This window comes from Cnephaeus nilssonii (genome assembly GCF_951640355.1).
Source record: "Cnephaeus nilssonii genome assembly, chromosome: 1".
NCBI lineage: Eukaryota > Metazoa > Chordata > Mammalia > Chiroptera > Vespertilionidae > Cnephaeus > Cnephaeus nilssonii.
The window spans coordinates 69,684,123-69,745,070 of NC_137072.1; the positions used below are offsets into that span (position 1 = coordinate 69,684,123).

The following is a 60,948-nucleotide window of genomic DNA, read 5'->3' on the forward strand; positions in this document are numbered from 1 at the left end:
GGAAAAGTCACCTGTGTCTGAGTTGAATGGTCTGATACTGTCAACCATTTCAAAAAGAGAAATGTTAATTAGATATAATTTTGTATTTTAGAGGAGGGATTCTGATGATAGCAACAACCTTGAGCCGATTAGAAAAAAAAGGAAAAGGAACATTAAGAAAGGAGGTCTACCACTGTACTCCTTGCCGTGCAACCCATTTCTTCTAAAATGTGGGACTTGACCTTTCCTTCTGTTTCCATTCCAAACTGGCAACCTTGTCTCGCGGATCTACTTTGTAACTGTTGTCTCTGGGTTTTCACATCATAGTTGTACTCTGTTCTTTGCATAACAAATAACATTATAAAACAGAGACATTAAATGCAGAATGTCAAGGTGTCTGCATTTGTGCAATGCCTTCTAACACCCTAAAGAATAAACAAATTTGTTTTTTTAATAAGCCCTGAGAGCTTTTAAAGATGAGATTTTTCTAATATTTGCAGTTTCTGTTTCCTTAAAATGCAAATTTACAAATGTCCAGTAAGAACTGTTTTGTTTTTTTTAAGGAAACATTGGTGTATACATACATTATAACAAGTATTACTTGTACTTGCAGCTCAGCTCCCTTTTCATTTAAGGGCTATAAATCATTTTAGAAACTGACCTACTTAATTTAAAATTCTGTCTGTAACTATGGTACAGCAACCAGTGAGATGAGATTATAAATTATTCTGTAAGCCATTCCAGCTCACTCTCTCAGCTATAAAATCTATAGCCAGATCTTAGGCTTTGATTTTTCTTATCTTCCACACAAAAGGGCAGTATGTCTTACTGATTAGACAATGGATTTAATGACTTCCAAAATTTAAATCCTTCAGTTGGGAGACTCTGGGAGAGCTGTTAAGCTATCTGTCCCTTAGTTTCTTCACCTGTAAAATGGGGATAATAATAGTATCTGCTCATATGATTGTTGTGAAGATTAAACAAATTAACATTGCAAAGCTCATAGAACAGCAGCTGGCCATACCAAAGGTTATTATTGCACTAACTTTATAACCTTCATAGATTTTTGGTTACTACTGATAAAGACTCTCTTCTTGAACTAATTTTAACAGGAGCTCTCTGTTGGACTAGGCCAGATCTTGAGCTGTCCTCTTTGTCCTTGTAAAATGCATTTGAGCAATAATCCTGTTAAAGGAGCTTAGCAAAAAGCTCCCAAACCTTAATATCTTATCACTCTGGCCTGCCTTCAGCAAGAATTCTGTGACTCTTCCACCAAGAATCCTTCTTATCCCTGATGTTTTCTCCTAGTAATTTGCTATCCACTGACTCCAGCGCCCCCGCCTCCCCTTTGGCTATAAATCCCACTTGTCCTTGTAGGAGTTGGAGGTGAGTCAGACCTTTCTCCCTTAATACAAAAATCCCATTGAAGTAGCCCCTCTTGAATAAAGTCTGCCATACTGTTTCTAGTACGTCATGACTTTTTTCTTTTTTTAAGTTGTAATTTTATTTATTTATATATTAATCTTTATTTTTGATATTATTACAGATGTCCCTCCCCCCATTTCCTCCTCCACCTGGCTCCTGCACACCCCAGGCCCTCACCACCCTATTGTCTATGTCCATGAGTGATGCATATATAAGGTGACCAGATTTTAACATTGGTAAAGCGGGACACCATTGACCGGGGAGGGGAGGGGAGGTGTCTTTTTGTGTGTTTTTTTTTTAAATATATTTTATTGATTTTTTACAGAGAGGAAGAGAGAGGGATAGAGAGTTAGAAACATCGATGAGAGAGAAACATCGATCAGCTGCCTCTTGCACACCCCCTACTGGGGATGTGCCCGCAACCAAGGTACATGCCCTTGACCGGAATCAAACCTGGGACCCTTGAGTCCGCAGGCCGATGCTCTATCCACTGAGCCAAACCGGTTTCGGCCCTGGGGGGTTGGGGGGGGGGCGGATTCTTGATTAAAAATTTGGTCTATATTGTAATCACTTTTGGTTTTTTTAATAAAAGGAAATTCACTTCTTAGATCATCGTTGAATTTGCATCCTCTTTTCTTACTCATTATGTTAAAAATCTAAAATAAATAATTTAAAATTATATTATAAATTATTATATACATATTGCTTAAAAACACAGTAAGTAGGTACATAATTACATGAACATATTTTATTGTTAGTTTATAAATTAAATTAATTTGATTGTTATAAAGTAACTACATTTTAAAAATTATTTTAATCCTATATTTCTTTCTAAATAATAACAATACTAACTTGTATTATTTTTCCTCTGAATTTGCTGTAACGTAAGTCATAAGTGTCACTTTCAAGGCCGGCGCTAGACTTTTTGCCGCCACTATAAAATATAAATAATACGAGTACTGTCTGCTAAATTCAAGAAAATTTATGTATTTATGAAATAAATAAATAAATTACTTACCTAAATTATCTGAATAGCTGATTTGTAATGACATCACTTGTTTAACTAGCTTACTAGCACGCAGTACGATGTGTATTGTCTGAGAGACAGTTACAAAATGTTTTCGTCGTTGCCAATCCCAAAAAATGCCATTGTTCATTAAGTCCAAACAATGGTGGTCAAATTCTAACAACTGATCAACAATGCGAACTTTGATAAGCAGTTCTCGATAATCAGTTCTCAACAATTATTTGTTATTATTAAAGTTTACCATTATAAAATTAACAAAAATAATATAAAACTCATATCCTGGCTAAATAGCCACATGGCCGCCGAAAACCGTATATTCCCTTCCCGTTCTCCCGCTGTTCCCTAGCTTGTCGTGCATTCTTTCCAAAAATCAGGACTTTTTTAAAACGCCACGGGACGCGGGACAAATTGTTAAAAATTGGGACTGCCAAAAGCGGGATGTCTGGTCACTTTATGCATATATGCATATAAGCTCTTTGGTTAATCTCTTCCCATCCCACCCCCTTTCTCTCTGAGATTCATCAGCATGTTGCATTTTTCCATGCCTCTGGTTCTATTTTATTCATCATTTCATTTTGTTCATTAGATTCCTTGTTTGTTTATGTTGATTTTTAGATTCAATTGTTGATAGATATGTATTTATTACCATTTTATTGTTCATATTTTTTGTCTTTCTTTCTTCTTCTTCTTAAAGAATACCTTTCAGCATTTCATATAATTCTGGTTTGGTGGTGATGAACTCCTTTAGCTTTTTCTTATCTGTGAAGCTCTTTATCTGACCTTCAATTCTAAATGATGGCTTTGCTGGGTAGAGTAATCTTGGTTGTACATCCTTGCTTTTCATCACTTTGAATATTTCTTGCCACTCCCTTCTTGCCTGCATAGTTTCTGTTGATAAAACAGCTGACAGTCAAATGAGCACTCCCTTGTAGGTAACGAAACTGCTTTTCTCTTGCTGCTTTTAAGACTTACTCTTTGGGCCATCTGGCGTGACTCAGTGGTTGAACTTCGACCTATGAACCAGGAGGTCATGGTTCAATTCCTGGTCAGGGCACATGCCTGGGTTGTGGGCTCAATCCCAGTGTGAGGTGTGCAGGAGGCAGCCAATCAATGGTTCACTTTCATCAATGATGTTTCTATCACTCTCTCCCTCTCCCTTCCTCTCTGAAATCAATAAAAATATATTTTTTAAAAAATAAGATTTTTCTCTTTGTCCTTAACTCTTGGCATTTTAATTATGAAGTCTCTTGGTGTGGGCCTCTTTGGGTTCATCTTGTTTGGAACTCTCTGTGTTTCCTGAATTTGTAAGTCTATTTCTTTCATCATGTAGGGAAATTTTCCTGTCATTACTTTTTCAGGTAGGTTTTTAATTTCCTGTTCCTTCTCTTCTCCTTCTGGCACCCCCATGCTGTGAATGTTGGTGCACTTGAAGTTGTCCCAGAGGCTCCTTACACTATCTTCATATTTTTGGATTCTTTTTCCTTTTTGTTGTTCTGATTGGGTGTTTTTTTCCTTCCTCATATTACAAATCGCTGATTTGATTCTTGGTGTCCTCTACTCTGTTGATTCCCTGTAAATTATTCTTCATTTCAGTTAGAGTATCCTTCATTTCTGACTGGTGCTTTTTTTTTTTTTTTTTTGTCATTGATGTTCTCACTAAGTTCCATGAAGTTCTCACTGAGCTCCTTTAAGTTCTCACTAAGTTCCTGGAAGTTTTCCTTAAGTTCCTTTAATATACTATAGCCATTGTTTTGAACTCATGTCTGGTAGTTTTCTTGCTTCCATTTCATTTAGTTATTTTTCTAGAGATACTTCTGTTCTTTCATTTGTGACATATTTCTTTGTCTCCACATTTTGGCTGCTTCCCTGTATTTGCTTCTATGTTTTAGGTAAATCTGCTATGTGCCTTGGAATTGGTAGAATGGCCTTGTGTAATAGGTGTCCTGTAGGGCCCAGTGGCTCAGCCTCCCCAGTCACCTGAGCTGGATACTCTAAGCATGCCCCTATGTGGGCTGTGTGCACTGTCCTGTTGTAGTTGAGCCTTGATTGCTATTGGCATCATTGAGAGGGATTGACCTCCAGGCCAACTGGCCGTGAGGACCAGCTGTGACTGCAGAGGAAGAGCTGCTGTGCAGGAAATGCCCTTATGGAGCAGGACTTGCTTCAGTGGGGCATTGGTGCTCACCAACTCCACCCCTTGAGTGTTTTGCTCATGGATACAGTAGGGTTGTAATCTGGCATAGTTTGAAGTTGACCACCAGGTGCACTGGCTCTGGGGCCTCCCAGAAGGTGCAAAGCCAGCTACTGCCTGTGCCCTGCCTGGGGCCACCCAGCATGAGCTACAGAGCGATCTATAGATGGCTGCTACGTGTGTTGGGCTTGGAGGTGCCCAGGCAAGGCCAAGCTGTGTACCTTGGCAGGCTGCTGCTAGTGCCAGGCCTGGGGTCACTTATCAAGTGGCACACTGAGTCTAGCTGCTACTTGTTTGAGAGATTTTTAGGAAAGTCTGAGCCAGGACAGGCCATTCAGATGGAAAAGCCACTGCAAACAGCTTAGATGAGGCTGCAAATTGGATGGGGCGGGGTCTCAGGGAATCACCAGGTTGATGGAGACTCAGATATGGCACCTGCCTGGCAGCTCTGTGGAGGGGAGATGTCAGCAAAGGAATAATGACCTCTGCCAGCACTTTTATCTGGGGGAAAGCTGATGCCGTTCTTTCCCTGATGCCAGACAATTAGTTCCTCCATGTATGGCCCTGGATCCTCTCAAGCTGCTGCCCCAGCACTGGAGCTCAAAGGGAGTGAGTCCCAGTACGCCCATGCATGGGCCCTTTAAGAAGAACTGCCTGGGAATCTTAGCAGCCCTCCATCTTCCTCAGCCTCAATCCCTGCTGGTTTTTACAGCCCAAAGTTACAGGGACTTCTCTTCCTGGCACTGGAACCCTGTGCTGAGGGGCTGGGACCCCTTGCTCTTCCCAGGGGATCTCGATGGCCAAGATACAACTCCCAATAAAAAAATGCCACACATGGGTGTCAGCCCAGCCCGTCTGCCTTCCGCCCCTCCCACCAGTCTCATTGTGGCTTCTTCTTTAATTCTCTAGTTGTAGAGCTTCCATTCAGTCAGATTTTAGGTGGTTCTGAATGATGGTTGTTCTGTAGTTTAGTTGTAATTTTTATATGGTTGTGGGAGGAGGAAAGCATCCCCTTTACCCACACCACCATCGTGACCCTCCAAGCGTGGTTTTCTTTTTAAACCAACACTTTAGGTAACTTTCTACACATCAAGTCATAATCTTACATCTGGAAAATACTAGCACTGACTATAATGAATGCATGTCATCAGCCTTAGCTGACTGATATCAGTTGTCAGTCAATAAAACTACCTCTATCTTGGACACCGCTGCCCTAATGCAGAGCATGGGCATTTGAGTTCCAAACAATATGTTATCATTCAATATTCCACCATACAATACAAGTCGGATGGTGGGTTACAGGCTATTTCAAAAGAACACACTTTTGGAGGTAAACTTAACCTTCAACATCCTCCAGTGTAGAGTAAGCACTGGGCCAGCTTTACCTCATTCACTGCAGCACATGCTTCCTTCTTGGAGTTAATCCCACCACGTGACTCCAGGCAGAGAGCAGGGCCAAAACTGGAGTCGGCCAACAGGGCTCCCGAAGACTGACTCACGTGAAAAGCATTTGGTTTTCAAGTGCCTTAACCTTCACAGAAAACATGAGTATTAAAGCTAATCCTATGTTGATTCAATACAGAAACTACTTAAGAGAGCTTCAAGAAGAAAGGAAGACGGGGAATGCTATTACCCCAAGGGGGAGGAAAGTGGGGTGCTTCACTCCTTCATATTTGCCTTCGGTGTGTGGACGAAAGGGGCCACATGCTGACCTGACAAGCTCAGGGAAGGCCTGCATGACTGTCTTGAAAACTCAGAGACCTAAAGTAATCACAAAGGATGGTCTGAAATTAAACTTTAACTAAAAGCAGTTATGGTGGGTAGTTAGTTATATCCTAGGCCGGTATCTTCACTGACAAGCTCAACCTTTACCTTACTGAGCCTATCTGCCTTTTTGCATCTATGATAACATACCCTTGAAATGTCTGGGTAACTTGTAACTTCCCCTTTTCTGGACCCCTTGGGGCACAAGCTAATATGCTGGGCACCAGGACAGATACCACAAATCCCTTCATTGTTATTATGCTAATTGTTCCTGCACCCACCTCAGTATGTGTCTATCATCTTGCTTTTTATCCAATCCCAGGGGTTTCCCCGCTTTGCTTTCTCCAGCTTCTCTGGTCTATCACCAATGGATTTCATGTAACCCACCTATGTCCCTTCCTTTGATTGCAACGTATAAATATAGATGTAACCCACCATCCTCCGGAGCATTATCCCAATCTGTTGAGATTCTGCTTCCCAGCAATTGTCGACAGATGGCTCAAATAAACTCACAGAAATTATTTACAGGGTTGAATGTTTTTATGTTCACAGGTTGAACGCAGTGTTCTCATCAATCCCCGTTGTTAAGAGAAGCAGGTAGTGTGGTCTTTGGGCTGCAGTGGCTGGAAGAGAAAGCTTGTTCAAGGAGGGAGCCCGGGATCAGAGTTGGCTTTTCTGGCACCCGGAGCACCTGATTCTCAGGCAGAAATGAGCCGCACAAGCACCATCTCTTAGCACCTAACTGCCAGGACGTGGACCTGTCCATATGCTTTCCATTACAGGCCACTGAGCTCCATTTCCTTGTGCTGTCGAGGTCCCAGCTCGAAACTGGACAGGGAGTCCCGCTCGCTGGGCTCCTGCCACCTCCTCTGCCTGCAAAATAGCCATGACTTTTTTCTTTAACGTGCCTTGTGCCTTGTCTTTAAATAATCATTCGCCTCTTCTGCAGAGTAGGGGAAGAGGCATATTTTGGAGAATTATGGCTCTAATATTTTCATCTTATCTCTAATAATTTAACCCAATTTATTAATATTTAAGAATTTGGTAGTGGAATATTTATGACTTAACTATATAGGAGAGTCAAAAGGGAAAATATGATTGCTTCGAGGGACCAGCCTGTGAGACTTAGCAAAATGAACAGCAGGAGTTGTCCACCATAAAAACTAGTATTATATTAAACAAATTTAATTTTAATAAGTTTGCTTTAATACTGTTCTTTATTGTACAGTCACAAGCTCGTTTGTTGAGATGTATGAATAAGGAATACAATAGCTGAGTCTCCTAGCACCTTATTAGAGCTTTACTAAGGATGACTCCATTTCCCCAAGATGGTTTTTACACTATTATTCTGTAAGCATCATAGAAAAACATTTTTTAAAACTAAAATGGTTTTAATGGCCGGCCACATAATTGTGGGAAAGTGCTAAAACACATATAATTCATGTAAATACATACATATTTATTGTCCTATTATGTTAGTTTATCCTCTCCCAAAATACCTCTTACGTGCCGAAAGTATTAACTAAAAGGTCACAGTGAAAACTAGATTGTTTAGTCTTTAGCAGAAAAATAGAGGGAATGTGAGGTAGCATGGTACATGTCCAGTAGATGGTAAAAAATGTTGGGGTCTATTAAAACTTCTATAGACCTACATAATGTTACCAATCCTACCCTGGACAATGCATCTAGGAAACTGCTCAGTAACCTAAAGCAACACCAGTTGTCTTAGGTTGGGTTTTGGAGTAGAGCCTAAAAAAGGAGTTCCAGTGTATGTACTTTACTGAGTAAATGCTCTTTAGGGAAAACCTATAAAGAAGGAGGAGAAGGAGGATCAGAAAGAGCTGAGTGAGGGTATGGTCTCAGGTAAAAGTTTGGGGAAGCATATGGAAGAGTGCAGATGAGTAGGTCCTTGGTTACCCTTGGATAGGACAGGAGTGTAACCTCTCAGGAGTCGCCAGTAAAGGGCTCCACGTAGCCAAGGTCAAGTCTCTGGAGAAAGTCACAAGTTTGAGCTCTTAGCCACGGCACTGACAGCGGCTGAACAATGGCTGCCCCAGCTTACAAAAGGGTTATGGGCTTGGCAACAATGTCTACCAACATTGACAACTCTTCATTGTTCTTCAGTGATGATTTTTAACACACGAGAGTGGGAACTTCATTCCGTGCATTTCTGTGTTCTTGGCACTTAGCACAGTGCCTAGCAGATGGTACATTTTTAATAAATTGTTTCATTCATTTAAATTGCACAGCGAGAGCCTCCTATTGAATTTACAAAGCAACTTCTAAATTCGGATTTTATTTTGTACTTTCGTTAAGTGACATCATGGTGTTTTCCTTCATGCCCTTGTCACCACCCCACCTGCTTATTTTTTACATTTTTCTCTGCATATCAATAGGAGAGGAAGGATGTAGGGTCTTGTGGTCAAAAGAACAGCTTGAGGACCCAGAGATCCTAGCCTTATTGCTCTCTTCTCAGATGCCCAAGTGAAGTCACTGAACCTCTCAAAGCCTCCAGTTCTGGGAGAGTAGTAAATCCTTAAGATGATCTGTTTTACTTCACCTGTGGCTACATCTTTCGTACCTCTCTTTTTATGTTAAGCCTGTTTACGTTACACATTGTGACAATGATCTAAAGCACCTTCCTGCTGAAGATGGGAGTCTGGAAGTTCTGCTCTTTGGAGAAGAGAACACATTCCTGGAATCTTAGAATCCTGAGATACTGGGCTTGTACACACTTCTGTGGACAGAGAAGAGCTAAGATCATCTTAATGCACATGGGCAAAATGATCTCACTCTGTATGTGTATATCAGAGGGTAGGCAAGAGGGATCTGAGGGGTGGAATCTGATGAGGTTACTAGCAAAAGGACATTGCTCCCTCAATAGAGAGGGCCCTGGGCCTCTCAAAATGCCTGTTTAATTCTCATTTGGACTCACTAACGGTACAAAAAGAAATGCCTCTCTAATTCTCCTCTAGGTTTCATACAACCTTTATTTCTGTTTACAATCGTTTGACCATGCATGCCCACGGAGCAAAAGGCTGGACCATGTCCAAGAAAGCCCTAACTTTTTGAAAGGCTAGAGATAAATTAACCAAAATATCTTGGTATTGAAACTATGTAACTGAAAGCATGAAATCATAGAAAATTGAGGAATAAGAACCAATGAGGAAAGTACAAGGGTCTTATTGTGAACGATATATAAACCCAAACACTGTAATGGAATTAATAGCCTAATTAAAGTGTTTGCTCATAAATTACATCTAGATTAAATTATGCATTAATAAAGTCTTTTTATAACCACAAATTATACCAAGTATTTACCTCATGAATAATCATCTGGCTCCACCGGAGCTGAGGAAGGTTGAACTTGAAGAAAGGAAAGAGGGGCTTTGGAAACTGACATAAGGAGAGAATTTCTGAGGTTGACTCTGCAGGCTAGAAGCTCACTGTGAGTGCGGATAACTAAATGTGTGAAGTGGGAGGGAACGCTGGGTCAGGAGGCAGGAATAAAAAGCCTAGGCTACTTTGGAAGCCAGTAAACAGAAAGTCTGTAGACCTTTAAAGAGAAATCTTAAGTACTTCAAAGATTTTCTTACATTGTTGTCTACTCTCTCAAGGACTAGATAGAACTCACATTCTCCTTTCTAGAAGTTGATGCTCTTGAGAGAGAATTACACAACCCTTATCATTATACAGTGACAGGGCCACATGGAGAACTCCACTATACCATCTATCATACCATGGCAGGGATGGTGAATACGTTTGAAGAAAGGAAAGTCGGTTTCTGCTGGCCTGTCCCTTCTCAAGCATGAGAATCTTACCCATTGAAAGATTTAGCTTCTGTCCATATATCACACCCACTATCCAAACCCTCTTCTTTCTTAGCCTCCAAACTTTCCCAGAGAGGATTCAATTAATTTGTTAGAGAAGTACACAGAACTCAGAGAAACATTTTACTTACCGGGCCACTGGTTTACTATAAAAAGGCTATAACTCAGAAACAGCTGAATGGGAGAGGTGCGTGGGGCAAGGTGTGGAGAAAGGGTGGGGAGCTCTCACGCACTCTTGTAGTGAGTGCTCCACTTTCCCCAGTCTCCACGTGTTCACCAACCCAGAAGCAATCTGAACCCTGTCCTTTTGGGTTTTTATGGAGGCTTCGTTACATGGTCTTGATTGATTAAACATTGGCCATTAGTGATTGGTTCCAAGTCCAGTCCTCTTCCCACCCCAAGGTAGGAGTGGGGAAACAACTGGAATTTCCAACCCTGTAGTCACAAGGTTGGCTCCCTTGGCCACCAGCACCCATCCTTAGGTGCTTTCCAAAGTTACCTCCTTAACGTAACAAAAGACACCTTGGTCACTCACACTTGGGAAAATTCTTAGGGTTCAGGGAGCTGTTAGCTTGAACTGTGGATGAAGCCCAAATATATATGAGAAATACATTTTGGTCATCTGAATGACCAAATATATATTTCTTATAAATCACAGTGTTGCACACATATTGTGAGGACTTTTTCATTCAACCTGAGTAAATTATAAATGAAGTGAAATTTGTCTGAAAGAACAGAAACTCTGACTTCCTAGATTCCAACTTGCTTTGATAAAACCATATTTGTTTTTGGTTCTCCATCTGTTCCTGTAGTAAATCTTATTATCTCCAAAAATAATTCAAAAGATTTAGAAAAGCCTCCATAAGATTTCCATTGAGGAAAATCAATTCATTGTCTATGTTAAAAAATTTGAACTAATTTGAGTAACAAATAATGATTCATTTAAGTTTTCTAAGTATTTATTTTTTTAACTAAAATTCTAAAAATTAGACAGACTAATGGTGGTCTTTTAATTTTAAATATCCTAATATATAACCACTAAATATAGACTCTCTGATGTTTTTCCTTTTGCTGCTTTAAGTTGCTATGTTATTTGAGTAATTTAAAACCTTCATGTATCTTGTGCAACATGCAATCTCTTATAGATGTTAAAAACAAGACAACAGTGCCCGGCCAGTATGGTTCAGTAGTTGAGCGTAGACCCATGAACCAGAAGGTCACGGTTCGATTTAAAATATATATATATATTTTTATTGATTTCAGAGAGGAAGGAAGAGGGAGGGAGGGAGAGATAGAAACATCAATGATGAGAGAGAATCATTGATTAGCTGTCTCCTGCACACCACACAGTGGGGATTGAGCCTACAACCCAGGCATGTGCTCTGACCGGGAATCAAACGTGACCTCCTGGTTCATGGAGTGACACTCAACCACTGAGCCATACCAGCCGGGCCCTCTCTCATCATTGGTATTTCTCTCTCTCTCTCTCTCTCTCTCTCTCTCTCTCTCTCTCTCTCTCTCCCTCCCTCGCCCTTCCTCTCTGAAATCAATAAAAATAAAACTCAAGCTATAATAAAAACATATCAGAATCTGAATACCTAATAATGAACAGCCATGGTGTCCAGTACCCAAACAAAATACAAGACATGTGAAGAAACAAATATGTGTCTGGTAATCAAGAGAAATAATCAGTCAATAGAAACCAACACAGAAATAACAGGGTTGATAATAAATCACAGAAAAATTTTAAAAGTATATTCAAGTATTTATAAATAAACATAAAAATAAACAAAAAGAAATAAAAGAAAACACACACACACACACACACACACACACACACACACACACACACACACACCCTGGGTCCTCTGTCTAAGGGTTTTAAGGGTGAAGGTTTTAGGGGAGGTCCCAGGAGATCTCAATAGAATATTCAACAGTTTTCCAGGTGTGTCCTTCAGGGGGTCATTATTCAATGCAGCTGGTCCTGACACCAGCCCAGGCTGGTTTTATTGCTTATCTGGGCCTAGAGCTGAAATACAACTGAGGCATAGATGTTATCGCTAGGGAGGAAAGGTAGGCCCAAACCGCATGACCAGTGATATGCTAGGGGAGGAAAGGTCACCCTGAGGGCAAGGTCCACCCTAAAACTGATGATCCATTGCTAGGCACCTGGGGCTTTTCCACCCTGGTGACCTTCTGTACCTGGCCCATCGTCCTTGCTCTGCTCATGTCTGTTCAACTACCTACCACTAAATGACAGTGGCAAATACAAGAGTACTGTCTAAAACAGTGATGGGCAACCTTTTGAGCTTAGTGTGTCAAACTTTGCCAAAAAACTGAGCATAACTCGGGTAGTGTGTCACTTTGAGGAAAAAACTAACTCCAAGACTCTAGTCGCAAATGTTTCATCCTCAGGAGCAGCAAATGTTTCATCCTCGGCATGCGGCCGCGTGTCATCAGAAATGGCTACGCGTGTCAGTGCTGACACGCGTGTCATAGGTTCGCCATCACTGGTCTAAAACAAGCATGTCAAACTCAAAGGCTAACACGGGCCAAATAAACAAGGTTTAAGTTTATGTGGGCCGCAAAAAAACAAAAGCTTCAATTTTCATAGAAACGTAGGTTTATTTCGATGGAGACATGCTGAATACAAAGGGCTGAAATAAGGGGGAGAGATCAACCAAAGGACTTGTGTGCATGCATATGAGCCTAACCAGTGGTCACGGACAACAGGGCGGTGGGGGCATGTGTGGGGAGGGGTTTGGGATGGGAATGGGGGGATGAGGACAAATATGTGATACCTTAATCAATAAAGAAATTTTTAAAAAAGGGCTGAAATAAATGAGTAACCATTAACATAAAATAATAGAACATTTTAATAAAAATTAATATGTTTTCTTGAACATTAACTTACCAGACACTGAATAACTGCATAAATTAATAAGCGTAACACAAATAAACCTATTTTTCTTGTTCTCCGAAAGCGAAATATTTCCTGTTGCGCACACCAAACGAGTCAGTCCAAGGCTAATGATGTGGCAATCGGCTGCTAAAATATTTGCTGCTAGTATTAGTGGAGAGAAATGCACGTAAGGGAAATGAATGCAACACGATTATAGTAATCAGCCATTAGCAAACATTGTAGTTTGTTACCCTGACCGGTTTGGCTCAGTGGATAGAGCGTCAGCCTGCAGACTGAAAGGTCCCAGGTTCGATTCCGGTCAAGGGCATGTACCTTGGTTGTGGGCACATCCCCAGTGGGGGGTGTGCAGGAGGCAGCTGATTGATGTTTCTAACTCCCTTTCCCTTCCTCTCTGTAAAAAAAAATCAATAAAATATATATTAAAAAAAAAACATTGTAGTTTGTTAATAATTATGTATAGCAGGCTATTGTAAAAATTAAATTATGTAATTTTTATTAAAACGTTTCTTGCATACCGTTAAATTGGCTGGGCCCCAAACATACTCATTGTGGGCCACATGCAGCCCGCAGGCCGACAGTTTGACACGCTTGGTCTAAAAGAAGCCTTCAGGAATAGGCACCACATGGGGAAATTTTTATTTGAGAGCCTAGAATCTCACTTGACCACACTACGGAAAAGCGCAGCTGCAGGAATGAGCACAATCCCACTCAGTTTAGCACAGGTTTATTAGTGATTTAAACAGAACATTCTGTAGGGGCTCAAGTTTGCAATGAAAATGAGTAAGGTGGTAAGTCATGTTATAGCTTTAAAACTCATGCAGGAACGTTTCCAGGAAGCAGCGAGCTGTGGGATTATCTGATGATAGGTTCTGAAGCAGGCCTACAGCAGGGCTGCACTCATCAGGGACTTTATGCTTTGTGTCCCAAGGCCTCTCTTGGGACATACTGACTTACCTGGAGGAGGTAACCCAACTCACTTGAGAATGCAGCCTACACTCCACAAGTGCCTTTGTCCTTAGCACAGTGGTAGGACTGAGAACCGGGGCTTGGCCCAGGGCCAGGGAGATACTGATAGCAGGTGAAACAAGGAAATTTTGCAAATGAGCCACTGAGCCGCAGGGCTTGGACGGCACAGTTGTTTCCTAACTTTCTGGCAGAGAGGTATTTTTTATAAAGTAAGAACGATTCTTTCCTTTTTTCCATTTGGGGCTAGAACGTTTTGTGTCTAAAATAAACATGATTCATGTCCCAAGAAAGCTCTGTTCTAGTGAACTCTGTACCCTTGGCTGACTTATGCTCCAAATCCCCTGAGAATCTGGTTTCTGATTCCCAGCTCTGAGGTGATACCTTTGCCTTTATTTTCACGGTCCAGGAGGACCTGGTCACTCTGGAGGAACCAGTCTCCGATGTGGCTGTGTCTCAGGAGTCTGAGCTCCACTTATCAGAAAAGTGTGATCATTCTGCGGTTTTCCCCACCTCATTTTGCTACCTCTTGGAAGTCCCCTAAATTTACTGACAGTATTTCCCTGAAGCTATAAAGTCAGGCTGTTGTGGTTTTTTTCTTAACTTAGGAACGCTTTGATTGCAAATATGAATTCCACAAAAATTCTGCTTGAGTACCACAATTTAGGCTGTCAAATTAGTTTTGTATGTTAATTCAGTTAACTCCATGAACTGATTTTTTTCTATCACAAATAAATATATAAGTAAGCTCTTCAGATATGCATGTTTTGAACTTTATGTATATTAGCAATAAGTTAATCTGACCACTATATCACTCAGAAAAACCCCTATTAACTCATACTATTGATCAAAGTTTATTTATATCATTATTAAATCTCTGTGTACATATATGCATTATACATGTATCATAAGCATATATAAAGAACCACATATAAACTATGTTATAAAATACAATCATTGTGGTATTTGTAGTCATTTAAAAAAATAAATCTCATTTTTTTAAAAGTTACTTTTAGTATTAATGTGCTTATTTCTTATTTTATGATGTGGAAAAATGACATCTATGGGGCATTTCCCCCCAAATAATATATAAATACCCTGTGAGATATGATATTCATTATCTTTTAAAACTTCTGATTTTTCTCCACTTCATTAGCTTATTCTTTCTGGTTGTAAAACAGCTAAATAAAAATATAAGCTGATGACAAATTCCACTTAAAGCTTATATACAAAATTTGTATTCTTCCACACAGTGATAATTGGAATTCTTAGTAAATGTACAAAAATATATAATTAAAATCGTAATTGCCCAGGTGGTGTGGTTCAGTGATTGAGTGTTGACCCATGAACCAGGAGGTCATAGTTTGATTCCTGGTCAAGGCATATGCCTGGGTTGTGGGCTCGATCTCCAGTGGAGGGCGTGCAGGAGGCAGGCAATCAGTGATTCTCATCATTGATGTTTCTTTCTCTCTCTCCCTCTCCCTTCCTCTCTGATATCAATAAAAACATATTTTTTAAATGTCTTAATTTACTACAGTGTTCACTTAGTTGATCTCAAAATGTGGTCTTCAGACTACCTGAGGATGCAGGTTCTAAAATGCAGATTCAGGACCTCACCTCAGAAATTCTGATTTAGTAGGTCGTGAGTGGACCCAGGGATCTGGTTTTGCCTTATTCTTTTTTAAATATATTTGTATTGATTTCAGAGAGGAAGGAAGATGGAGAGAGAGATAGAAACATCAATGATGAGAGAGAATCACTAATTGGCTGCCTCCTGTACACCCCCTACTGGGGATTGAGCCCACAACCTGGGCATGTGCCCTTGACCAGAATCGAACCCGGGACCCTTCAGTCTGCAGGCTGATGTTCTATCCACTGAGCCGAACCAGCGAGAGCTGGTTTTGTCTTTTTCATTGTAACAAACAAGTAGCAGTTTTACAAACATTTTTTTACATGTGCGTGTTTTTTTTCCAGCTTTATTGAGGTATAATTGACAAGTAAAATTGTACTATATTTAAAGCATATAATGTGATTTGATATAATTTTACATTGTGAAAGGATTTCCACACGAATTAATGAACACATCCATCACCTCAGGTATTTACTTTTTGTGTGGGTTTGTTATTGTGGTTTTTTTTTTTGGGGGGGGGGGGGACGGTGAGAACACAAGTTTTACTTTCTCATCAAATTTCAATGATATAAACCCATATTATTAACTACAATGACCCTGTGATACATTATATCCTCAGGCCCTAATCATCTTATAACTGAAAGTTTATACCCTTTTATATCTCTCCCCACTCCACACATTCCCAGCCTCTGGCAACCACCGTTTTACTCTGTTTTGATGGGTTTGACTTTTTTTTCAGATTCCACATATAAGTGGTACCATGCAAATGTCAGGATTTCCTTTTTTTTTTTTTTAAGGCTGAAGGATATTTCATCATGTATATAGACCACATTTTCTGTACCCATCATATATTAATGGACACTATGTTGTTTCCATTCTTTGGCTATTGTAAATAATGCTGCAATGAACATAGGAGTGCGCATATCTTTTTGAGACAACATTTCCTTTGGATATATGCCCAGAAGTGGGATTGCTGGATCATATGATATGTCTATTATTAAATTCTTGAGGAATCTCCATTTTACTTTACATAGTGGCTGCACCAATTTACTAGTACATTTCCCCCAACCATGTACAAGGATCCTCTTTCCTCCGTATGTTACCAGCATATGTTATCTTGTCTTTTTGTTGTTGTTGCTAATCCTCACCTGAGGACATTTTTCTCATTGCTTTTTAGAGAGAAAGAGAGAGAGGCTGGGGGGGTGGGGGGAGACTGGTTGCTCCCTCACGCACCTGACCAGGACTGGTAATGGAACCTGCAACCCAGGTATGTGCCCTTGATGGGAATCAAACCCTCAAGCCTTTGGTGTGTGAGCTGATGCTCTATCACTGAGCCACACCAGCCAGGGCTTATCGTGTCTTTTTGATAATAGATATTGTAACAGCTGTGAGATGATATCTCATTGTGGTTTTGATTTGCATTTCCCTGATGGTTAGTGATGTTGAGCACCTTCTCATGTATCTGTTGACCATCTGTATTTCTTCTTTGGAAAAAATGTGTTTTTTGAGTCCTTTGCCCATTTTTTTTAACTGGGTGATTTGTTTTTTCACTATTGAGCTGAATTCTTTGTGTATTTTGGATATTAACCCCTTATTGAATATGTGCTTTGCAAATATTTTTTCCCACTCTATAGGTTGCTTTCTCATTTTGTTGATTATATATATATATATATATATATATATATATATATATATATATATATATATCAGAAAGAAAAGAAGAGGGAGAGAGAGATAGAAACATCAATGATGAGAGAGAATCATTGACTGGCAGCCTCCTGCACCCCTGTCACTGGGGATCGAGCCTGCAACCCCGGGCCTATGCCCTGACAGGGAATTGAACCGTGACCTCCTGGTTCATAGGTCAACGCTCAACCACTGGGCCAAGCTGGCCAGGCATGTACATTGCAACTTAACTGAATTGGTTTATTAGTTCAGCAGTTTTGGGTGGAGTCTTTAGAGTTTTCTATATATAGTATGTCACCTGCAAACAGAGACCATTTTACTTCTTCCTTTTTTTATTTGGATATTTATTTTTCTTGCCTAATTGCTCTGGCTAGGCCTTCCATACTATGTTGAAAAAAAAGTGGTGAAAGTGAGCATCCTTGTGTAGGAATCTGTATTTTAATAAGATTGCCATGTTATTTTTATGCCCAATGAAATTTAACAACCATTTATTAAAAAGATACCTGTCATGTTTCTTTTCTCATTTGAAATAGAGAATCAATTTCATACCTAATTTTGTCTTGATAATTTCATTTTCTTTCTTTAAAAAATGTCTTTAGCCCTGGCCAGTAGGTTCAGTAGTTAGAGCATTGATTTACTCACCGAAGGATCTCAGGTTCAATTCCTGGGTTTCGGGTTCACTCCCCAACCCTGGTCGGGGCATGTGTGGGAGGCAACTAATTGATGTGTCTCTCTTACGTCGATGCTTCTTTCTTTCTCTCCCCGCCACCTCCCATTCTCTCTGAAAAGCAATGGAAAAAAATATCCACTGGTGAGAATTAACAACAATAACAAAGAAACTATATGAGCTTTAAGCCCCATGGAAACCTCATTCTACTCCTGCTCTAGGGAAATATGTAATGTACATTTTTATTTCTAAATAATACTCACAGATTATTTAACTCAAAAGAACATGATTAAAAAAAAACACATGAAAGATTTCTAAAGAAGCCATGTCCAAAATAAAAAGGAACCCCAGGGTTCAGATACACCCCCATTTCCAGAATCTGATACCACTGCAGAAGAGCCTGCAGTTGCCAATTCTTGAGCATGAGTGGATGAAAGCAAGAGGCAGTAAGTTATTTGGTCATGGGAATGGCTGGCCTGTAGTGTAAGGTGACCAGACGTCCCGCTTTTGGCGGGACAGTCCTGATTTTTAACAATTTGTCCTGTGTCCCGTGGCGTTTTAAAAAAGTCCCGATTTTTGGAAAGAATGCACGACAAGCTAGGGAACAGCGGGAGAACGGGAAGGGAATATACGGTTTTCGGCGGCCATGTGGCTATTTAGCCAGGATATGAGTTTTATATTATTTTTGTTAATTTTATAATGTTAAACTTTGATAGTAACAAATAATTTGTTGAGAACTGATTATCGAGAGCTGCTTATCAAAGTTCGCATTGTTGATCAGTTGTTAGAATTCGACCACCATTGTTTGGACTTAATGAACAATGGCATTTTTTGGGATTGGCAACGACGAAAACATTTTGTAACTGTCTCTCAGATGATACACATCGTACTGCGTGCTAGTAAGCTAGTTAAACAAGTGATGTCATTACAAATCAGCTATTCAGATAATTTAGGTAAGTAATTTATTTATTTATTTCATAAATACATAAATTTTCTTGAATTTAGCAGACAGTACTCGTATTATTTATATTTTATAGTGGCGGCAAAAAGTCTAGCGCCGGCCTTGAAAGTGACACTTACGACTTACGTTATGGCAAATTCAGAGGAAAAATAATACAAGTTAGTATTGTTATTATTTAGAAAGAAATATAGGATTAAAATAATTTTTAAAATATAGTTACTTTATAACAATCAAATTAATTTAATTTATAAACTAACAATAAAATATGTTCATGTAATTATGTACCTACTTACTGTGTTTTTAAGCAATATGTATATAATAATTTATAATATAATTTTAAATTATTTTTTTTAGATTTTTAACATAATGAGTAAGAAAAGAGGATGCAAATTCAACGATGATCTAAGAAGTGAATTTCCTTTTATTAAAAAAACCAAAAGTGATTACAATATAGACCAAATTTTTAATCAAGAATCCGCCCCCCCCAACCCCCCAGGGCCGAAACCGGTTTGGCTCAGTGGATAGAGCGTCGGCCTGCGGACTCAAGGGTCCCAGGTTCGATTCTGGTCAAGGGCATGTACCTTGGTTGCGGGCACATCCCCAGTAGGGGGTGTGCAAGAGGCAGCTGATCGATGTTTCTCTCTCATCGATGTTTCTAACTCTCTATCCCTCTCTCTTCCTCTCTGTAAAAAATCAATAAAATATATATTTTTTAAAAAAGACACACACACACACACACACACACACACACACACACACACCCTGTCAATGATGACGGAGAATCACTGATTGGCTGCCTCCTGCATGCTCCCTACTGGGGTTTGTCCCGCTTTACCAATGTTAAAATCTGGTCACCTTACTGTAGTGCCCTTTGGGGAATCACCCCTGGTACCAGGTAAGGTATTTAGTTCGATGGCATTTTGTAACTAATCACATGTTTAACTCTCAGATGATTTCACTAGCTCTGCTGAAAGTTTGGGCTGGGGTTAAAAGTATAAAAAACTAGATGTCTCAGTCATCTTCCCATTCACAGCCCATTCTAAGAGAATCCGCCTTCTACCCTCTGGTTCTACGTGCCTCAGGTGACTCCACTTTCCTGGCTACAACTGGTTGAACCAGGGATAGACATCTGATTTAGGCTGAGCCGATTCGATGATTTCATTTCAGAAGATGAAGCAAAATACAGAGATTGAGGCTGTTCACATTGTGCAGAGGAGCTCTCAGCGGTGGGAGCATTAAGGCAAACATGACATCGTGGCAAACGAAAGCCTCAGGGGAGAGCTGAGTGAACCTCAAAAGCCTTGAAAAGATTAGAAATCGGTGGGCGAGAGGAGAAGAAACAAGTGGACATATTAGAGAAACAGAGATGAGAGATCATCTGATTGATCCCAGAAAGAGTAGCTGTCCAATGACTCTTCATTTCCTATGAAATAGGACTACATTCTGAAATTAGATTCCCTGATATTCCTGGAAGCCCTGTCATAAATATCCTTCCAGCTATACCCATAGAGCTGAGTTGAGGCAGTTTTTGTTTCTATCCACAGAGATCCCCAGTCAAGACAATGGTGTACTGCACTTTTCGGCCACCGTGTTCAGAACAGTTAAGGAAGGAAGCACGTCCCGTGGAATGTGCTGAGGACTGCAGGGCTTCCTGTGGGATGCAAGCAGAGTGTGGAGGGTCAGCCTGGTGGGCATCAAAGAAGCAGGAGGCTGAGGGTCAACAGGGCCAGGGTAATGAGGGCCCCAAACAAGAAGACTCCCTACCTACAATGCGTAAAGTGAAGGCCATTCAAATTATTGTGATTTCAGCCACATGGGAAAGGGGTACATTCAGCTTCACAGTCCTACTTGTATAAGTTATAGCTTTTTTTAAAAATATACTTTTATTGAGTTCAGAAAGGGAGAGGGAGAGAGGGATAGAAACATCAATGATGACGGAGAATCACTGATTGGCTGCCTCCTGCATGCTCCCTACTGGGGTTTGAACCCGCAACCCAGGCATGGGCCCTGACCAGGAATAGAACTGTGACCTCCTGGTTCATAGGTTGATGCTCAACCACTACATGCCGGCCGGGCTATAAGTTATATCTTTAACATGTTATAGAGTGAATGTACATTCAAGGTAAGGTGGTGAAAGAGCAATCATCTGGCTCTTTGTAATCCTCTGGCAGAGGTTACACTTTTTGCTGTGACAGTCAGTCCAGGTGCACCACTGGACAGCGGGCTGAGATCAGATCTAAAAGCTTTTCTTTACTTCTCTCCACCTGCTGCTCCAAATACTAGTAAGAATCCTGAGGGAACTAGGATGGAAGTGATACACCAGCCAAAGCACCAACTACAAGTTGTTGCTTTTAAAAACCGTTTTTAAAGAGATCTGGATGATGTTAGTGTGTGGTCGAGCTTGCTAGCTATCCTCTCAATAGCCTTTATCTTCCATACTAATAATAGTGCAAGCTGGACCCAAATATAGCATAGGACGTGGAGTGTGGGCAAAGTGATGTAGGCAACTTGTGAGTCAGGTGCCTCCCTCACTCTTTTCCCTTCACGTGGGCTGGAATCAGGATGTGAGCCATTTTCTGGCATAAAAAGGAAGCCAACTCCCTAAGGCTGGGGAAGCAGCAAGATGGACGGAGCTGGATTCTCTATAGAGCCACCACTTTGGTGCCTCGGTATGTTTGAGTCTGTTGCTTCAACCGTCTGGCCGGTATCCTAAATAAGGCCATCGTTATGCAGACCTTTCAGATGATTCTACACATATTGAAACCTGACACAAATCTAGAAGAACACAGAACACGTTTAGAGAGATGATAGATACACCGCTGCACAATGAACCTACAACATGAGCAATAAACAGAGGCATGGGAGGTGAGCTGGATCCACTAATACCTTAATAGGATCTTAGAATAAAGGAGTGCATTTCTGTAGAAAAGTGGGAACTCTATTTCTTAGAACACCTAGAAAAGCGTGAGGAGAGGTATAACTGTAAGGAAGTTCACTGGTAGGTGAAATAAGAATAAAAGCACAAAATAGCTGACAAGTGATAGTTTCCCAATGATGATAGCATTTTGTTTCCCTTGGGGAAGAAATATTTTGGGGGTCTCCAAAAATGCATAACCTAGTAAAACCTAAAGGCCAAGATCCTAGTTATTTAAAAGGCAGTAAGAAGCATTTGCCCTACTTATGTCAGAAAAATTTCATATCAAATCAATGGAAAATGAGTTTTAGGGCATTTGCTTCCTTTCTATCAAGTTTAGTCCAATCTCAGAGAATAAGCACAAACCCAGTCAGATCTTAAAACAAATTTTAGAAATGTCCTCTGAATTAAGAGCTCTATGACTTCATGAGTAATTTCATTCCAGATGTATACAGAAATTTCTAATTTTGTTACATAAAATATCTGCATAGTTGTTCTCAATTTTTCCTTAACATTATGATCACTGCATACAGTATTTCCCAAAAGACATACTTGTCTTTGTGATATTATCTCCTGGTTTTGTTGTCAGGCCCTGCCCAAAGACGGTGCTCGATCAGTATTTGAATGAATGTTCATTAATTGAGTCAGACAGAGTCTGACTAACTCCAGCTTTTATCAGTGGCTCGCAAAGCCCCCTCCAGCTGCTATGGAAGATGAGGATATGTAGTAAAGCAAACTTTACTAAATATAGAGTGCCTCCCCCGCAAAATGTATACACTTTAACAGCTGATAGCTCAATTTTTTTTTGTTTTTTTTATTTTTTTATTTTTAATTACTTTATTAAGGTATCACATATTTGTCATCAACCCCCTCCCCCCGTTCCCTTCCCAAACCCCCCCACACGCATGCCCCCCTCCCCCTGTTGTCCGTGATCACTGGTTAGGCTCATATGCAATGATAGCTCAATTTTGAAAATGAAATGTGTTTTAATAAACACTGCCTTTATAATTATTCAAAGTGTGTGCATACATTTTTTGGGACACCCTATATTTAAATGTAAAATGGTGTACTCAAAGAAGGCCCCCTACTCAAAAAATTATTTTGAAAAATCTTTCCTGCTCTAACCAGTTTGGCTCAGTGGATAGAGCATTGGCCTGTGGACTGAAGGGTCCCAGGTTCAATTCCGGTCAAGGGCATGTACATTGGTTTCAGCCACATCCCCAGTAGGGGGTGTGCAGGAGGCAGCTGATCAATGTTTCTCTCCCATCAATGTTTCTAACTCTCTATCCCTCTCCCTTCCTTTCTGTAAAAAATCAATAAAATATATTTTTTTAAAAGAAAAATCTTTCCTAATGTTGGATTTTATTCTAATTTAACTCCTAACATTAGGAATAATTTTAGTATTATAATAAAGGATCCTGACTTTGGTAGCATAGGAAATTATACTTTGCCTTGGTTCTGTTTATTGTATATCAAACTTATAAAATTCGATATAACCTACTTGACATTATCATTTTTATAAATTCAATTTGAATTCAGTGATTGAGAACTTAATGCACTACTTAGCTTTTGAACAGTTTTAGAAACTAAAGCAGTAATGTATTTTAAAGGTAAAGGCAAATAGCAAGATATTATGTATAAATATAAAAGCAATTCTATTAGTAACATAGCCTTGTTTTTTTTGGTATGGATAAGATCCAATGTTCATGACCTTAACTGTAACTTTCTACAGTAAGGAATATGGTGCATACAGGGTGGGGCAAAAAGAGGTTTATAGTTGTTGGAAAGTATTGCAGTAAATAATAAATAATGCAATAAATAATAACATAAGAATGAACTCTGTGTTTCATGTACTCACAACTGTAAACCTACTTCTGCACCACCTGTATATTATAATGTATGTGGGAGTAGCTGTCAAAGGAAGTCTATTGTTCTATTCAACAATCCTCTGGGTGAAAATAAATGACTTGGCGTTCAAATCAGTCTTTTAATAGTCATTATTTATTTACATGTATATTGTAAATTCCTGATCGTGGTCAGGAGGGCAAGTTTCAAAGGATCTATAAAAATTGATCAGTAGCCCTCTCTGAGAGGTATGATAGACTATATCGGATATTGTGGGAGGAAAGGAAGGTCCCATAGAATATTGCAGTTTCTTTAGCATAAAGGTTAATTCTTTTCAGCGTATTTCTCCAGCATTATCTTTCCTCCTTACCCAACCTTATCCTCAAAACATTCATAAGACATTTTAGATTCAGGAATGTAATTATATTATGCTTTAGAGTTGTGGATTTGGGGTATGTAAATTTTCCCTTTGCTTTAAAATGCAAGTGGTTATAAGTATAAATAAGATTTAGGTCAAAATTAGCTGCCCATTTTCTCTGTGGGTTGAGCAAAAGAGTATTTTGAATGGTTAGACCTTTGAGTCTCAGTTTTTGCTATCACATAGTTCAAATAAATAACATATTAAATTTAGCTTCCTGCCCAGCCAGTGTGGCTCAGTGGTTGAGCATTGACCTATAATCCAGGAGGTCATGGTTCAATTCCTGGTCAGGGCACATGCCAGGTTGCAGGCTCAATCCCCAGTGGAGGGTATGCAGGAGGCAGCCGATCAATGATTCTCTCCTATCATTGATGTTTCTATCTCTCTCTCCCTCTCCCTTCCTTTCTGAAATCAATAAACATTTTTTTTTAAAAGAAAAGGAGGCTAGAACCAGTGCAATTTTAATTCTGAGGCTCCAAGAAAAATGTGAAGTTTCCTGCTCTATGTTAGCTACAGAGAGAAATATTTCCACCAGCAAGGTTGAAACAGCTTTTTTGTGTGTGTGTGTGTTTTTTTAATGTACTGTCTGCAAAGAAATGAGGCTTAAACAATATTTATATCTTTTAAATCACCAAGTCCAGCTGTTCTACAAACTGGGTAATTTTTCCACCTTTATTCTTGTCTTCCTTCCTAGTTTCACATTTCACTCTGGTAGGAGGCATGGCTAAAAGGAAGCCTTGAAATAAGGCATCAACGTGAAAGAAGAAGCAAAGAGGAAAAGGTCCAAATATAAGAGAATAATAGTAGAGAAAGATATTTTTGAAATGAAACTCATCATTTTGAAACATGTCAAAGGAAAATTACTAAAAATATATGGACCGAAAAGAAAAATATTGCAAGTCTAAATATAATGTTAATAAAAACCAGGTTTGTCATTCATCAAACAGGATTGACGATCAAGCACAATAGATAAATGTTCTAAGATACTTTCTCCAAAGGAATTAGTACAATACTCTAAGGAGAGACCTCCGCCAATATCAGATATTCAAGGTAATGTCTCTCAGAGCCACTGGTTAATTTGCATAAGTCCAAGAAACTGCTGAGTATGGCATTCAGGGCCCTTTGCAATCCCAACCCCAAATTGTCCCTATTGTATAGGGCCGTGGTTGGCAAACTGCGGCTCGCGAGCCACATGCGGCTCTTTGGCCCCTTGAGTGTGGCTCTTCCACAAAATACCACGGCCTGGGCGAGTCTATTTTGAAGAAGTGGCGTTAGAAGAAGTTTAAGTTTAAAAAATTTGGCTCTCAAAAGAAATTTCAATCGTTGTACTGTTGATATTTGGCTCTGTTGACTAATGAGTTTGCCAACCACTGGTATAGGGTAGTATGATGGTTAATTTTATGTGTTATCTTGGCTAGGCCATGGTGCTCAGATATTTGGTCAATAATTATTTTGGATGTTTCTGTGAATATTTTTGTTGTTGTTTATTTTTTAAAAATGAGATTTAACATTTAAATTGGTGTTCGTGCCCTAACCGGTTTGGCTCAGTGGGTAGAGCGTCGGCCTGTGGACTGAAGGGTCCCAGGTTCAATTCCGGTCAAGGGCATGTACCTTGTTTGTGGGCACATCCCCAGTAGGGTATGTGCAGGAGGCAGCTGTTTGATGTTTCTCTCTCATCAATGTTTCTAGCTCTCTATCCCTCTCCCTTCCTCTCTGTAAAAAATCAATAAAATATATTTTTAAAAATAATAAAAATAAATAAATTGGTGTTCATTGAGTAAAGTCCATTACCATTCCTAATGTGGGTGGGCCTTACCCAATCAGTTGAAGACCTTAGTATAACAAAGACTGACTTCCCCTGAGCAAGAAGAGATTCTGCCAGAAGACTGCATTTAAACTCAAACTGCAACTCTTCCCTGTGTCTCCAGCCTGTCACTCTGCTCTGAAGATTTTGGATTTACTAAGTCTCCATAATCATATGAGCCAATTCCTTATAAATCTCTCTCCAATAAGATATAGATATGGATATAGATCTAGACACATCCCGTTAGTTCTATTTCTCTGGACAATGCTACCCAATACAGGTAATGATAATATCATGGATTCTATAATCAGAAATATGGGCTCAGGGTATCTGCCATTTACTAACTGTATATGTTGGAAAAGCTACTTTATCTCTCTAAGCTTCAGTTTCCTCATCTTTAAAATGAGTATAACAATAATTCCCTCAATTCTCTAGCTATAGATTACATGGCATCTAATCTCTCTCTCTCTCTCCCTCCCTTTATTTTCTCTCTGAAAAGCAATGGCGGGGGGTGGGGGGGGTTACTGCAGTGAGGATTAACAAAAAAATAAAGGGCTCGGCATAGAGGAAGCAACAGGAGAGCCTAGGCTGGGCTCTTTAACAAAAGGGCCTAAGTGAAACAAAGGGGGCCTTGGGGGACAGGTTCAAGGGGTTTGCCCAGGACGAACTCCCCACTGCCCTGGTTGCAAGTCTGGTGAAGTCCCTTAGAGTCTAAGAGATGCATGCTTGTGGGGGAAGGAGAGGGGGATGGAGGCACGGAGGCACTCCTGGGAGGAACAGTGAGCCTCACAGCTTAAGTTTTGAGGCAATTTGTTGCACAGCAAATGATGCTACATTCAATTTAAGTCTATAAAAGACTTCCCTCACCAACACACAAAATGTCTCCTTTCTCGGTTTCCTCATAGCATTCTGCTTATAACTATAATAAAACTTTTCATGTTATATTAACAATGTTTTTATTGGGTGTTTGTTTCCTTTGCGATTGTATTAAGTGGAGAAAAAAAAAATCAAACTCAAGCCTGGCACATAAAGAACTCATACAATAGTTAAGGGAACAATCCGTTTTTCCTATGTGTTATATGTTGTTCTAAGCCTTTTATAAATATTGTATTATTTAATCCTCATAAAAACCTAGGAGATTTATTATTACCCCTATTTTACAGATGATGAAACTGAGGTCAAGTTATAAAGAAGCTGATTCATTTGATTATGGTCATACACCTAGTAAATGTTGCTGAATTAAAGAATGAGTGAGTGAATAAGTTTCCTATAAGCAGAACCATACATGAATCACCTTAGAATCTCTCACAGTGCCTGGCCCAGGATGCCATTGGGACTCAAATATTTACTAAATCATCGACTGGTGATAAAAGCAGCTTAGTTATATGAGAAAGAAGTCTTGGAAACTTTGATTATAGATAATTTAAATTGATTCCCAAAACATAATTATTTTCCTTTACTGGTAAAAAAAAAAATAAGGGTTATAGTAAACAGATGTTGTGAAGAGACTAAAAATACACTTTGGAAGATGTTTACCTTTCTCTCCACACCTTTTCCATAAATGCTTGACAAGAAATAGTGTTGGTAGTTTAATTACATAATATCTAAAAAAAATTTTTTTTTTATGAACTTACCAAATTTGGTGGCTCAAGATTCAAAACCATTTGTGAAGGAGTAAATGGTGTTCTTTCAATGGTGTATTTTTCTTCCAACAGCACCAAAAAAAGAAATATTTCTACTGAAGCCTTTAGATTTACAAATTCAAATAGGTGGCTGCTATTTGACTGCTGGGGCTCCTCTTAATAAAGCTTGTAACCAACGATCCCAAGTGAGGTCTTTCTAAATAAGAACCTAAATATGAGAACCTAAAGCCAGTTTACAGTCAGAGCTGGCCAAAGTCTGGAAAGCAGCTTGAGACTTCCTATTTAGAATTTTTGACTTGTTTGCTCTGAAAACTTCCTAATGGTAAATAGGAAGTCTTTATATTGGTGAATGGGCACTCCTTTTCTCTTGGTATCTATTTGGGATATTTATTCCTCTTACATTCTGTCTCGGTAGAGTTTAATGAAAACAAATATTTTGAAAGCTATCAGAAGGATCCTTGCCCAGCCAGTGTGGCTCAATGGTTGAGCATCGACCTAAGAACCAGGAGGTCCCGGGTTCGATTTCCGGTCGGGGCACATGCTGGGGTTGTGGGCTCCATCTCCAGTGTGGGGTGTACAGGAAGCAGCTGATCAATGCTTCTATCTCATCATTGATGTTCCTATCTCTCTCTCCCTTTCCCTTCCTCTCTGTCAGCAGATGCTAAAGAAACGTGATTATAATGATAACTAGAGGCCCGGTGCACGAATTCATGCACGGATGAGGTCCAGCTGGCCTGCCCCCACCAGGGCGATGGGCCCGGCTGGCCCGGGGGGTGGGGTGGGGAGGGGCCGTGGGTGGTTGGCCAGCCAGCCCCACCCCCTGGTGGAACTCCCTGTTGAACTCCCTGTCAAGGGGACAATTTGCATATTAGCCTTTTATTATATAGGAAGCCTTTTATTATATAGGATAAATCAGTTGCTTTGTTCCTGTGGGCCTTAGTATTTACCACAAGATAGTACCTTCACAGAGTGTCTGCTGGAAATATTACCCTAAAAGTTTCATTTAAGACCATTGAGATTAGAAATGTCTGTTATTAAAAAATTAAATAGCCTGGTCTTCTGAAGTCATAAAAATGTAGGCAGTGTCTTGAAAGATTAAGGCTCGCAAACCTCTTTGGGCTCCTCAGCTCGATTCCCTTTAGTTGTCCTGGCTTCTGAAGGGGTATCACTTTACACTGTTTTGCACTTCAGAAGAGAGCTTTCATTACAACAGCACACTGTTTCTCAGGTGCTTCCTTACTCTACCACTCTGCAACTGAAGCAAGGCAATTCATACATCAAGAGTCAATATTCCAGTCAAGAAAAAAACATGACTAAGAATATTTTAATAACTCCTTTCCAAGCAAAGTTCAACTCTCCAGCAACACAAATATGAATTGCTTGCTAAAAATGTGTGTGTGTTTTAACATTTGTTCTAAGATTAAATAACCACAGTGTGAGTATTTTTGTTTGAGATTTAATGCAAGCCAGAAATACCCACGGGTGAAGCAGTAAAGGGTAGTGATTGAAAGCACAAGCTGAGTTTGAATCCTGGCTGTGGTTCTCCAAGCTGTGTGGATTTACTTGATCTCTTTATCTTCTGTAAAATGGGGACAACAAAAATCCTTCTGTAGAGGAGTGCTGTGGGGATGAAAAGGAGAGGATGCAATACTAAAAGTGCATAGTGCAATGCCTGGCACATAAGGAGATACACACACACACACACACACACACACACACACACACACATACATATTTTAATCCTTACCCAAGGAGTAAGGATATTTCCCCCATTGATCTTTAGAGAAAGTAAAAGGGAGGGAGTAGGGAGCAGAAAGAAAGAAACATCAGCGTGAGAGAAACACATCAATTGGTTGCCTCTCATACCTCCTGGACCGAGAATAGAACCGGATGCTCTAACCACTAAGTAATTCCAGCCAGGGCATTAATCAATATATTTTAGTTATGCCCTAACCGGTTTTGCTCAGTGGATAGAGCATCGGCCTGCAGACTCAAGGGTCCCAGGTTCAATTCCGGTCAAGGGCATGTACCTTGGTTGCAGGCACATCCCCAATAGGGGGTGTGCAGGAGGCAGCTGATTGATGTTTCTCTCTCATCGATGTTTCTAACTCTCTATCCCTCTCCCTTCCTCTCTGTAAAAAAATCAATAAAATATATTTAAAAATATATATATATATATATATTAGTTATTATTATTCTAAAATACGATGTAAAATGTAGTTTATTTTTACTATTTAGGACATAAGGGAAACATTCCTAATCATATTTTTAAAATAAAAAAATATGAATTCTTTACCAGTATATGATATAAATGTTTTCTTTATATACTTCATTTATTTTCTCAGGGAATTGCAAAGGCTTTCTATTTTTTTAAAACTACAATTCATTGTAAAAGCAATATTACAGTTATTAAGAAAAAAGAGATGTTGATTAAAAGATCTTATGAGCCGAAACCGGTTTGGCTCAGTGGATAGAGTGTCGGCCTGCGGACTGAAAGGTCCCAGGTTCGATTCCGGTCAAGGGCATGTACCTTGGTTGTGGGCACATCCCCAGTAGGGGGTGTGCAGGAGGCAGCTGATCAATGTTTCTCTCTCATCGATGTTTCTAACTCTCTATCCCTCTCCCTTCCTCTCTGTAAAAAATCAATAAAATAAAAATAAAGATCTTATGAGTGAATGGTGAAGAAAAATAATGTCCATGTTTTTTGTTAGGACAACTGGAACTTGTTCCTCACCACCTATTAATTACTTGTAATTATACGTATAGTATTGCAGATCATATTGTCACTGGCAATCTCACAGACAGAAAGGCAGTTTTAATAAACCTAAACTTCAAAAAGGATAAGTACATAATGAAGTGGGAGCTCTTAAATGTTCCAAGTTACATTTTAATTGGTTCCACCCCTCTGCCAAGCAATTTGGCAAATTGGTAGTCATCAAAGGCTTAAAACTATAAATATCACTGGACCCAGAAGTAATCCAAAAAGGTTATGCCTAAATATATTAATTGTATTCTTTTTTCTGTTTTTTCTTCATTTTCTTTCAGGTAAAGTAGTACTGATATATAATTGACATTTCATACAATTCACCCATTTAGTGTACAACTTAATGGTTTAGTATGTTCAGAATCATGCAACCATCACCACATTGATCTCAGAACATTTTCTTCAAAAAGAAATCCAATAGCCCTAGCTGATTTGGCTCAGTGGATAGAGCATTGGCCTGAAGACCAAAGTATCCCAGGTTTGATTCTGGTCAAGGGCACATAGCTTGGTTGCAGGCTCCTCCCTGGCCCAGGCCCTGGTCAGAGCACATGCAGGAGGCAACCAATCGATGTTTCTCTCCATCTTTCCATCTCCCTTCCACTCTCTATAAAAAATCAATGGAAAAATATCCTCAGGTGAGGATTAACCTAAAAAAGAAAAAGTAAAAAAAAGAAAAAAGAAACCCAACACTCTATAGCTATCATCCTCCATCCCATTTCTGCCCCTAGTCCTAAACTCTTATCTACTTTCTGTTCTACAGATTTGCCTATTCTGGACATTTCATGGGAACAGAATAATTATGCTAAGTGAAAGAAGCCAATCACAAAAGACTGTATAGTATATGTTTTCAAAGGTCATTCATGTTACACCATATATCAGTACCTCTTTTTATGGACAAATAATATTCCATTATATATATACTAGAGGCCCGGTGCATGAAAATTCATGCACTGGAGGGGGGTTCCTCAGCTCGGCCTGCCGCCTCTCACAGTCTGGGAGCCCTCAGGGGTGGGAAGTGAGCCGGCAATCAGGGGAAGGCAGTGCCCCATCACACCTCTGCTGCTGCCACTGCCAGTAGCACAAGCCTCGGGTGGCCCTGCTTACCTGAGCCTCGGGTGGCCCTGGGCGGCTGGGCAGCCGCCATCCAAGGCTTGCCTATGACTTGGCCGGCCCTGGGCGGCTGGGGGACTGAGGGGACTGGGGGACTCCGGAGGCAGGCGCATGGAGCCGTTGGACCCGCCTGGGGATGGGCCTGGCTGTGCCGCGCGCCTGCTGCCCCAGCGGGGCTGAGGGGACTGGGCACCACCATCTTGTGGCTGTGGGTACCACCATCTTTGAGGGCATGACAGTCAATTAGCATATTCCCCCTTATTGGCTGTGGGTGCCACCATCTTTGAGGGCGGGGCAGTCAATTAGCATATTCCCTCCTTATTGGCTGTTGGCGCGCCATCTTTTGCGATGGCATGAGGGTCAATTAGCATATTCCCTCTTTATTAGATAGGATACCACATTTATCTTATACATTCATCAGCTGGTGGGCATTTGTGTTGTTTCACCTTTTGACTATTATGAGTAATGCTGTTATGAACATTCATGTACAAGTTTTTATGTGGACATGTTTTCATTTCTCTTGGCTACATACCTAGGAGTGTATTTTATACTAGAGGCCAAGTGGGTGATTGAAATCGCCTGAGGAGGTGCCCCGGCTCCCGCTGTGCAAGGCGGCACCCCGCAGGGGGCCGGGACCTGTGCCTGACCCACGTAGCGCCGGCTGCCGCGTTGTGTCCGCTGGGGTGGGGGCAGGCGCTCCCGTGTGTTGTGTCTCCACTCTGGCCCGCCCCCAGCCCCAGTCTCATGGGGCTGGGGGCAGCATGCAGTCCCCTCCCGCCCATCTGTGCACGCAGCTCCTCCTGAGCAGTCCTGATACAGCCTCCTCCTAAGCGGTTGTGATGCCCAGCTAATTAGCATATTCCCTGTTTATATTTATTTATTTATATTACTTTTATCGGAGTTAAAAATCATGTCCAACAATGTAATTATGCTACACTCTCAAAGGTATTATGCAGAAATGCAACATTCTCAAGAGTATCACGCAGAAAAATGTTGGTTTTGTAGAAGGAAGAGCACATAGTCAAAGGCTACCCAAAGTGAAAAAAGCAGGATGTACCACCACTTAAAATCCTTCCTGGGCTTCCCACTCCCTGCTCCGTGCCAGGGCCTATGCACCTCTGCTCTCCCCCCTCAATTCTCTGAGGGCCAGCTATACTACCTTCCAGAGATTTTTAGACTGTCTCCGCTTCAGAGCCTTTGCAAATGTTGTTTCCTTTGCCTGTATCACTCTTTCCCCACTTCTTTGCCCAGTGGTTTCAAGTCTCATCTTAAATGTCGCTTCCTCAAAGAAACACTCTCTTATATCCCTAACTAGGCTAGGGTGAAGTGTTTCCATAGCAGCCTGCAATTTTCCATCTTAATACTTCTGATACTTGTAATTGTGTATTCAGTCAGTAATCCAATACTGAGAGCCTTTTACATGCAGGGATAAAGAGTGAAAAACATGGAGGATCCCTGCCATCCAAGACCTTATATTCTAGGGAGGGAATACAATGTACACGTAAACAAATCAATATACTGGGTAACTTTAGATAATGACAATTAGCTCAATTGTTTATCCTCTAGATTGTAAACACCATTAAAGCAGGAGCTATTTCTATTTCTGTCTGGGTTACTTCCAGTTTGGTAGAGCTTAGCACTGAGACTGGCCCGCTGAAGAAGCTCAACACGAATTTGTTCAATGACTTCAAATAGGCATATAAAAGACAAATGACAAACACAACGAAGACTGTGTAAATAATTGAGTAGGAGTCTTCTTCCCTTTTTTTTTTCTTCAAAACTTTCTGTAATTCTAAATATTTTTTATAATTAAAACAAAAGATGAGCAAGAATTACCATAGGTGAGTAAAAGAGCCCCAAATAAAAACACATTTATGTCACCACACACTTGTTAAAACACCTGGCAGTAAAATCCAGTCTGAAACACTCAGATGGGTTGGTTACGTGGATAGAATTGCCTTGGCGCATTACCAAGTAGGTTCCCGGCCTTCAGCAGTATAATATACCGTTTTAAGAGGCCTTAAGCAAAAAGATGCTTAAGGACATGATCGCCCAAATTTCCCCATTTCTAAAGCGCTTCAGCATCTCCCCCCACCCAGGATGTGGCCGAGAAAACACCGCAATTCTTTTTACACGTCAATGATAAGGGAACACAATTGTTTTTGCGAGATCAACAAAGAATACAATATCCTTACACAATATATATTCTCCTACCAGCCCCAGAGACAGACTAGCTTGGAAAAACCCAGAGAGCGCCAGCTTCGGCCCGAGCAGCATCCCGAAACAAGCCCACCCCCAAAGCGGAGCGCTCGGCTCCTCTTTCTTCCCGGGACGCGTGCGCAGCGGAGCTGAGAGGGGGCGCTGACGTCATCGTGCGGAGGAACCCTCCGCTCCTCCAAGGAAACGAGTCCACGCACCTGTGGTTTCCTTAGCCACACAGGAGATGTTCTCTCTCCCTTTTCCCCAGTGCCAAAGTTCTCCCCAGCTCCTTTCCAAAGGCCTAGCCTTTTCCCCGGATTCCTGTGTTCGTTGCACGGGGAAGGAAAGGGGGATAGAAAGAGAGTCCTATACAGTGTTGTTTACAAGGCGAGCGCTGCTTAGGGATCCGTCCGCGAGGGCGGAGCCGAGGGAGCCGGCACTTCTTCCTCCCTCTCCTCCCTCCCTAGCCTGCCCCGCGAGCGGACGCGGCAGCGCCTCGGTCTCGCTTTTTCTTATTTTCCTCCCCTTCCCCTTCCTTTTTTTTTTCTCCTTTTTTCCCCCTTCCTCCCTTTCACCATTTCCCCTTGGAGGCGCTTCCCCCGGGCAGGGGCAGAGCCGGTCTCCCTCCCCGCCTCTCCCCGGCCCCCGCCGCCCTATGGAGAGAGGGAGCCCCCTCCCCACCCGGGCACTAGCGGTGGCCGTCGGAGGAGCGAGACCGGCGCTGGCGGCCTCAGGTCCCGGGTCGTCATGGAACTGATTCGCTGACCGACCCACCGGCTGCAGCCGTGCGTCCTGCTCGAATACCAGGTTCCCCCGTTCCCCGGCCCGGTTCCCCCTCTTCTCCCTCCTCAGCCGGCCCGGCCCTGGTCCCGCGCGCCCCGCCGCTGCGCGCCGAGGAAGATGAGGTGGTAGCGGGACCCCGGATGACCCAGCGTCACCACTGCGAGGCGAAGAGCTCCGCCCGGGAGGAGGAAGAGGAGGAGAAGGTGAGCGGGCGCGGGCGGGGGGCTGCCCGAGGCTCGGCGACCCGCGCGCGCCGCCCACTGAGCCCCCCCCCCCCAACTCCCACAACACCTCCTCCCCGTCCCCCACACCCCCACACCCCCCCCCGCTCATAACATCGCCCCTCCTTCAACATCCCCCCGCCCCCGCCAATCCCCCCTCCAGCCACATCCCCCCCCCCCTTCGCCTGCGCCTCCGCGGGGACCTTCCGGACGCTCCCTCGCCGCTTCCACGCAAGAACAGCTCGGCACCTGCCCAGTTTGCCAACAGCTCTGCTCTGTTCCCTTTTGGGCTTTTTTTTTTTTTTTTTTTGTCACCGAGTAACTTTCTTTGTAAGGACTGCAGATTGCCTGCCCTGTCGCGCATTTTCTGGGCTCCGCGAGCCTGCATTAATGCACAAAGAAGGGGGCTCGCACACTCCCACCCGTAGACCTCAGCGCTCCTGCGAGGGAAGATGATGTACATTGCCAAGCGGGGTGCTCGCCAAGTGAATGGGGTGAACCGTCGGTGCTGCCGCCGGAACACGAAGGGGAACGTTACCCAGGGTGTGGGTGGGGGAAATTGAAGAGGAGGTGAGATTTGAGTTGCACCCTGAAGGGCAGACAGAAATAGCGAGATGTTGAAAAAAAGGGAAGAAGGGCCACTGCTGAGCTCTAGGTTCTATTGCTGATCCTATTGGAAGGAGTTGAGAATTGGGTAGCAAAGCAGTGGAAAGTGTCTCGGGAGGCCGGATGGCATCAGATTGAAAATCTCAGAATGCTAAGCTCAACTATATAGCCTTTGTCCGGCCACTGAGGAGTCGCTCAACATTTCAGCAGCAGTGTGAGGTTGTGATCGGATGCTGATAACAACACTTGTTGAGGCTTATCGGGCAGTTACTGTTCTAAGTTGTTTGCAGCTCATTGAAACCTCAAGGACTCTGAGGCAGGTTTCATTGAGGAGTCTCCTTTCACAGATGAGGGAAACTGAGGCTTCACAAAATGAAGTAACTTCTTCCGTAGATGACACAGCTAGAACCCGGTGGACAGAGTTTAAACCCGAGCAATCAGGTCGTCTCTGTTCTGAAAAGGAATCTGTCGAAAAGATTAACAGTGGTGTTATCTGTTTCTAGCTTTTCAGGTCATTTGTGGCAGCCAAAGAGAAGGGAATGGATACATAGAGTAAGAAAGAATGGACAGGATTTAGATCTGCTAATCTGGGACCAGACAGATGAGTGAGTCTGAGCTTCTGGACCAGGAAAATCTTAATACGGATGAAGAGCCGACTGGTAGAATTAGTGTGTTGGGAAGGCGAAGTAAAGATGATTTGCATTATAGATGATTGAGTTTATGTGGCAGTGTGACATCCTAGTAGGTTAGAATGGAACTCTACAACATTTTTCGGTCAAGTTTAGAAGCTCACAGTGTGTGTACATGGTTTATTCTGATTGTATAATACTTTGAAAAGTGTTCACATGTCTTTGCATGTTTCTTCATCTTTAAAATGAACTTAATAATACCAACTTCATAAGGTTGTGGAGGATTAAATCAGTTAATATGACATAGTACTTTGAATAATACCTGGCCAAGTAGCACTCACTGTTTTTGTTGTTAATCCTCACCCGAGGATATATTTTCCATTGATTTTTAGAGAGAGTGGAAGAGAGAGGTAGAGACAGAGAGAGAAACATCTGTGTGAGAGACACATCAGACACATCAATTGGTTGCCCAGAGGTACATCGTCAAGTGCCTGTGCCCTTGACTGGATCAAACCCTCACCCCTTCAGTCTGTGGGCTTATGCTCTAACCACTGAGCACCGGCTAGGGCGTACTCACTGTTTTTACTTGTTAATCACTTAAGTGTAAGTTGAAAGAACTGTGGAAAGGCATGGAGATTGGGAAAGAGAGCAGCCTGTTTAGGAATTATAGGTAATGTAGTTCATTATTATGTTAAGGGCATAAAGTCAAGAAGGTATATTAGAACATGAGGTTCTTGTATGGTTACATTAATAAGTCCATCTTACTTAGAAGATGAACTTAAGATCCAGAAGTCAGCACCAATACAGAATTATTAATAGGGTTGGTGTTATAATGACAGTAAATATAATTCCATCTTAGTGAAGTTGTTTATATTATACTAGAGGCCCGGTGCATGAAATTTGTGCACGGGGCAGGGGGTCGGGGGGTGTCCCTCAGGCCAGCCTGCACCCTCTCCAATCTGACATGCCTCTCTCAATCCAGAACTGCTGGCTCCCAACTGCTCGCCCGCCTGCCTGCCTGATTGCCCCTAACCACTTCTGCCTGCCAGCATGATCAACCCCTAACCACTCCCCTGCCAGCCCGATTTCCCTAACTGCTTGGTCACCCCTAACTGCCCTCCCCTGCAGGCCTGGTCCCTCCAACTGCCTTCCCCTGCAGGCCTGGTTCCCCCCAACTGCCCTCCCCTGCCAGCCATCTTGTGGTGGCCATATTGTATCCACATGGGGGAGGCCATCTTTGACCACATGGGGGTGGCCATCTTGTGTGTTGGGGTGACGGTCAATTTGCGTATTACTCTTTTATTATATAGATATCCATCACTGTGCAATAGTTTCTCTCAGATGAGCGGGAGGCCCCGTATATCCTATATAATAAAAGCCTAATATGCAAATCGAACAGCAGATTGACCAGTCACTATGATGCGCACTGACCACCAGGGGGCAGATGCCTAACACAGGAGCTGCCCCCTGGTGGTCAATGTGCTCCCACAGGGGGAGCGCCGCTTAGCCAGAAGCCAGGCTCACATCTGGATAGCGCAGTGGCGGAAGCCTCTCCAGCCTCTGAGGCAGGGCTAAGGAGCAGCGAGCAGGCAGGCAGTAAGGAGTGAGGGCTCCCGGACTGCGAGAGAGATATCCGACTTCTGGCAGGCAGATATCCCCCAGGGGTCCTGGACTGCAAGTGGGTGCAGGCGGGGCTGAGGGACTCCCCCGAGTGCACGAATTTTCGTGCACTGGGCCTCTAGTAGATATATAATATAGTTTATGCTGTACAATAAGGATTTTATAAACTGCACTTAGACAGTAAGCTATTTGATAAACATGGAGAAAGAAGCAGAAGTAGCAATTGAAAGAATGGGGAGAAGAGCCCTAGCCAGTTTGGCTCAGTGGATAGATTGTCGGCCTGTGAACTGAAAGGTTCCAGGTTTTTTTCCAGTCAAGGGCACATGCCCGGGTTGTGGGCTTGATCCCCAGTGGGGGACTTGCAGGAGGCAGCCGATCAATGATTCTCTCTCATCGTGGACATTTCTATCTCTCCCTCTTCCTTCCTCTCTGAGATCAATTTAAAAAAATGGGAGAAGAAATATGCAAGAAATTATCATAAAATTAGAAGTGTGTGTAATATGCCAACCAAAATACAGCCTTTTTGTTTTTTAGTTCCTTTAGACTTTTCTATCTAAGCATTCAAAATTCTGGCTGTAACCAACAATGTGCAATATAATAACAAGATACAACTATAACATTCTAATACATAAAACAGTAAAATTATATTTTACGTGTTTGTATTTTATTCCTTAGTAGGATTCATTATTCATCTAACTCAATCTGTTTTACTTATTAGAAAATGGGCTGTGTTCTGCCAGTAAAAGAAGTAAAACTCAAGCCAGTGCTTTCTCTATAATATTATCTATCTTACTGGAGACTTAAAAATGGAATGTAGGCCCTGGCTGCATGGCTCAGTTGGTTAGAACGTCATCGTGTACACCAGAGGTTTCGGGTTGGATTCCCAGTCAGGGATTGTGGGTTCAATCCCTGGTTGGGGCATGTATGGGAGGCAACTGGTTGATGTTTCTTTTTCCCAAGTCAAAAAAACATATTCTCAGGTGAGGATTAAAAGAAAAAAGAATGTAAATAATAGCCTGCTAATATAAGTTACTTCCATAAGTTGTCTCTTTTTTTTGCTTTTTTACATTCTTTTAAGTAATTTCAAAAAGAAACCCTTTACCTGGATTCACCTATTAAGATTTTATTTGTTTTATCATTTGTCACCCCTCCCCCATGTATGTATATGTATAAGTTGCATACATGATGGCCCATTACTCCTAAATTTTAGTGTGTATTTCCTAAGAATAGGGATATTCTCTTCCAGAATCACAGTAAACTTATTTACTTTAGTAAATTTAACATTGTTACATTTACTTTTTTTTAAATCATTTTTTTGTTTTCCATTACATTTGACATAGATCATTATATTAATTTCAGGTATACACCCCAGTGACCAGACATTACATAACTCAACGAGAGTTATGATTTTCATGCACTGGGGCGGGAGTCCCCTCAGCCTGGCCTGTGCCCTCTCGTAGTCTGGAACTCTTCAGGGGATGTCCAACTGCCGGCTGAGGCCCGATTCTGGGGATCGGGCCTAGACATCCCATTCGCAGTGTGGGACTCCTTGCTCCTTACCACCCCGCCTGCTTGCTGCTCCTTACCGCTCAGCTCGCTGCTCCTGCCACCACCACTGCACTTACCAGGGGGCAGCTCCTGTGTTGAGCATCTGCCCCCTGGTGGTCAGTGCACATCAGAGCAGCCGTTTAGCCATAAGGGTAGCTTAGGCTTTTATTATATAGATAAGTGACCACCCCAATAAATCTGGCACCCATCCAGCAACATACCTACTTATTAGAATATTTTATTAACTGTGTTCTTTGTGCTTTACATCCCCATAACTATTCTGTAACAACCAATTCGTAGTTCTTAATACCATCACCTTTTTCTGCTACATTTACTTTTATCTCATCTACTGTCCATGTTCCCATTATGTCATTTGACCCAAAAATGGCCTTTTTAGCATTTTTCTTTCTCCAGTACAAGGTCAGCCTAAGGTCAGATTCTGTAGTCATTTAATCTGGAGCATCCCCACAGATGCCCTCCATTTTTTTTGTCTTTCACTTGCATTATTTATAGCCCATTTTTTAAAAAAGTTTAAGCGAATTTAATCTTTTCTTTTGTTTACATCTTAGTGTGAGCAGAGAATGATTCCTTTTTCTTCTCTCTTTTTAAAAATATATTGATTTCAGGGAGGAAGGGAGAGGAGAGATAGAAACATCACTGATGAGAGAGAATCATTGATCAGTTGCTTCCTGCATGCCCCCACCCTGGGGATTGAGCTTGCAACCCAGGCATGTGCTCTGACTGGAATCGAACCCGGGACCCTTCATTCCGCAGATGCTCTATCCTCTGAGCCAAACCAGCTAGGGCCCTTTTTCTTCTCTAAATATGGTGTATTACATGAATTGATTTCTGAGTGTTAAGTCAACTTTGCATTCCTGTGCTAGGTTACATTTCATTATGGTGTATAATCCTTTTTTATGTTGGGAAATTCAGTTTGCTAGTATTTTGTTGGGGCTCTGTATATTTAGAAGAGATAATGAGCTGTATAGTTTTCCAGTGCTGTTGTTTTTGTTTGGTTTTGGTAAGAGGGTAAGTAACTGGCCTTGTAAAATGAGTTGCGAAGTGCTCCTCATCTTTACTTTTGGGAGAGTTTGTGAAGAATTTGTATTAATTTTTCTGTTAATGTTTGGTGAAGCCATTTGGGTATAGGCTTTTCTTTGACAATAGTTTATTTACTAATTCAGTTTCTTGTTATATGGCTATTCAGCTTTTTTGTTTCTTCATAAGTCAGTTTTGAAAGTTTGTGTTTCTAGGTATTTGTCTTCATCTAAATTGTTTGATTTATTTGTATATAATTTATAAAATTTCTTTATAATCCTTTCTGTAATTAGGTAGTAATATATCCCCACTTTATTCCTGATTTTAGTACTTCATCCTTTGTTTTTCCTTGGTTAGTGTAGTAGAGGTTTGCCAGTATAAAAAACAACTTTTTGGAGGCGAGCGGAGCCGGAGACTAGACCGGAGGCCGAACTTGGGATCTGACAAGATGGCCGGGCTGCCCTGCAAGATTATCAGGGAAACCCAGCGTTTGCTGGCAGAACCAGTTCCCGACATTAAAGCAGAACCAGATGAGAGCAACGCCCGTTATTTTCATGTGGTCATTGCTGGCCCTCAGGATTCCCCCTTTGAGGCAGGGACTTTTAAACTTGAACTGTTCCTTCCAGAAGAATACCCAATGGCAGCACCTAAAGTACGTTTCATGACCAAAGTTTATCATCCTAATGTAGACAAGTTGGGAAGAATATGTTCAGATATTTTGAAAGATAAGTGGTCCCCAGCACTGCAGATTCACACAGTTCTGCCATCGATCCAGGCTTTGTTAAGTGCTCCCACTCCAGATGACCCATTAGCAGATGATGTAGCGGAGCAATGAAAGACCAACGAAGCCCAAGCCATAGAAACAGCTAGAGCATGGACTAGGCTATATGCCATGAATAATATTTAAATTGATCTGATCATCAAGTGTGCATCACTTCTCCTGTTCTGCCAAGACTTCTTCCTTTTTTGTTTGCATTTAATGGACACAGTCTTAGAAACATTACAGAATAAAAGCCCAGACATCTTCAGTCCTTTGGTGATTAAATGCACATTAGCAAATCTATGTCTTGTCCCGATTCACTGTTATAAAGCATGAGCAGGGGCTAGAAGTACCATCTGGACTGTTGTGAAATGTTTAAAAGCAGTGACCCCTCTCTGCTTTTATTCATTTCTCCCCATTATGGTTTAAGTATAAAGCACTGTGAATGAAGGTAGTTGTCAGGGTTAGCTGCAGGGGTGTGGGTGTTTTTTTTTTGAGGGGTAAGTAGTTAAATTTTAATTGTATGGGCTCCTTTCCCCCTTTTTATGGTGATCTAATTGCATTGGTTAAAATGCAGCTAACCAGTTCTTTAGAATATGCTCTCTAGCCAAGTCTAACTTTATTTAGATGCTGTAGGTGGACAAGCTTGATTGTTTGAACCAAAATGGGAACATTAAACAAACACCATGGCCCTCACAAATAACATTGTGACTTTTCTGTCAAATGTAGAATCCCCCCTTCAAGAAAAGCTTGTGACCATTTTGTATGGCTTGTCTGGAAACTTCTGTAAATCTTATGTTTTAGTAAAATATTTTTTGTTATTCTAAAAAAACAAACAACTTTTTTGGGAGGGGGGGGGTGCCAATTTTGATGATCTTTTCAAAGAACCAACTTTGGTTTCATTGAGTTTTCTGTTCTCTATTCATTTCCACTTTGATATTTGTTCTTTTCTTCTGGCTTGCTTTAGATACAGTTTACTCTACTTTTTCCAGTGTCTTAATGTAGTATTGATTTGAGATTTTTTTTTAATATAGGCATCTATAGGTATTACTTTGTCTGTAAGCACTGCTTTCATTGCATCCCGTAAGTTTTGATATTTAGGTAGTCTTTTTCATTCATCTTAAAGTATTTTATAATTTCCTTTGTGATTTCTGCTTTGACCCAGATTTCTTTGTTTTAAAAAAGTTGATAAAAGCATCTAAATATATGGAAGTCTTACTGAGGACCTTAATTGGTAGGAGATTGGAGAATAGGAATTTCTTGAACCTGACCGTATTCTTCTTGATGTGATTCTATCCTTTATGTTCCCCTTACATTCTCCCTAAAAATAATCTTCAAAGGAAGCATTGTAGGGGAAAAGTAATCACCAGGGGCAGCCAGCCATAGGAGTGTATTGAGTAGGTTGGCTGAAACTAATGGAATGAGATAGATAATTAGTCAAGTAAAAGCTTGAAGTTGTGTGGTTTTTTTAATGTGTTTTTTTACATTGATTTTAGAGAGAGAGGAAGGAGGAGGGAGAGAGAGAAACATTGATGACAGAGAAACATTGATCAGCTCCCCTCTCCTGCTAGGGATTGAAAGAGGAAATCCGGACATATTCCCTGACTGGTAATGGAACCAATGATCTCTTGGTGCATGGGACATCACTCAATCCATTGAGTCACCCTGGCTGAACTAGTAAACTTGAAGTTTTGACAAAAGTTAATTACAGACTAAAATTAAGTTTAGAAGAATTTATAATCTGTGAAGTTAAATGTCCATCCAATATAGGTGTTTTTTCTAAATAGCTTTTGACAGATAGTCATCTAGTTTATACTTCATTTCTAAGGTTACCCTTTATGTCTGCATTAGATGAAATTATAGTGAGTCTATGCAATGTATCCCCTTGTCCCCCAAAAAGGCACCAAATTCCCACACACAGTTGGATGGGGCAGGTGAAGTGGATGTACTTAAGAGTTGTAGTTAACCATAAATTATACTTAAATAGTGTGATGTGGCCTCTAAAAAAAATAGCTAATGATCTTAGATAACATTTGCAGTTAAACTGGTGCTAATTTAGAAGAGCAAACATCTTGTCATGTGAGGAACTCTTGAACAATTTTTCAGATATGGAAAAGATGAATTGGTGCTATCATTAGCAGCCTTCAAACATTTGAAGGCTTGGCTTGCTAAAGAGAGATTAAACTTGGGCTTGTTTTGCTTTGTTTTTGGTCCCCAAGGTTGAAAGGAACCTTTGGTTGAGTCCCTATTTCATCAAGATACTGTGCTGTGGGCACAGTGGGTTAATAAAAAAAAATGACATTAGTAGGTGTGATCACAAAGGAATTTATAATTTAGTATGGGAGAGAGTGGGAAGCTGCTTTCTCCCATACTAAATTATAATTTAGGAGGGAGAGAAATTACACCAGATTAAAGAATCAAGAGTTCTTGGAAGAAATTACCTTGGAAATTGGCCTTTCAGGGTAGGTATTATTTCTTTTCCCTCTATCAGTTTATTTACCTTTTTTTTTTTTTAAGTATGAAAAGCTTATCATGCTCATTATAGAAAATTTGTAAAAACTCTGAAGTTGAAAGCAAAAAAAAAATCACAATCCAGTTAACTAGAGTTGTGGCACACCTGTTGAAAATCACTGAGTCTGCTATAGGTTTGAGTAGCAAATAATTGAAGTATGTGAAGTGATTAATAAGAAAGAGGATAGTAGCTAGAGTTTGGGGATGGTGATGTGGGAACTGAAGAGGCTTGTTGTTGTGTGTGTTCAAATTTTAAATCCTATATAATAAAAGGCTAATATGCAAATTGGCCGAACGGTGGAACAACTGGTTGCTATGATACGCACTGACCACCAGGGGGCAGATGCTCAACGCAAGAGTTGCCCCCTGGTGTTCAGTGCCCTCCCACAGGGGGAGTGCCACTCAGCCAGAAGCTGGGCTCACAGGTGGTGAATGCAGCGGCGATGGTGGGAGCCTCTCCTGCCTCCGTGGCAGCACCAAGGATGTCTGCTGCCAGCTTAGGCCTGGGCCTAAACCATCAGTCGGACATCCCCTGAGGGCTCCCAGACTGTGGGAGGGTGAAGGTGGCCGGGCTGAGGGTCCTCCCCCCCCACCCCACCCCGCACGTATTTCATGCACCGGGCCTCTAGTTATATAAAAGTTTGTAACTTTCCATATGTTAATTCTATACATTGAAATTAGAAAACAAACAAACCCTGAAGCACATACAGAATACAGGTACATAGTTGAGGAGCTGAAATAGTTATAGGAGGTTTATAATGAAAAACAGCATTTCCCTTCTGCAGGGCTTCTCACACTTTTCTCTAAAGGTTAATTGTTATCAGCTCTTACCTGTTTATCTTGTTATTTAAGATCATATTTTCAAATAACTTGCCTTACTGCTATTTTTTATATTTTAGATTAGTATAAAGATGTAGCTCTCATTCTGTCTTTCAACATCCGTTATCCTCCCAACATACAGTTTTAATAATGTTTGTTGAAATCCTGTTTAGTGTTTTCATTATTATTGCTGTGTTAATACTGTGGTATATAATTACATTTACCTTCTTACATAACCTTTTTATTTTTCTGAAGTTACCTTTCCAGTTGTTAGCTTTCATCACATCTAAGTCTTCAGCAATTCTCAATTCAGTTTTGTGCATACAGTCATAATTCTCAAAACTATAGTTTCCCCTTTAAAATTTTATTTTTTTAGACATTTCTCTTGGACTCTCAGTTGCCCTACACTGATCTAGACTGTGGCTCTTTAAACTTGCTGCTCGATTTAGAGTGCCAGTGACCTTACTATTGAGTTTTCTGATCAACACTGCCCAATAAAACTTATTGCATTGATACAAATGTTCCTTTTCTGTATTGTCTAATGCAATATCTGCTAGTCACTTGTTGTTTCTGAGCACTTGAAATGGGTCTAGTGTGACTGAGGAGTTATATTTTAACTTTATTCAATTCTAATTTAAATATTCACATATGAGGCTAGTGGGCACTGTATTGGAAACTCATTTCAAGGTTGTTTCATAATGCCTTTTTTTTTACTCTATGCTATTTGTATTTTTGAACCATGAGAATTAATTAATGAAAAAATCAAATAAAAATTTTAAAATTAAAAAAAGTTGCATACTCAAGTGATGGTTTCATATTGATTAAGTGGCAGTGGGTTGGATTTAATGTAATTGATGTAACTTTTTTTTTAAGAGGAATATTTGGGACTACTACTTCTAAGAATTCCTAGAATAAAAAGTTCATGACTTGAAATTCTTTGTCACAGTTTGACACAGTAATAATATAGTTTGATCAGGGTCCAGGGGTTCTATCAATCATAAAGCCATGTTTTCTCTTTATAACTGAGTTTCCAATTTAAGGTGAGAATGCATTAGATAACTATTATTGTAAATTTTTAATACATATTTTAAAGAGCTATAAAATCCTATACTGCCTCATAATCTTATTTTGTTTTATGAATTGCTTAATAAGAGCCAACATATTTATGCAATGCTCTACTTATTCTATAATTACATAAAGAGCATTGTCTTATATTTGATTTTATAGGTAGCTACATCAAGCTGGGAGCCAGGCAGAACCAAAGGATATCATGAAGTTTCCAGGGCCTTTGGAAAATCAGAGATTGTCTTTCCTTTTGGAAAAGGCAATCTCTAGGGAAGCTCAGATGTGGAAGGTAAATGTGCCGAAAATGCCTACAAACCAGGTACTGATATTTCTCTTTACTCTAGATAGATTACTTTTATTAGAAATAAGTGTACTGCTGTCCTATATAGTATCTTGACATGCATTGGAGAAATATGTACCATGAAAGGAAATGCTCTATTCTTTATTTTAGAAATAGCTCCTTGTTTTATTCTGAAACAAAACAAGAACGAACTGTTTTTGTTGCTTGTTTGTTTTATTTTTATTCGAATTACAGCTTTAGGAAGATAGGTATGTCTGTTTTCTTTCCTCATAGTCTGTGCCCTGCCAGCACAGCCAAGGGTTCGGTGAGCCTGAGTGAAGGCGGTGAAGGATTGAAGAAAAGACAGACAAGAGAATATAGCTGGGTCTCGGTGGATCTCCTGTGCCTGGCTGAGGCCACAGAGAGAGATCCAGAGGGCAAGCTGAGCCTTTATTTTATAGCCAGAGGTAAACAAGGTAGTGGTCACATAGTTACAATGTTCTTATGAGTTTCACTGCACCTCCCACAGCCCATTAGCTACCCAGATAGGATCTAGGGGGCTTCATAAGGTCAAGCTTAATTATGCTAAGAGGGCTGTGCCCTCTAAGCTGGGACTTGTTTGTGGCTTTGCCAACAGGTCAGTCTGAGGCTTACCCATATAGCCACTCCCTACAATAGTCAATACCTACAGTAGTAAGCTGCCTTTATTTCTACATATATAGCTAGCCATGGAAGCTGAGTATATATCATTGTCTTTAGGGAACAACAACAACAAAAATGCACTATATTTCTTGAATATTTATAAAGGAGTTCAAGTAAACTACTAAGGTAATACAATGTTAGAAGCTTCTAGGGAGATAGCCAGTTGACCTCTCAATTACTGTTGGTTATATACCCTTTTTTAAACAAAAGCACAAGTTCAGTATAAGTCAACATGACATTGCTGCCAAAACAAAACAAAATTTAGGGTTAGATTAATGAAATAACTTATCTAAGACAAAGTGAGGTAATAGTTTTACTTTATTGCTCATTAATGATGAGTGTCTCAATTTAAGAAACACTAAAAAGAATATATCTAGAAAAAGAAAAACTGAAATGGTAAAAGGGAAATCATGTCAAACATAAAACAGTTAAAGAGCAAGGAATGTTTAATCAGGAAAAGAGATGACTTTATGGGTTTAACACCTGTCTTTAACTAAAGGGCTATTGTTTAAAATAAGAAATGGCTCTATTCTATATTATTCCAATGGCTAGAACTAGAACCAATCCAAGTGACCACTAGAAAGAAGCAGGTTAAGATTCAATTTAAGACAATATTGTGAATATAGTGAAGAAAAACTTTCCAATAATTTATATAGCTTTTCCACAGTGGAATGAACAAATAACCAAAGCAGAGGATCATTTATCAGAGATGTTAGAACTTTTAAATTTTGTGGTTAGACTGAATCAGTGTTTCCCAAACTGAATGCATACTAATAAAATTATGAAGATTTTAAAAATACAAATTTCCACAGTTGCCACTACAAGCCCAGTGGGTGTGGGTGAGGCCTGGAAGCACCGTACAGGGCCTCCTAAATGATTCTGATTTGCCTGGTAACCCAGTGGTTTGAGATCCTGTATTTGAAAACCACATAATTAGATGGCCTTTAAGATTCCTTAAGAGTTCCAAAATAATGGAAACCGTCTTTATATAAACAGCTTGAAGCTGTTTTATGTTTGTATATGAAAAGCACTTGAAAAAATAAATTGGAAATATCTAAAAGTGCATGTCACTTTGACCAATCTTTAATCCCCCCAAAAGTCATGTGACAAAATTATCTTATACTTAAAAGTGCTATTATTATATAAAAGAATGTCTCTAACCTGGATGAATTATAAAGAAATGATCATCAGTGTTCACTTAATGAATGTTTACTGTGAGCCTATTATATGCCAGTGAACAAAAATGATACAACCCTACCCCAAGAGAACTCAGCCAAATCACCAAGAAACTATAATGTTGTCTCATAAGGAAAGTAGAGTGCTATGGGAGCCCATAGAAAGGGAGTAAAAAGTCTATAACATTCTTTGTAACCACTATCCTAAACTGAGGGATAGGGGATGCAAATAAAGAGAATTGTGAAAGATTCTTGAAGTAGGTAGGATTTAGGTAGGGGGAAGAGTAAGGTAGAAAGAGGGAATTGGAGAAAAGCATAAAAAAAAAGAAGCAAAAGGTTGGATTAAACCTTTACTTGTTTGGAATACTCACTCACTGAAAATACTCTTGTACTAATCTCAGAGTCATTTCTGTACTTTGTTGTGTTTACCTGGCAGAAGTAGTACTCATATGGATCTGTTTTATTTATTAGTAGTAGATTAAGTGTTGCCAGATTTGTTTTATTTTATTTTTATGGTGCCTCAAGAGTAAAGGCATCTAAACCATTACTGCTTTAAAGTGTGTACCTTCTAAAAATTAAGCCTATACTCAGCAGTTAAAAAATAAGATATAGGAGGATTGAAACAATATGTGTTGTGTTTGTGTAATCTCTCTAGTGGTAAGTTAGTTCAGGTGACTTTTCCTCTTCAGTATTTTTTATCATTTTAAAATGTAATTTGTCTGTTGTCCCTCGTGTCTTTTATTTATTCCTGTTGACTGTAGCTTTGTTTTTTTAATTATCACTGGAGGGACATGTTAGGAGGAGGTGGAGAGAGAGAGAGAGAGAGAGAGAGAGAGAGAGAGAGAGAGAGAGAAAGAGAAACAAACATCAGTGGGTTGCCTCCCAATTGATCTACTGAACGATGTTTCAACCAGGTGAGCCGCTTGCCAGGGCTAGCTTTGTTTTTAATGGGCTATCTCATTCTGTTATTGTAGTCTATTTATATTTCCTAAGATAATATAATGCCTATTTGTTGTCTTAGAAATTCTCACTATATTATTCTCAAGAATTGGAAAAACTTAATTCCAAAATTACTATCAATTAATAACAGTATTACCTAAACTAAAAATGTTATATTACTTGAAAACTTCAATTTAATTATCAATAGATGGTGAGATGACATAATGAATATTTTATTTAATACAGAATGAGAATATTAGATTTTTAAAAAATTTATTGATTTTAGAGAGGAAGGGAGAGGGAGAGAGAGACAGAAGCCTCAATGATGAGAGTTAATCATTGATCGGCTGCCTCCTGCACGCCCCCTACTGGGGATCGAGCCTGCAACCCAGGCATGTGCCCTTGGCCGGATTCGACCTGGGACCCTTCAGTCCACAGGCCGATGCTCTATCCATTGAGCCACACCAGCTAGGGTGAGAATATTAGATATTGATGTTAAATGCTATAATTAATATATAAACTTTTATCTTCATTTATCTTATTTGCTAGATTTTGAATAAACTTGAAAACATTTTTAACATATAAGCACTATTCCATAGCACTTGCTAACCTTTTATAAGAGAGAATTCTAAACATATTCTTGATGATAACTTGAAACTTTACTTGTTTTATTTTAATTTTATGTTTTAATTGTTCCCTTATAGAATGTTTCTCCATCCCAGAGAGATGAAGTGATTCAGTGGCTGGCCAAACTCAAGTACCAATTCAACCTTTACCCAGAAACGTTTGCTCTGGCTAGCAGTCTTTTGGACAGATTTTTAGCTACTGTAAAGGTAATTAATTATTTTAGGATACACTTAAACACAGCCTCTTGTTTGAGGCTTTATATGCTAAACTGGAGGCTATTAGTAAACATTCTATAAGATGGAAAGGAATAGGAAAACCTTCCTGGATATGATTTGTGTACCTATAAGAAGATATGTCTTTTATTGCTTTAAATTTTCAGGAATGTTTCTAATTGTATAATTTTGTTGCTACAAGTATTCCTAACTTATGCTTAACCTGTGAAATTTTTGATCTCCTAATTTTATTGTAAACCATATAGCATTGGCAGAATGTTTAGTCATCTTTTAACATAATGTGGACAATGAATCAAATTAGAAAAGTATAAGCCTGTTACACATTTTTCTGTCACTTGTTTATTGAATATTGTCTGGTTTTCTGAACAACATATACTTTCTAGAGGCATACATTTGGAGCATAACAAGATGAACTGAACTGTCATAAAATAACTTGTATTTTTGTTGAATGGCAAATATATGAATACGTTTTATATTGACCCTGTTGGTACATCTTTGGTTATATTATGCATAATCAGTCATAGTGGACCCTCAACAGATTTAAAGCAGAAAGTTAGCATTTATTTAATGTCAAGGCATAAAAAATTTAAAAAGCAGTTCAGTTGTGACTTGTATGTCTAGGATTATATAAGCTGGGGAACTATGAATTCAGTATTGAGGGTTCTATACTCTTTCTTACTAGGTATGAAACATAGAAGCCATTTGGATGGCTATTCAGTTACCTTTTTATGTTTCAAACTAATGCTCTTAAGAGACTTTAAAAAACCTTAATTACAATGATACTAATTGCCTGAAATCTGGGTTATCTGAGATGCCTACTTTTATCTCAGTATCAAGTCCCCCACCCTTCCATCCTGGTTCCCTATAACAACTAACCTCCTTTTCATAGAGAACGATGCTTTTAAGGTCAGTGTCCTTTCTTGGGTCATACATTCTTCAAAAATTATTAATGAACTTATTGTAGCTTTTATTATAGGAAAGATTATTACTGACCTTATTAAACGTTTTAAACTGATTTGGGCTAGTTTCTAAAACAGAATTTTGCCAAGTATAATCTGATTTTTTCATATTTCTTATTTAATGGGTCCTGTCATGTTAGCATCAGATATAGTACTGTTATTTAGATGGTTAGTCTACATTGAAATAACCTAAAATGTATTCATAGTTTAAATAAAGGCACTTAAACTTTAAATAAAATTTAAATAAAAGGGCTACAGCAAAGAGTGGAGCGTTAACCCTAGCTGTGCAGAATAAAGTGCTATGAAGCTCTTTAAAAGTGTGGACCCTGAGTCCTCTCCCAGACTTACTGATTGTGAATCTCTAGTACATGAGATCTGTATGTTTGTATGTGAAGAATACATCCCGATGTACATCCAGGACTGAGAACTACTGTTAGTTTAAAAATAAAATCACACATTTGCTGCTGGGAATCTTTTTATTACTAAATTTTTTTTTGGTGCCCTTGATTTAGGGGTTGCATTACCTACTTGAAGTTATTAACTGTTGGGATCTTTGTAATGAACTCTGATTACCTCATAGATGTGGGTTTGATATGTTGTACACATGGGGAAATAAGGGAACCTGGAAAGCTATCTTAGCAACAAGATCTGGCTCACTTCCTAGATCACTTGTTGGTATCTCTAACCTCTGAGACTTGTTTTCTCATTTATAAAAAGATGTAATAGACATGACAATATATATGGAAGTGCTTTCTGAACTGTATTAACTGGTTAGTATTAGTGATTATTTTAAAATATTGGTAGTATTGAACCAGTTTTTATTATCTCATACAGGCAGAAGATTCTAAGGTTCCTAGACAGTATGCCACTTGTACTGAGGCACAGTGGTCATTGGCATGTTTGTTAAAAAGTTGGTTAATCAGGGTTGTACTATGGTCATCAGAAGGCGTCTCTAGTTTCACAGAAATGAATGTAATATTTAAGTATAAAATACATGTTGATACAGGCTTTCTTTGTGTTGTATAACTTACCTCTGTCATCTATACATATTAAAGACTAATATGCAAAATGTCCCCTCGGGAGTTTGACTGAGAGAGACCAGGAGTTTCGATTGCTTGCTATATGACGTGCTGACCACCAGGGGGTGGCACGGAATGAAGGAAGGCCCCGGCTGGCAGCCACAAGGCCCCTAACAGCCCTGATCGCCAGCCAGGCCTAGGGACCCTACCCATGCATGAATTTCCTGCACCAGGCCTCTAGTACAATATAATTAGGACTAAATTGTTTTGGTTACTTAAAACTGGATTCTGATGCTGGATTGGCAAACCCTTATTCTACCAGTAAGGTAGAAAGTGGACTAACTTTATTGTAGATATGGAAAACAGGCAAATTCCAACCCTACTATGGGTGTCAAACCTAAGAACTTCTTTTAAGCCACTGATTGAGTCTGTATATATTTAGGATCCTTTCATTCTTATCATGGAACTTGAATATATAATTTTGTGTGTCTGCACATTAATAATTAGAACATTTCTACTTGTCGGCTATCATCCTATATATTTTTTTAAAGCATTTGAAATTTATTAATGTCCTTCTTGTATTTTCTTCTATTTAATTCTAACACCTCATATGTTAATTTTACTGATAGGATAGGTAAAGAGAATAAAACTAGCTTAAAAGTACACATATACACAAATATTTTTATTTTGGAGACTTTTGTTTATTAAATTAAAAATTGTCTTCTAAAATCAAGCTCTTCTCTGCTGGATAGAAATGAATTTTGGCTAACTAGCATTGATTGAACTTCCAGCAATGGAATGATGCTAGTCTTTCCATAGAATATCAAATGACTAGGTTTGCGAAGTTAAAAGTCAACTGATCTTAGAAAGCAATGGGTGGAAATCAAATGAATTGCTTTCCATCGAATATATGCATACTTGTCTTATCTGCTTATCTAGTTTTTTTAAATAAACTCTTAACTTTTGAAGAACCACTGAAGTTGCTTTTTCGCTCTTTATAATTGTAGGCCCATCCAAAATACTTGAGTTGCATTGCAATCAGCTGTTTTTTCCTAGCTGCCAAGACTGTTGAGGAAGATGAGGTAAATGTTTTTCTTTAAAGATTAATTATGTCTCTTTTTTGAATATTTCTCTCCATTTATTCACCTGCTTTTTGTTTACTAAAACGAAAGTTGAAAATGAAATTTTTCTGTCCTTTCCTCCCTGTCCCTCTTTGGTTTGGATAGAGAATTCCAGTACTGAAGGTGTTGGCAAGAGACAGTTTCTGTGGATGTTCTTCATCTGAAATTCTGAGGATGGAGAGAATTATTCTGGATAAGTTGAATTGGGACCTTCACACAGCCACACCATTGGATTTTCTTCACATTGTAAATATACCTGAAGTTTTTTAGTTTCTTATTTGAATATGTAATCCTATTTCAGTAACTTGAAAAGTAGATTGCCTGCTCATTTGTTTTATTCTGAATTTTAGGAAACGGGAACTTTACTGCGAATAGCTAAGGAAAAATTAGTAATTAGGGTGTATGTCAAATCACTGAAGCTAACATTTCAAACTTAAAAATTGAGTAACACTAAAAGTTTCATCAATTTCTATACGTAATTTACCTAGACATTTAAGTAAAACTAGAATGATGATCTTGTGTTTTGTTGTTTTTTTTTCACCAGTTCCATGCCATTGCAGTGTCAACTAGGCCTCAGTTACTTTTCAGTTTGCCTAAACTGAGCCCATCTCAACATTTGGCAATCCTAACCAAGCAGCTACTTCACTGTATGGCCTGCAACCAACTTCTGCAATTCAAAGGATCCATGCTTGCTCTGGCCATGGTTAGTTTGGAAATGGAGAAACTCATTCCTGATTGGCTTCCCCTTACAATTGAACTGCTTCAAAAAGCACAGGTAGGTGTCAGTCTCATTAAATGGTGTTCATTTCAAGTGTATCTCTTACTTGGATAAATAGGGTTACCAGATGGTTATAACACTTGAGACATTTCTAATCTTAAAATGGCAAACCATTTTTAAGAGTAGATAAAGGTAAAGTAATTTACACTTTAAATTTATGGGCTAGTCTTTTTTCTTTCTGTAAAGCTTATGTAGTATTTTCTTGATTCTTTTAAACCTTAAACCCTTCTTTAAGAGTCTTGAAAAAGTTAATATGATTTTCAATTATATATTTTCCTTTAGTTTTGTATGAAAAATCTTCCTAGCTGCATTTGTAGGTTTCATTGTAGTACTTTTGTACTTCACTCATTTTATAAAAGATGCATCAAAAACATAAATTGTAAGAAGTTGTTTTTTTAGCACATAGTTTAGTGTTGGTTAGAAAGTGAAGTATTTGTACCAGAGTTTTTGGAAAGTAGAAGCTCTCTTTCTGAAAAAGGTTTAGTCCTGGTAGTTCCTGTTATGGCCTGAGATTAGTCCATCACTTGTATTTGCAAATTGGTATAAAATGTTATGGGTCATTTAGATTTTTATTAGTCATCTACATAAAATGTAAGGGCTTAGTGCAGTGGTCGGCAAACTCATTAGTCAACAGAGCCAAATATCAACAGTACAACGATTGAAATTTCTTTTGAGAGCCGAAAACCTACTTCTGCGCAAGGGCCACGAAGTTTCAATCGCACTGTATGTGCGCACCCGCACGTGGTATTTTGTGGAAGAGCCACACTCAAGGGGCCAAAGAGCCGTATGTGGCTCGCGAGCCGCGCCGACCACTGGTTTAGTAGGAAAAATCTCATTCCAGTGAAAAGTTAGTAGTGGTGCTATATGTTCCTAATTACTTGGGAGAATTCTTATTAGTTCTACTTATGTGACCAAGTAGAACTAATGGTCTTCTTGTATTTTTTTCTATTTAGATCTGCAAACCTATTCCTGCCAACTGAATCCATAAATGACTTATGAACTTACTTTCCCTTTATATGTCCCTATTCTCATTTGGCAGTAGTTATTCTGATTTGTTTTATTGGATTTTATTTAGAGAAAGGGCTTAAATTCTGAGCTTGAACACATTTTTAATATAGAAACTAATTTTAGCAGAGACTGCAGTTTTATTAATAAAATTTATAAGAATATTATAAAAGAAAAATGAGAATAACACTTGAGTTTGGTGTTTTGTATAAGTTAGTTATAACTAATGATGTTATAGATGTGAGCTGTAAAAGTCAGCAGACATACAAGAAGTGCCTTAGGGCTACCTCTCAGCTTTGAGAATTTCAGGCCTAGTTTGTGAGCAGAGAAAGACAGAAGCTTTTTTATAAAAGGGGAGTGATCAGAGCAACACATTAGCCAGAGCACCGCCATTCTTCTAAGTGTTTTGTTCCACTGTTTTTAGCATGGTTCAGCTTGTTTTTTATTCCTAGGACATGTGATGTTAATGTAACAAGGGTGTTTCTTCTTTACAAGTGAGATAATTCTTTTAATAGCATATGTTACATTGAAATAATTGAGAACTGTTCATGTCCATTGAAATAAATGCTATGATGAAAGTAAATCCTAGGAGAAAGTTGCTATTTCATGAGAAGTTTTAGAAACTATCATAAACCATCATATCATATATATGAATAGTATAGCACAGAAAATTTATTTTGCCTACCTAGAGTGTTGGAAAAATGAAATTGAATATTAATCATTACATTATATTACATTATGTTAGACTGTGGCAGTAGGGAACGGGCATTAATAGAAAACCACCTATGTTATATTTTACTAGAAGCCCGGTACATGAATTCGTGCACCAGTGGGGTCCCTTGGCCTAGCCTGCGGGATCGGGCCCAAACCGACTCTCCGACATCCCCTGAGGGGTCCTGGATTGCGAGAGGGCACAGGCCAGACTGAGGGACCCCCGGTCCACTATTGGGACCTGGGAGGGATGCAGGAGGTTGGCCAGCTGGGGAGGGACCGAAGAAGAGCTTCAGGGCGTGTCTGGCCCGTCTTGCTCATCCCTGATTGGCCAGACCCCAGCGTCTGCCCCCTGGTGCATGTCATAGCGACTGGTCGACCGGTTGACTGTCTGCCTCCTGGTGGTCAGTGCACGTCATAGTGAGTGGTTGAGTGGCCTTAGCGTATCATTAGCATATTATGCTTTTGATTGGTTGAACAGACGACTGGACACTTAGCATATTAGGCTTTTATTATATAGGATTTCTTTATTGGAACAAATGACATCCTTCTAGATGCCACTTGATTTGGTCTCTGTGCCTGTTCCCAAGCTAGCACACAGAAAATTTTGAAGTGTTACTGATACAGAGAAAGGACAGACTTTGAAGCATAAATAAAAAGAATGTTGTAAATAGCAAGTGCATTTCTGTAGCTTTGAGGGCTGTTCTCTCCTGAAGAACACTGGAGAAGCTGCTGCTTCTCTCTCATAAGTCTGCTGCTGGAAGAAGAAAGTGTTCACTGAGTCTTGTTTGCCCCTTTACTGAAGGAGTATCATAAGCTCGGAATTGAAGGCATCTTCTTAGAAATAATTTCATTCAACTCCTTTATTTTATACCTGTCGTCCAGGGAACATGGGGCTTTTTCAGAGATACACAGGACTCCTTAGTAGTAAAGTAGACAAAAACACAGTGCTTTTTCAATACCACACAAACCTTAAGGATTCCAGTCCAGTGGTTTTTAGAGTTTCTTTCAGAACTGGAACCCTTCCCTCACCCCCAACACACAATCCCAGAATACAAAATAGGAAAGTATCACTTGATTATGTGTGTTTGGGGCAGAGACCTGTTGGGTCCAAAGTCCTACTCAACATGGCCTCTTCCCTTCTGTAAGCTGTTTGAACATAGTTTGAAAACCACTGTTCCATTCTTTTATATAATATAAAGTTATAGTCCACAAACATTTATTGGGAATTCTGTGATCTAGGCACTGGGAATACAGTGATTCTAAAAAAGGAAGTCTGCCCCATGCAGTATTCACGTTACAATGGGGCGATAGTTAAAAACAAGGTCAGGGAACTTTTAGAGACTTTGGGACTTGATCTTAGCAGTTCTCTCAAATCATCTTGGATTGGAGGCCAACCCTTGTGGCCCAAACCTGATGACTCCCGATTCTTCAAGATTCAGTTCTGTCTTCGCTAAGTTTGCCTGAGTTTAGGTAATCTTTGTGATTAGACCTGGGACAAAGCCATAGTAATATCAGATATTCCTCCTGGATTTCTGATTCTGGTATAGGAAGTTCATATTGGTGAGATCATGCCAGAATTACTTCTGACAAGTTTCCCTTTGCTCTGGGTTGAGAGGACTGTCAGTGGCCCATCACAGACATCTTGTGCTATGCGGAGGCCACTGTCACTAGCTCTGCCTGTGTTCCTTCCAGACTTAAAACTACAGTGAGTGTTCCCTGGTTTGAAAGACAAGCTTCCTCTTGTCCCTCCTAGTTCCCCCACCCCTATTAGCGCATATGCTACCTGTTGGTCACCATTCTGAGATGCCTAAACCCTTTTCTCTTCTTACCCCTTCTCTCATTACTCTAATTCTGTGGCTAGCCTCAATATCCTCCTTTTCCTGACTGAGAAGGCCCTCCTTGATAATCTTAGGATGTTAATATCCAAATATGCCAGGCAGTAGTCAAAGTAGATGTTCCTTACTGTGGTATAACACAAAAATTAGAGTAGTGAGTTAAAGAAGCATACCCTCCTTACCAGGGTCTCCCAGTTCTTCCTGAAGGTGTCTAAGGTCAGACTGTTTCGATAGGATTTCTCAGAGCTTCATGCTGTGCAGTGAACCCAGATCCATCTGAATCTATCACTTATGTCTTGCTGTTCTGTTCCCCCTTTCCAGCAGTAAACTATTTGGACATCTACCCTGTAAACTTTCAGTGTTTCATCTCTAATATCTTTCTAGTTGTATCATTTTTAAACAACATTTTTATTGATTTCAGAGAGAAAGGGAGAGAGAGAGAGATAGAAACATCAATGTTGAGAGAGAATCATTGATCAGCTGCCTCTTGCATGTCCCCTACTGGGGAACAAGCCCACAACCAAGGCATGTGCCCTTGACCAGGATCGAAACTGGGACCCTTCAGTCCCCAGGCCGACGTTCTAGTCACTGAGCCAAACCAGCTAGGGCTACTTGTATAATTTTCTGCTAGTTCTCATCTCTATAACAACCCATTGACTTCCTTTTCTTCACAGAGAAAGATTATAGTGACATAGTCTTCCTTTTACTTGAAATTCATCTCTTCATAATTTGCTGTGGTATTATGCCTAATGATCAAAGCAGTAGAATATTTGTAGTACTTGTACTTTTCTAGGCCACTAAGTATCATTCATTTGCTAAAGCAGTTTATTAAACTAGGTACTTACTTTTTAGAAATCATTTTTACACTATAGTCTTTTTTCACTTCCCAATTTCTTTTATTTCTATCACCTCTTTTTTATAGGCTTCTTGAAGTACTGGATAGGGTACCAATCGCCTTAAGGAACTTTGAAATCCCATCCCTTTTCTGTGTGCTTTGTTCCACTGTTTTCCTGGGTAACAAGTATTGAATATATTTAGAGATAAAAACAATTTGTGACCACATGTGTTCTTGTAGAGTGTGTTATTTTTCATTACATTTCTGTGGTATTGCAAACAGCCATGCTTGTGTGCTACAGGTTACATATATGTGAATAAAACTTGGTTAAGAAATATCCAAAAATGCTTATGAAATATATGACTAGAAAGTTATATATTTAACTATACCTTTGATAGTTAAATAGTCAAGATAGGCTTCCAGAAGGGTGGTGGTAATTAGCCAGATCTGGAAGGTAATAGGTAGGTAATGCAATTTCAGTAAGTAGAAACAGGATGAGTAAGGGTAAAGTAAGAAAGGGCAAGATTTGTACAGAATAGAGAGCAGGCCCATTTGGCAGGAATGGAGAGCACAAATTGGGACATGTTAGGAAATAAGGCTGGATAAGAAGGCTGGGGTCAGATTGTGGAGACCTTATTAATAAGCTAAAGAAGTGACCTTATTGCTGGTAGGCATTGGGGTGCCACCAAAGAATTTTGAATAGGGAAGAAATATATGATGCTAGAGGAAGATTATTTTGAGTACAGCTATAATTACAGAGAACAGAGGGCCAAGAGACTAATGACTCTTTACCAGAGGTAAGATTTTGAAGGCCTTCCAAAAGATCTTGGGATCTATAATAGAAAAGCTAAATGTTTAAATAGATCATGCTGATACAATGTGATTGACTTTTATTTGATATAGAAACAGATGATTCTGGAATTTGGGTGTTTAAAAGGCTGGTGGAAGTCAAGGGTGGCTTCAGGAAGGATTGATATTTGAACTGTCCTGAAGGGTAACAAAGAACTCGCAAATTAAACAAAAACATTTCTTCCTAGTGTTGTCAAGCCTGCTATTTTTCTACAAAAATATGACTTGTCAAAAGTTCTCACTTACTGTCTAAAAAAGAAAAATACTTAAATTGTTCTCAAGGCCAGGAAGCCTTTCCCATTTCTTATTTAAATTTTTTCTTGCCTCTGGCTTCTTCCTTCAATTCTTCCTTAATTTTAATCACTGAAGAGATTAGAAGAGGCAGGGGAATGGACTGGACAAAAGCAGATGTGGGTATGTAGCAGTGAGCACAAGAGCTCACGATTTTACTTTCATGAAGATGTTCAGCATATAATTGCAAATACAGAATTCAAGTTTCAAAGATATTTATATTAAAATACAGCATTTGGGAAGAATTCCTAAGATGATAGGTAAGCTGGAAGAATAGATAGGTTTGAGGTAAAAGATATGGGGCGAGGGAAGGAAGCTGGGGTGCAGAGGGCACAGGATAGAAAAGCAGCAGCAAAGATGACAGAGCAGCCTATGTTAATTAAATTATCAAATTTTTTCCCCCCCACCCATCCCAGATGGATAGCTCCCAGTTGATCCACTGTCGGGAGCTTGTGGCACATCACCTTTCAACTCTGCAGTCTTCCTTGCCTCTAAATTCCGTTTATGTCTACCGTCCCCTCAAGCACACCCTGGTGACCTGTGACAAAGGAGTGTTCAGATTACATCCCTCCTCTGTCCCAGGCCCAGATTTCTCCAAGGACAACAGCAAACCAGAAGTGCCAGTCAGAGATACAGCAGCCTTCTATCATCACCTCCCAGCTGCCAGTGGGTGCAAGCATACCTCTGCCAAACGCAAAGTAGAGGAAATGGAAGTGGATGACTTCTATGATGGAATCAAACGGCTCTATAATGAAGATAATGCTTCAGAAAATGTGGGGTCTGTGTGTGGCACTGATTTATCAAGGCAGGAGGGACATGCTTCCCCTTGTCCCCCTCTGCAGCCTGTGTCTGTCATGTAGCTTCAAGTGTTACCTTTAAGTGCAAGCTGAGGTCTACTACTCTGGGAGCAGGAACATGGAAGACCAGGGAAGGTATATACCGAATCAGGCTGATTTGACGTGAGCCAGAAAAGAAACAAAACCATTTATTAGTGTGGCTAATTATAATTTAACATTAAACATTATTTAAGCACTTAAAGACCAAAAAAAAAAGTATAAAATTCAAAAGATCCAACTATTTTAAGTAAAAAATTTCTTTGTAGTATTTGTCAGTTCTGCCATTTACTCTGCTAAAATGTAATGTAGGTTTCCCCATGTCAAAAGTTCACATTCAGTGTTGTTTTTTAAGTTCCAAAATTTCATAGCTAACAAACCCAATCCCATGTCCTGACTTAATTTTCCTCTTGCTTTTGCTTGCTTTTTTATTGACTACTTAATGAATTTAATGCATGTTGATCTCTAGCCTGACTTCCACTGATTAGGAAACCCTCAAAATTATTTTTTTTTGCAATTCAGTGAACAGATTATTTCAGATTGACAGCCATATTTAATCCATGATTCAAATTCAAATTAATCTGAAAAGGATACTTCAAAATTGCCCCAAAGGAATCAGAGATGATAATAGAAAAATGACTCACATTGCCACATTGATTTTTGTGTTTGTCTCGTTTGTTTCTAGGATTTGGGGAAAAAATTATTTTTATTTTTGATGATCTTAAACTGAAACTTAAAAGTGTCATATAATTAGGATACTCTTAGATTTGCTAAAGCATTTTTGACATTTGGATAAGAAATTTGTGATAAATATGTCGAGGTACTTATCAAAGAAACATGTAACAACTAAAATTTAGATTTTATTTTTTTGTAATTTATCAGCTCCTTTTCACTCTGTAATCAGTAGGAGAGACTGTCGTGATGTTGGGACAGCTCTATGATTGGGTCTGTGACATATAATAACTGAATTTAGTTCCCTAGTTTTATGTTAAGCTATTAGGATTTTCTGGATAAAAGTTATTCTCTGCCTCCCAAGCTACCTATATTTCTCTTAATGACTCCTGTAATCTGAGCTCCCTGTGCAGTCTGAAGAAGGTATTGCAGCCAGAACCAGCCATGTACTGATGATAAAAGCCTCTGGTAGCAATAAACGTTGTCCTTAACCTTGTTGTATCTTTTTTTTCTGCTTGTGAAGAAGTGCAAGTTCTTGATTGCTTAGGCACTGCTATTTAAACTGGAAAATGATAAAAGTCCTAAGAATGTGCTTTATAGAAAATAATACATGAAGGAAGGGGTTTAAATATGAAGGATGCAGGTTTTTAATATATATGTGTGTGTGTGTATATATATATATATATATATATTGATTTCAGAGAGGAAGGGAGAGACAGAAACATCAATGATGAGAGA

General features: G+C 39.8%; 2 protein-coding genes across 2 annotated transcripts; both read left to right on the top strand.

The window, feature by feature from the left end:
• Positions 1–34,202: 34,202 nt before the first annotated feature.
• On the top strand, positions 34,203–60,701 carry CCNI (cyclin I). Its single transcript, XM_079768262.1, is given in 8 exon segments — positions 34,203–34,729; positions 45,506–45,559; positions 45,561–45,662; positions 49,144–49,272; positions 52,285–52,359; positions 52,504–52,644; positions 52,943–53,173; positions 59,122–60,701. Coding segments are annotated over 8 exon segments (1,239 nt in total). The 5' UTR covers positions 34,203–34,666; the 3' UTR covers positions 59,566–60,701.
• LOC307098751 (ubiquitin-conjugating enzyme E2 N-like) lies at positions 37,483–43,189 on the top strand. Its single transcript, XM_079769791.1, has one exon. It carries the CDS (start codon positions 40,637–40,639, stop codon positions 41,021–41,023), a length of 387 nt encoding a protein of 128 aa, XP_079625917.1. The 5' UTR covers positions 37,483–40,636; the 3' UTR covers positions 41,024–43,189.
• Positions 60,702–60,948: the final 247 nt, after the last annotated feature.

Excerpts from the sequence above, each read along its gene's own strand:
- LOC307098751 (XM_079769791.1), top strand. The coding sequence starts at position 40,637 with ATGGCCGGGCTGCCCTGCAAGATTATCAGGGAAACCCAGCGTTTGCTG.